Source organism: Pinus tabuliformis, chromosome 8 (assembly GCF_031772625.1).
Source record: "Pinus tabuliformis cultivar Carrire ecotype Pingquan chromosome 8, CPIR1, whole genome shotgun sequence".
Classification (NCBI taxonomy): domain Eukaryota; kingdom Viridiplantae; phylum Streptophyta; class Pinopsida; order Pinales; family Pinaceae; genus Pinus; species Pinus tabuliformis.
In genome coordinates this window covers 1,718,148,122-1,718,220,210 of record NC_142294.1, presented here as the reverse complement: position 1 = coordinate 1,718,220,210, position 72,089 = coordinate 1,718,148,122, and the positions used below count along the sequence as shown (strand labels likewise).

Sequence of the window (72,089 nt, the reverse complement as noted above, 5' to 3'; positions counted from 1 at the left end):
CATGGAGGATTTGGTTAGCATATCTTATCCAAGATATGTGAGAGATTTGTGGAGGATTCAAAGGGATCATATTTTGTAATAATGGGAGAGTTGTTGAAAATGCTTGAGAGATTTGTGGAGGATTCAAAGGGATCATATCTTGTAATAATGGGAAATTAGTTGAGGGTGCTTGAGAGAATATTGGATATGTAATTATGAGATGGTTATCTTCCTCATGTATATAAGAGAGTGCTCTCTCTTCATTTTGATAATAATGAATAATGGAAAGAATGGAGATTAGCTTTAAGAAATAGTTTTGTAATTATGAGAAGGGAATTCTTAGTTTTTCATCTTTTATTGTTATGCTTTCATGATTTGTAATTTGATTCTTGTAATATAATTTGAGATAGTTTTATTGTTGTGAGCTCACATATGTTGTTTGTCATTCAATTCTTCACATGTTGTATTGCTTTCCCCTTATGCAATTTCCTGCTTTCCTAGTTAGTATTTCAATGCCTTCCTAGATTAATTTGATTTCAGTAATTTAGATTAAATTAGTTCCGCTTCGGTCCTGCATATATAGTGCATGTGCCTCGTAAGTCTATGAACCTCGGATTGACAAATTAAATAGTTGGGCAAGTACTACAATAGAATTAAACGATAATATTTTCACCCAACAGGTGTCTTGTTGGAAGTAGACTCTAGCCTCCATGGCATCCAGGTACAATGTATTGGAACCTATTTCCAACTCATTTTGAAGCATGAGAAGCATTACTCTGACTTTGATAGGCCACCGATGAAATTTTGCATGTTCTGTGGGTTTTACTCCAAGTCTTCCCTGGTGGAATTTTGTTTCAACTGCTCCAATTACTCTTTGACCTCTTGTCGGACTTGGTTCTTGGGTTTAGATTTAGTGAGGGAATTGACTGATGGGATCTGGTGTGTTCTCACCAAGACATCCAAACTGTTGTAAAACCATACATATGAGTCTTGAATGTTGCTAATGAATGAGGTGAGTTGTTTATTGTTCTGAATCAACATTCGAACCTTTTCTTTCTCCAGCTCTGCCTATGAATTCATTTTATTTACTAAGTCAAGCATGGCCCTTTTGTACCACATTGTCCACTCTTGCACATAGGCAATGGCAGCTTGTATGTTTTTGAGAGTTTTAACAAACTCTTTGCTCTACTGTTGTAGGCCATGAAAATAGAAAAATACTTTATGTACAGTGACAAACTCGTCTTATAGCTTCCACATGGTTTCTTCAAGTGTTGATACTTCGGCAAGTATCGCTACTCTCAACTCCCCTAATGCGGAAATTCCATTATGCGCAACTGCTCGGAGTTGTTTTGTCTCTTGCCTAGCAACCTACAAAATCTGTGTCAACTCCTCATTCTTGATCGTCAAATAATGAACATTTGATCTTGATTCTCCTACATAGGCCAAGTTGGCTTCGGCAATTGCATTTGGATGTTTCCTGGTGTTCGAAACTATCACCCTTTCTCTAATGAATGCAGCTAACGTGTGATCATCGAGAAATTTCTTCCTCCACACTTGTACAATCCTATTTTGGAACTCATTGAAGGATAGATTGTACACATCCATGACCAGATCATCATTAAGGAGAAAAAAATCTCCTTGCTCGCTCGGGGTTGGCTCTACTGCTGGAGGTGTTGGAGACTGAGGGATGAGTTGTGGTTCTGAACTTCAAGTAAAAATCTTCATGTTGCAGATCCTATTCTAACTCCATGTTTTTCACTTCAATCAGTTGCTCAATCTACTTAGAAAGCTCCCAATCCCGCATCTGTTCACCTTCCTCAGCTGTTGGTTGATCCTGTTCTTCAACCTGTATCGAATTTTTTCCCTTTATCATCGCACCTTGCCTTTTTTCTTCTTCCTTCTTCTGCTTCTCTTCTCCTTCTCTCCTTCTCAAATCTTATTATTCCTTTAGCTTCTTCTTTGTCTCTTGTAGCTTCATTTCTGCTTCCTACAACCTCTTATTTTCTCTCTTCCTTTGCTCTGATATCTGTATCCTCTACTTCCTCCTTGCTTCTGCTGCCAAAGTTTCTTTCATAATAAGAGGATAAGATTTCATTTTGCAACTTTGTTCTCCCTTTGGACTATCAACAATCTTCCTCCTTTCCTTGTCTTGATTGGGATTGTTACCTTCTGGTGTTGTTTCTTTCAGAGTTGTTGTTATCTCTGGAGCAACCTGTGAATTCCTTGCTAAACTGATTGACTCATTGAGTCAAGAGGAATTGTAGTTGTACATCTAAGGATACTCCTCTTTCCAATGAAATTCCATGTTGATCCATGGAAATTAAACTCTCGTATAGTGGTCCGTGCAAATGCTGCGGGGATCATACGGATTAAAGTCCTTAGTGCTGAATTCAAATTTCAATATCTCCTTAGCCTCAACATCTGAAACTTTCAATTTCTTTATCTCATATAATCTAATCTGAAAAGGAAGATTGGCCATGGTGCTTTCTTCTTCCTATGCAGCACTACTAGCAACCCTGTAGTGAGATGGTATGATCCTTCTTGCACGATCAGTTTGTCAGTGGCATACCTTGGTAAGACATGCAAAGGCTTCTCTCCGCCAAACACTCTAATGAAGGTGCCACCCGGTGAGGCAAACCAATCTGCGATGTCTATTATCGCCTCCATTCCTTCTCGTGACATGAAAGGTGGATCTTATTCAAAGATAAGTTTGTACAGTGGAATGATGAAGTGGTCAGTTAATCATTCCATTACTCCTTGATAATTTCATTCTAAAATAAATTTGCAATAGATTTGCATGGTTGTTTCTCATGGTGTCCATGTCCAATTCATGCCAGGGAACTAGTGTTGCGCATAGATTGCATCTAGGAAGTATGCAAACATATAGAATCTTGCTAGCTCACCCTTGGGCAGATTCCGAGCTTGTGCAACATGGGACTTCAATTGTTGAGCCAACATATCCGACCAGTTGAATGACCTCCCATCCTTCACCAACTGGTCGATTGAGATTGCCCACCCTTCAGGAAAGGTTCAAGTGCTCTCTTGACCATAGATTTTGCAGGCAAATATAACCAAGATCTGGTAAGCCTTCCTAAGGGACTTTCTCATGTACACATGGGTGCGTGTCTGTCAAGACTTCAATGTCTCTTTCACCCAGCATTTGACAATGTCTCTTGCATTCACATAGCTGTGGGTGGCATAGAAGAGTGATTCCATGAACTTTACTAGCTCGAGAAAGTGATACATCTACTAAAAGTCTTCTTCCTGGAAGGTGGAAAGCTTTTGCCTACTAGCTCTTCTCAATGTCATGGTTTTCTCATCAAAGTGTGAGATAGTCCAGTTGATGATTTTTGCACACAAGAAAGCGAGATACCTGCATGAAACCTTGTATAGCCCTGACTGCTGAATGCTAAGATAAACCCTCCAGTCCTCTAAGTCTGCCTCAAAGTCCTTTGCAAAAATATCTTTAATATGTTTCCATGTCAATGATGATCCCTTCTCTACAAATAGTTGAGTATTTTCATACACAGGCAAATAAATTGATGTTTGTTCAACTTCTTCCCTAGTACTACTCTCAATGGCTTCCATTGATGCAAATCTCTTAGATGCCATGGTAACAGTGACTGTTGGAGAGGTGCTCAACAACTACTAACCTTCTGGGATAGAAAGGACACTCATCGCAAGGAAATGTCAGTTTTAAGAAAAACAACTTACATGCAAGTTCAAGAAGAAAATCGGGCACTAGATGGGAAGGATTGAGAATTTTTCCTGACAGGGAGGACTAGATGCCTGTGGCAACTACGCGTTGCACAGTCCCAATAGCCAAGGTGGAAGCCTGATGGTTGAAATTGTGCAATGCATAGTTCAGCCTTGGTAGAGGCCTGGGAGAGACTACACATTGTGTAGTCTTAGTGGCCAAGGATGGTAGGATGGCTCTTGGAACTGCGTAGTTGGAGCCAGCTTCAACTATGCACTGCTCAATTCCAGAGGCCAAGCTTGTGGTTTGAGCCTTGGGATTGCGCAGTGCCATCTAGGCAAAGTGAAAACCGACCAAGGAAAACCTAGATCTACCCAAGAAAAGTGTGTAAACAAGAAGATCTAAGAGATGGTGCGAAGCTGAGTGCATATCTGACTAAGTGTAGATAGATTCATGTAAATCAAGTACAACAATTAATTAAATAGAAGGAAAATAAGTAGGTGAGGAGAGTCACCGCAACGATGACCATTGGTGCAAAAACATGAAAACTAATGTGACACTTGGGAAAGGAAATATAAAACTTTAAACAAAACTTCTACAAGCTAAAACAAGTCAAAACACCAACAACCATGAAGAGAAACTAGTGAAACAACACTCACACAAGCCAAACAACAAAAATTGACAAAAAAAGCGGCAAAAGACGACAAAAAAATATCACCCTGAAAGGCACCAATGATCGCACCAAAGGTTTGTTGATCTCCTCGAGAATGATAGAGCTCCAAAATCGAATGTGCAAATGATCTATATAAACATCAATTAAATAGATTTGGACAAATTAGGGTTTATGACATGCATGCCTAAAATCAAGGAAAAAGCAACACTTGGAAGAAGTTTCTAAAAATAGCGCAAGTGCCTACTTCGAGATAATAAAAATAGATCCCCATTTTTTAAGGAATGTTTTTTTCATTTTGCTTTTTTATTTTTCCGGGGAAACTTTGAATGCACACTACCGGGAAAGATTGCACAGTTCTGGGGAACTAGGCAACTTTCTGGCTCGGTGCATTGTGTTGTTTTTAAGTTCATTGCTAGGTTGCCTCTCATGACTCCGCAGTTTAGGCAAGCCCATAACTACTATGAGACTAAGTTGGGAGATTAACTTGTGACTTAGAAGAATCAGCTAAGTTAATAAGGACAAGTGGAAATGAAAACATAAGTCTCAATCAAAGCATGAATACCTAGATCAATGCAAGATGAGTTGTTGTGGATAGTAAGGAAGGCTCCAGAATCAAAGCATAAACAAAATTTTGGAGGGTGGTTGTAGATGCTACAACAGGTCCCCATGGGTAGATGCATATAAAAGGATGTAAAGGGAAAGAAAGAGAGAGAGAAAATGAGAAGTGTGCAGAAGATTCTTTAAGGGAGAGAAAAGTATAGAATGTTTGAGTTGTCTCTACAAAGCTCTCATGTTTTGTAATGGAGAATTTATTTATGTTTTATCCTACAAATATCTTATTTGGTGATGAATGAATGAAAGATCTATCTATTTCTAACCTCTATGAGTCTTATGTGTTATAATGAATTTGTTCTTTAAGTGTCTAGTCTAAATCTTTCATGGATTGTTAATGAATATTATGTTAATATTTGAGATGTTAAGATCTTGTTGTTGTGTTGAATTTCGTCGTTTTCGAATAAGATCTCAGGCTAAAAGTTATGCAATTCCTATAAGATGCTTGTGCGAGGCCTTCTCCAACCTTTGGAGTTTGAAAATATTGATGCTTACGAGGTATTTGTTGGCCAAGAAGTTGAAACCATGGGTTCAAACCTCATGCCAACAACTAGTTTCATTGTCGGCACTTCATTGTTCATGACCTTCACTAAGGATGAGGTGATGAGGTGGTAATCATCTCGAGAGGAGATACAAGACTAGTTTTCAAAGAAGGAAGATGAATTTGCACAACTAGAAATTAGAAATTTAAGAATCAAACCTAAAGTGTGGTAAAAAAAATATATCTTTATAGTAATTTTCATTTAATTTTATTTATAGAGTTCCCTTATATTTTCCAAGAGTATTTAAAGAAATAGGTAGCCATTAAATTCTAAAGATTAGTTTAATAATCAGTTCTTTAGAACCAATAAATGGTCTGAATACTAAATAACCTCGATAACAAGTGGAGTCAAGCCATTAAATTTTGGTTTGAGTGAGTAAAAGAGGGTTATCTAATCAAATTTACAGTTGAATGTAGTGAATCTTTCAACAGTGCCAAAAGAAACTTAGACTCTTGTCCATGAAGTAGGTTCCTAGCTCAAATTCCATTGTGGATTAAGATGATGGTTATGGAGAAGGAAATGATGAGGATGGATCTCGAGTAAATAGAGTAAAACCCGATGTAAATCGGTCATGATGATGATAAGGGGGAAGGGATGAGATGAACATAGAAAGAAGCTACAAAAATGGATCGGGAAGAGTAGAGCTAGAAATGGGAAGCAAGAGGCATAAGAAGAACTAACATTAGAGAGTAGGTTAAGCTAGAAAAGAGAAAGAAAGGATAAAAAGACAGGTTGAAGCCAAGGGATTAAGATCATCAAACAAGGAGAGATAAAGTGTGAGAGTAGTGTGGAAAGTGAGTGTTAGGAGTGTAGCACAAGACTGGAGCGTTGAGGAATTGGTGCAAGGAGATATCACAGAAGTAGAGGACAAGTCATCGAAGAATGTGGCATAAATAAGACTTCAAGAGAGATAGATGGAGATAGTAGGGATATCTCTAGAGGTGAAGATATGGAATCTTGATGGTAAGTAAGAGAGTTAACATAATTTAATGAGGAGAAAAAGAAGGACAAGATTGATAATTGGATAAGAAGCAATGAAAGAGAACGAGATAGACAAGAAGAAGGGGTCTTGGCAATGGTAGGAAGACTCATGTAACTAAATTTAGAAGGCTCTTTTAGATTTATGGATAGAGGTTAGATAAGGAGTAAACCCCTCTTGGAACCACCATCCTTGCACATATTAGTCTGAAAGAGTTCAAAACAATCAAATAGATGTAGTGTGATAGGTTAAAGTTGTAGCCAAATAGAAGTTAGGAGTTTTGAGGAAAAAAGAGGAAATTTGAAGGTAATTGAAGTTAAGATATCGGTAGAAGCACTTAGTTCAAAGAAGTTTCTGCGTACAAAGATTCCACTAGTTGGGCGATTGATATCAATTTTGCATCATATAAGGGGATTACTAGTGAATCTTATGATGGAAATGCAACACTCAACATTGAGACTTCTACTATTTCGTGGAATTGGGAAGGATGACAACAAGTAGCATTTGTTCACTTGTGAAGTAGTTTGTGTGGTCAAGCAGACCACAGATGATGTAACCAAGATTACACAATTAGATACCACGTTCAAGACTGAACTTGCTAGTGGAATATGAAATATAAAGCGATAACTCTAGCAAGACAAATTAGGTTGCTTACAAAAGTAAAGCGAGCCCTTCAAACTATCAACATAGTTAATAAGAAATAAAAAAAGTGTTGCTTTATTATAAACATACCATCGTGCCAAAGTTACGATATTAAAATTATTTTTTCACTATTGCTAACTTCAAAGAAAAAATAAATATTGCAAAAAGTAAACAAACTTTCCGGAATTTCATAATAAAACAAGGGGGGCTGCATCGTAGCAAGTCCCTGCCGGGGGGAGCTTCAAGAAATCTTAGCCCAGAGAGCTCTGGCATAATAGGCAACCTAGCTTACTAGCTTACAAGTTCAAGTTCAAACTTCTTCTATGCAAAATCGTATCAACGTATCGATGCAAATTCTAGTTGGTTAGAATATGGCTTTCACAAGGCTAGCACAGAGAAGATGCAAGTTCAACCTGTTGCCAGGCATAGCATTGCCAGAACTTATCCATGGCTCCAATCTATATGGCACCATTGTGATGAAAACTAGGCCCTCGGAGATCGGGTTCAACCCAGCAGGTTATGCCAATCCCAGTGCAGACATAGATATGCAAATACAAGTGCAAACATAGCAGCAACTAAGTTGTTCCAAGGTGTAGAGCCATAGAATCTAAAATGTCGTAGGGCTTATAGATCTAGGAGGAGCGAGCCTAGCCTCCAGAGTCCCAGGTCCAACCATGGGACTCATCCTCCTGGAATTTTAGCTGACAATCCTTAACAAGTTTTCATCCATATCTATGAACATATTTCTTACATTCATTGTACGGCCATGCACTGCCTGATGCCAGTGGCATGCTGTATTCTTCTCTAATGCTTCAAAAATGAGAGGAAGGGTAACGTTTCGATTTTCAGCTACCAAGTTGACAATGCGATCATTGCTCCAGAAGAAAAGAGCCCGCTCTGCCACTTGCCAATTTTCTACGTTAGCAACCAATAAAATTAAGCAAACAAACCTGATAAAGTTTGTGAATGATTTTAAACTTCACTAACAATTATCTTAAATTGCCGCAAGAGGACTTTGCAAACAACTGAAGGACCTGACTAAGTGTCAATAACTCAGAACAACAAGCAGGGGATAGAAAAATTATTCTCTGGGGAGCTAAAAACTATACGTGAAGCTAACACTTGTGGCTCTCGACTATTAGTTGACTAGGACGAATAGCTAGATTAGAAAATTCAAAAGGGAGAATGTTAAGGAGGCAAGAACCTACCACCTAGATCTCTGAGAAAATAAAATATAAATTGTTGTGTCCCCACAGTTGTAATTTTATTTGAACTCAACAAATATTCAAATTGAAACAAACCTGATAAAGTTTGTGAATGATTTTAAACTTCACTAAAAATTATCTTAAATTGCCACAAGAGGAATTTGCAAACAACTGAAGGACCTGACTAAGTGTCAATAACTCAGAACAACAAGCAGGGGATAGAAAAATTATTCTCTGGGGAGCTAAAAACTATATGTGAAGCTAACACTTGTGGCTCTCGACTATTAGTTGACCAGGATGAATAAAATAAAATATAAATTGTTGTGTCCCCACAGTTGTAATTTTATTTGAACTTAACAAATATTCAAATTGAACGTGAAGAAATTAAAATATAAAAGCTTGTACAATTTTAAGCAGAATGAATCAAGCCAACGCCACCTTTGAAAGGAAATCTTCAAATCTGACAATAAAATATAATTAAAATAGTAAAATAATAAAAATATAATTAAAATAGTAAAGTAATTCATGTTATAATATATTTGTAAACACCACGTGCATTGCATGCAAGCCATGTGCTTGTGTGTGCCATTATCATACATTCTAAACTCGCCGCATACATTACATGTGTTGGCCTGTGTAAAACATATGTTGGGTAATGTAGGCGTGATAGCGAAACCAAATTATGAGGTTTTAATCAAGTTTATGGACATGAGCCTCAGCCTGCGCTGCATCTTGTTGTACCTTCGCTCCCCTTTCCTCTTGCTCCCGATGGCTCTCTGCATCCGCCGCTGACTCCAACAACTCCCTTCTTGTTTCTGCTATTTGTCGAAGGGTTTCATTCAGCCACCTGACTGAGCTACTCACCTCTTGAGGAAGGATGACTGCTCGTCCAAACATGTCGCAAGCTCCTCCTTGGTCAATCTCAGGGTCTCATTCCGCTGATTATGTAGCTAGATCTTTAGACGGTGCTGCTTCACCGACTGGAACTGTAAGATCCCTGAACCGCATGGGAACTGTAAGAGTATGCCCTCGCTCACCGAGAGCTCGGAGCGCCAAATCATCTCCACTGGTCTGCATTTTGTGTTGTAAACTCGCTGGAACCCCATTTGCAGAAAAGCTAAATAACTCTAGACAATGTGTTTCCTGTAGTTTAAATCAGTGTGAATAATGGTCAGTGTTATCATTTCTTAGAAATTTGAAAAATGTCCATGACGTAATTGTACTTACTGCTATGTAAATGTACAGAGATCTTGCTTAAAATTTAGATTTCAGTGAAAATTTTGAAAAACAAAGTAAATACAACAGGTTTGATTTAACTCATTGTAATATTTTGAGAATGGTATCCAAAACTAGGCTCGCTGTAATTAAAATCTGTTGTCACGAAGCCTTTCATTTTTATCTATTTTTTGTCATTACATCACTGAATGATATGCCAAATAATAGACTTAATAGTAGTCCTCAGAAGATGATGATGAATGATACCTTGATTAACTGGAAAGGTCTCAATATAGAGTTGTTGTTACGTGCCACATGCAATCCGCAACCAGCCACGTGCAATTTTCTCAATGATCTCAGCCCTTCCAAACCTGCAATACGTTTAACATTTTCACATTTTGAAATTGAAAGGTTTTGCAAGGATTGCTGGGATGCAAAATCAGGCAATTCAACAAGTTCTCTGCAGTTGTGTATTCTTAGTAGCTTCAATCTCTTCATATGTGACCAACTCGATATTTTCCTTAATCCCAAGTTATCTTCAATAAATAGTTCAAGCAGTTCTTTTGGAAAAGTTGATAATTCTATGAGTTTTGTGCAGTGCTGCAGGTAAAGTTTATTTAATCGAGGAAGACTGCTAAAACTTGCAGGCAGGGAGGAAAATTTGTATGATTTCAGGCATAGAACTTCTAATGATGAAAAATCTCCAATATCCTGTGGAAGGCGACACCCACCTGATTTTAGATGCTCCAATGAAGTAAGTCTAGAAAAACTAGGTGGAAGCACTGATAAACTATAGTTTTCTTCCATTTCTAGAATTCTTAGCTTTGAAAGATTTCCAATGCTCTGAGGAAGTTCACACAGATTGTAGCATCTATTCAGAAATAACTCTTGTAAACAAACCAGATTTCCAATTATGTTCACTGCCTTAACAACCAGGTACTGTGGTGGGTTTAAGACCTTACCATGAAGAAGCTATTACCATAAGCAGATGATGGGGTGGTCCAGGAGATGCTCAGACAGTTCAGATAGTTTTAAGAAGAGGCACTTTGCTTCATCACTACGCTTCAACCTGGGAGACAAGCTTCGCTTTTCTACGCTTCCACCATCAATGTCAACAGACAGGTCGGGGGGATCCATAGGTTAGGTAGGCACCCACTCCAAATTCTTCACCTTAGCTGCCATTATTCCAAAGTTATTTGCCATTGTCGAGTAATGGCTTCTTTGTTCTTGCACGCAGGATTTCATTGTCAACTATGTTTCCTGTGCATAACCACCAGTAGCATAATAAGATATGGAAAAAGGAGCATAGCCCGCCCGAACCAACAAGCGAAGGCAGAGTGAGTAAGGAACAAAGAAAGCCTTTTCCGTTCTTCCATTACTTCACTGCCTTAACAACCAGGTACTGTGGTGGGTTTAAGACCTTACCATGAAGAAGCTATTACCATAAGCAGACGATGGGGTGGGTTTATGCCCAGGATTGATAGAGCTTACCTTCTGAAGAAGAAATCATGCTTCCTTCTTACCGCCTTCTCTACAATGCCTCAAACTCTACTCTATGAAGACCAGGAGATGCTCAAGAAGTTGTAGCCCTTCTCTCGCCACGCAGTAGGCTACCTGTCTTCCCATCTTCATGCAGCAACCCTGTATGTCTCAGTACAATGTCCCAAGCATTAAATGCCTAGCAATAATGCTAGCAATGTCCCAAGCATTAAGCAGATGTTTTAAACTGCCTCTAACGTTGATGGCAAAAAATTGAATATAACCTATGTTTTTGCCTCCCCGCCTCGGGAAGAGGCCAAATAACACGGTAAATTACCATGTACTAAAAAACTTTCAATATACTCCATCAACCGCCATTAAGAAACAGCTCACAAGCAGGTTAACTAATGCTAGCATCGAGGTTTTCGATTACTATAGTCCCTGGCCATTGCCAGATGGCAGGGACTAATAAGAATAAGAACTGCAGGGACTAATAAGAACTGTACAAGATGCATAAAACACTTTATAGTGAAAAAAATATTAAAACAAAAAAAATTGATTCAATAAACGACCATTAAATTTCATTTTCAAACATTTCCTCAACATTAGTATTTATAAAATATTAATATGTCAAAACTAAAGTAAACTTTGTGATTTTATTTTCAAATTATTTGATTGTAAAAACAACATAATCAAACATATTAAATAAGTGTTTTTTGTTAAGCTTCGAAAACGCAAATGCGGTAACGTTGCAGATCGCTTAGACATTTTCATTAAATTTTAAAATTTTTACTCCTAATCTCAAATTCTAAAGGTCCATGGCTCGAATCCGGGCTTGAACATTTTCTCGAAATTTTTACTAAAAATCATTGTTAACAAAACTAATATAATTATTATATTTTGATTTTAAAAAAATACTCTATGCATGCGTCTGGGTGGTGTAGTCGGTTATCACGTTAGTCTCACACACTAAAGGTCCCCGTTTCATGTCCGGGCTCAGACAGATGACTCTCTGGAAACTTTTCTGTCGGCGCTTACGCAATCGAAGTTTGAGCGCGGCGATTTTGGCCAAATTCTGAATTTTTCGGGAATGTTATTGAACTGTCCTCTAAATTTCTCAAATTCCCCTCTGAAATTTTAAGTTGTGATAAACAAAGAAAATCTAAAATATTCGGAATGCCATTGAACTTTCCTTTAAACTTCTCAAATTCCACTCTGAAATTTTAAGTTGTGATAAACAATGTGGAACAGGTTGGGCTCAGATATTTTAGCGAAATTCTACAATTTCCCTAATGGCATTGAACTTTCCGTAAAAATTTTCAAGTTTCACTCTGAAATTTTAAGTTGGGATAAACAATGTGGAAATGGAAATCACCGCTGTTCGAATCCGGGCTTAGACATTTTCCTAAAATTTCCGCAACGCCATTCAACCCTATGGCATATTCTGTATTAACACCGAACCAAGTTACTTTTATTCTCATTGAGTTTTAAAATTTCTCTAAAATCTGAACTAAACAATATTGGAGATATGAGTATAGGTCTGGGTGGTATAGTCGCTTATCACGTTCTCACACACCAAAGGTCCCAGAGTCCCAGTTCGAGTCCAGGCCCAGACATTTTCAATAGGGTTTTGAAAATTCCGTTCGAGTCCGGGCTCAGACACTCTCATTAGGGTTTTAAAATTCCGTTCGAGTCGGAGCTCAGACAGTCTCTAGTGTTTTAACCATAAAATTTCCTCAAGGCATATTGTCATTTTCATTACAATCAATTCCATGGCATATTGACATTTTCATTAGATTTTTAAAATTTAATCCAGCACCAATTCCATGGTATATTGACATTTTCATTAGATTTAAAAAAAATTCCCTGCCAATAAATTCCACGGCAGAGAATGGCATATTCTCTGGTAGCATTAAAATAAAGTCTATCCTATTTTAACAGAAAAATGCTTCGGGCATTTTCAGTATTGATTGAACTCCATGGCATATTCCGAAGTAGCATCAAAATAAAGCCAACTCTGTTTGACCTTTCAGTTTGTCCCCTGTAAACCAGGAAAATACTTCAGGCTCTGTTTATATGGTTTTGTTGCATGTAGCCTTTTATTGTGGACTATTGTTGAAAGAGAGTTGCCATTGAGTTGAAATAGAATGACTTGGCAATCTTAATCAAATTTATGTTGTTTATATGTGCACTTGCATCTGTCAGTCCAAGTTTGAGTAAGCAAGATTAATCATTACACCAAAAATTATGATAATAGGGAAGGCCAATGCTTATTTCTTAGTGTTGTTTTTATTGGAAAACAAACCTTTCTGTGCCTGGTTTATAATTGTAAAAAATAAAATATGTCATAGGATTTGGATATCATGCCATTATTTTACATAAAAATACTAATACAAATTAACTTAAAGAAAAAACAAAAAGAGGCCAAGCAAGAAAACATATTCTCCATGTCACTAATAAGTTGAGCATTAAAAAACCAAAGTTACCACTTACTAGTAATCTTATCATAAAACAAAGGAAAGCCAAGCAAAAAAACATACTCTTCAGATCACTAATAAGTTGAGTATTAAGAAAAACTAAGTTACCAGTAACCCTAACATTCAGGGACTTGGAAAACAGCCTAGCTGCAATTGGATTTAACGTCAAAGCCAAAACTCCACATGTTAATGTGGGAAAAATTTGACAGCCACAAAAGATGGAGATCCATACATTGCTAAAATGGTTGGTTGTGAGAATAATGCAGAAATGGTTAGTTATGAGTGGTTGAACTGAATTAGTTGTAGGTGGTTAAACAGAATTAGTTATGAGTGGTTAGGAATTAGTTTGTGTTTTAACCTATATAAGTGTGATGTAATTGAGCAAAGTAATTAATGAAGTTTGTGGTTTTCTGTTTTAATTTGGTATCAGAGCTCAGGGTTTGAGCTGGGGTGAGAGCGCAGGTGAGGAAGGCCGAGTGGTGTTTGCGTGAGGCCGGATCTGCTGTTGAAGAGTGAACTTGTTTGTGCCACCTGCGAAGCTGTGGAACCGAGTGTTTTGTCTGTTGCTGCTGGAGATGCCGAGAGCCCTGAGACCCGCTAGGGTGCTGCTGAGTGCCGCTGTTTGAGTGTTGCACAAGTGTGAGGCTAGCTTTGGAGCCTCTGAGTTGGAGTTGTGCATATGTGCAGCTGAGGGTTTCAGCTTAGTTGCAGTATTGTAAAGCTGTGACGCTGTGTTGAGAAGAGGGCGTTGTGCGTTGGAGTTTTGAGTGAGGTAAAGTATTTGTCTGCTCTCGTCCTTGTCTAAAGCCGCAGTTGTAGACCTGTGTGTTGACGCCGGTTGAAGGAAGCAAGACGACTTTGAAGCGTTGAAGGAAGCAAGACGATCTTTGAAGCCGTCAGTTGGAAGCGTTGAAGGAAGCAAGACGATCTTTGAAGCCGTCAGTTGATGTTGAAAGGGAGGTTGTTCGCTGCCGCCATTGTGAAGAGAGAACCGTCCCTGTCCCGCTGTCGAGAACTGTCAGTGAGACGCATTGAAGCCTTAACTGTATTGGCGTGTGAGGCCGCTGTATTGAACACATGAGAACGTTGCTGGTGCTGTCCGTCATTGTCCAGAACGCTGTCAAGAACGCCCTGTCCAGAATCCACTTGCTGGTGTGCTGCCAAGACCCCTGTCAAGAACTCGGGTAGCAGTTGCTGTTGTGCGTATGTGCTGCCAAGACCCCTGTCAAGAACTCGGGTAGCAGTTGCTGTTGTGCGTATCAAGAACCGTTCGCGTGCTGCTCGTGTGCAGATTCTTGCCATCCGAGAACTGTTGCAGCCATCCGTTGTGCTGTGCGTTTGCATGCTGCCAGAACGCAGAAGAACGCAGAACCGTTGAGAAGCAAGGTGTCGTTGCTCGTGAGCCATCAAGAAAGGCTGCGTGGAGCCAGTTTTTATGGCCGTCTTGTTGAAATAAGACCCTTCTCCTTTGTTTCGGTGCATTTTTTGTTGAGTCGAGTTTTTTGTGGAGTCAAGTTTTGCTAAACTTGAAAGTCTGCGCATCTTGTTTTATGCCCGATACGTGTCCAATTACAGACCATATAACCACAGATCCAGTCCATTAAGGAAAACGAGTGGAAGCATTTCTCAGGCAGTGAGGCCTGAAGCAAGGGCCGAGGCAGTGAGGCAAGCAAGGGTGTGTGCGTATACAGTCGAGGAGCAAGGCGTATACCGTTGCTGTAGTTTTTTAAGATTGCGTGGAGTGCTGCATTGCGTGGAGTCCCTGTCCAGAACATTGCCTGGTGCTGTCGAAGACTGTCGAGAATCGTTTGCTGGTGTTTTTTTTTTTTTTTTGCAAGCTTACCGTGGTCATATTCTTTTTCAGTCGGCCCGGTTTTCTTTTGTTCAAGAGAGTGCTGTTAGTGAGCACCGTTTGTGACAGGTGATAAAGCTAACTGATATGTCTATTATTTTAGACAATGATCTTTTTAATGCTCATTTTCTCATGAACCCATTTGGGATTAGCAGTGTTTTTGAGTCCATTGACAAAGAGTTTCATGTTGTTGAAGATCATGTCCCTGAAGAAATCACTCATGTTGTTGAGGATCACGCTGTTGAAGAAATCACTGAGATTAAAACTTGCCCGGTTGTTAGAAGTTTTATTGGATCTACTTTCAAGATGACTGCTACTTTGGAGGATACTACCATGGATGTTCTTTGAAGGCCGCTCATGTTCAAAGATGACTGCATTTTGGTGACTCCTTCGTTGGTTCCTCATGGAAAGTGGGGAGAACATGAATTAAATTACCTCGTTCGAGATCTTGCATTGGCTCTCAATCCAAAAGAGGTTGTTGACGTTAAGTATGTAAGCAAGGAGCAAAGGAATTTCATAAGGAAACCCAAAAAGGTGAAGATGAAACTGCACCAGCAATGGAAAAGGAACAAGCATGGACCTTTTAATAAGAAGGCAAAAATGAAATGTTTTGTTGTAAGCCTAGCTGAGACTTAGACCAGCAGGCAAGTTAAAGTTTAAGTCGTCATGATTAAGAATATAGTTTCTTGTATATCGTGCTATAGTATATATTTGTTATATAGTTGGAATTAAGGGGGAGTGGTAGAAAGGTATTAATTCCAACTACCCTCTGTTAATGCAGTAGCTAGATCAATCTAGAGAATACAGCAGATGTTCAAAGTACTAGATCAATCTAGAGAATACAACAGATGTTCAAAGTACAAGTTCTAGAAGTCAGTTAGGTATGGTAGAAAATCCATTTCTCCATTAAGGGAGGATGTGAGAATAATGCAGAAATGGTTAGTTATGAGTGGTTGAACTGAATTAGTTGTAGGTGGTTAAACAAAATTAGTTATGAGTGGTTAGGAATTAGTTTGTGTTTTAACCTATATAAGTGTGATGTAATTGAGCAAAGTAATTAATGAAGTTTGTGGTTTTCTATTTTATTTTTGGTTGCACAGATGAAAGCAGTGGGGAGTGCACCTGATACAAGTTTTGTGCTATATGATATCGAAGGGAATTAAAGAAAGCACCATCTCAGCCACCACAGTGAGAAGGTTGCTATGGCATTTGAGCTCAGTGCCAGCACATTCCCAGGGACAACAATCCGAGCTTTAAAGAAAATTTTCGTCTGGTTATTGTCGTACTGCTCTAGAGTTCATCTGTAAGATTGTTGGGCGCAATAATTGTGAGGGATGATAACAGTTTCCATCATTTCAGAGGTAGTCAAGTTCTTTTCAGGATTACTAGTAATGCAAGGTGAGGCAGGAAAGAACAATTTCAATATAGTCACTGGAAATTTCAATTTCAATAACTGAGAAAACATAGTTATTACCAAAATCATAAATCATAAAGTTTTTTTTGGGTATAACTATGCTTTCACTTTTACTCAGTTATAAATTATTAATATATCTGATTTGATTTCTCTTCAGATTTATATATTATTAAATAAATTTTTAAATTACAAGAATTATCTATAAAAAAATTTATTTATTTGTTTTTTAAATTATTTTAATAATTTTTAATTTTTTATAACTAAAAAAATTTAATAATAAAATTATTTGTTGAATTGAGGCTTTTGTGATCCATAATAGTTATAAGCAGAACTTCGGTGTAAATCACATAAAGAGAGATATTTGTTTCGAACCAACCAGTGTAGTTCATTGTCAGGATAAGCTGGATCTGTTTCTTCAACTTATCCTGACAATGAACCACACTCTAGTTCGAAACGCGTCGACAAATATCTCTCTTTATGTAATTTACACCCAAATTCTACTTATAATAAAATCATTAATTCTCATAACTTAATTTGACAATTGGTAATAAAATATTGATCCAGAATTTAGGAGGTTATGATTGAAGTGCAATATTTCTTCTAATGGATATTAGAAATCCATTAAAAACACCGTATATGCTTCATGTTGTTGCATATCTAGAGTTCAATATTTAATATACTGTTATTTTCGTGAACTCAAGATATACACCATGAAAGTGGATGTCAAATTCGTGTTCAGATGGGTTTCTGAGTTTGTTAATACTTAATATATCTAGTATAATGTTTATTTTATAAATTTAATATATAATTATATATGTTGTTTAATTTTAAGTGTAATATTATATAATAAATATTGACGGGAAATGGTAAAGCATTTATTATGGAATTTCCCATTTACTAGGTTTTGTCAGGAGTATGTTTAGTTAAAGCAAGTAGGAGTAGGAATTGTTTATGGACTCTAAGGAATTGTCTAGATGTGGTTGGAATTTGAGTAAAAAATTTTCAAAAAATCTTGTAAAGGCACTGTTTGAATCATGTTTTTGATAATGGAAATGGATTCAGCACCATCAAAAACTTTCAGAGCACCTAACATTTTGAAGTTTAACAACTATAACTTAGAGTTACAAAAATTCTTGCTAGATTTTCTCAAAATATGACCAAAATTTCTATAACTTTTAGGGCAAAAAAAACAGTCTCCTTAGACTACTATTTCTTAATATGACTCTCTCTCAATACTATTTAGCATTGCTTGAAATTTTCAATCTTAATTATTTTATAAAAATTAAAGTTTACTATTTCTCTATCTTTTATTATATATGTAATATAATTATATCTTGGAAATAAAGTTTGCTATTTCTCTATCTTTTATTATAGATGGAAAGAAGAGATATGTATACATTTGAGGGAAAAAATAGATTGAAATCTCTTTCCGTGCATATCCACACAAGAAAAAGTTCTCCTTTTCAAAATTTAAAATGATTCAATAACAAGGGTTTCAACATGATACAATGCTTCAGTCACAAAGGGTTTCAATGTAACACAATAATCCGGTAAAAGGGGTTTCAATATACCACAATGCTCTGTAAGAACTTCAAATAATGCCATGGAGTGGAATGCAACACTGCTCCAGTAGAAAGGGTTTCAATATACTACAATTCTCTGAATAACTTCAAATATTGCCATGGAGAGGAATGAAATCAAAACATAGGATCATTGTAAAACCTAGTCATCAAATGTAACCACCATTTTTCCCGTGGCATGGCCTCCAGCCATCTTTGTCCACGCATCTTCCAATTTTGCCAGAGAATGCTTTGAGTCAAGAACCGCTCTCAGTTTCCCCTCTCTGGCCAAATCCACCACCAAAGAAAGGTCTGCGGCATTTCCCGAAACAAATAATGGCAGCAATTTCTGCTTGGCTCCAGTAACTTTATGTGCAGCAAATGTTGCCAATGACATAAAATTTGGAGTGAGATCAATCACTTTAGCAGAGGGATTTAGATTAGGCTTGAATGTGGACCATGGGATATCATGGGCACCGTTAATTACAGCATCATATTTGCGGACTGCAGGACTCTTCAAGGCTGCACCTTCTGGTGTTTTGTAGTCCAGCACTTCATCTGCCCCTAGATCCTTGATCATGCTCATATTACGCGCGCCGCAAGTAGCAGTAACATGCGCTCCTCCTAGCTTTGCTATCTGTATGCAGAAACAAACAGGTAAACTCGTTAAATTCCCCTTACATTTATGCAGTGAGTATTGAGATTTGGAAATATTAAAAGGTGACATTTCAGAGAACATATTACCTTGTAATTAAAATTCAAATTTGAAGCATTGTCTTGAACAATAAAATGATACCTGCACAGCATAATGCCCAACTCCTCCAGACGCAGCTGTTACAAGTACATTCATTTCTTTCCCATTTGCATCAAGCCTAATGCCTGCTGCATCTCGAACCGCCTGCAATGCAGTGAGTGCAGCCATGGGCAAGCATGCACCAATTTCAGCAGAAACCTCTGCAGGCCTCTTTACAGTTCTCCTTACAGGTGCCACAGCATACTCAGCAAGTCCCCCATTTTTCTGCAATGAAAAAATGGTCAACTTCTGTGTGTGAGAGAGCGAGAGTAACAACACTACTCCGAATTATCATTCTAAACACTTGTTCTGCTTTGAATTCTATTTAGTAGACACATAAAAGTGAACGAAAATTATGGGCAGAGTCAAGGATTATGTAATTCAGAAGTAGGTAATAAAGTTGACTACATGACAAGCATACAGACTGTCCAGAGTCGCTGAAATTGCACAAGATGTGCTGAGTCTAATTACTAGAGGTTTTTGCCCTTTTCATGCACCTTTTTCAGTCAAGTTTTAGTGGTGTAATTTGCAGATTTTGAGTTTTCCAAAAGTTTTTCAGGATTCTGAATTTAATTTTGCACTAAAAACACATTTTAATTTTGCATTAAAAACATATTTTAAATAATTGAAATTCATTACCCTGTCAAAAATTTATCACCAATCTCTGAAAAAAAAAAAAAACAGAGTTAAAGTGCTTTTGTTTGGCTAAGAGCTCATCTTCCTCAGACATAGGGAAACAGGTTAACGCCCCAATACCCAAAGGCATCTCGCAGGAGTGAAAGTCTTTCCCCTTACGGACCACAGGCGGGTTATTCTAGGTGATGTGATTTTTTTGAATAATGATGATGAGTCAACTTGCATTCGTAGTTAGCAGCTAAAAATGGTTATCCTGGCTACTGGTTTGACAACTAAATTATAATAAATTTTCTCACCTTAAAAAAATTAATTTACATACCAATACTTGCTCGTACCCGTGGTTCCATTGTAAAACAAAGTACCCTACCCTATGGTTCCATTGCCAAAGCTATGTTTTAGCTCAATCTAAATTAGAGAATGTGAACATGGAAGAACTAAAGTAAATGTTTATTTATTAGAGCAAACAAGCAGAAAAAGCAAAACCCAAGACAGAAAACGAAAGAAGACGCACGAAAATTGCCAAATTATACATGGCTTTACACTCTTCGCTGGAATAAACATAGGGATGCCAAAATAGAATGGGCATCAGTTACATGCAGGTGTCATGTTGGTTGCAAAGAAGATTCAGATTGTCACGGGAGTTATATGCAGAGCTAACAATTCAGACTGTCATATAGAGAGGAATAATTGGGTTTTCAATGGGTATCACAATGGAGTGGAAAAATTACAACTTTTATGTATTCTTATTGTTTTTTCCTGGGTGGAATGGGTAATACCCTTGTGAAAGAAGTAAACTAATATTGTCATAGTGTGAGCAGGTTCTTTGTAGGGATCCATATGTTTTTTTTTAAATAGATAAATTTAGTACTGCGTTAGTAGTTTAAGCGGTTGGTAACATGGTTTGTTGTCTTATTTACCTAGATTCAATTTTTGTCAGGATATTAATCACGAACAGCGCTACTTACTGTTTAAATGGCACGGATTACTGTTCAGAGTCAGCATAGTCAGCTAGAGTCAACAGATAATAAATATCATTCCGTGCAATTATTATTTGTTTGTAATTGAAGATGTGTATAAATTGCAATCTTTAGTAATGAAAGGGGCAAGCTTTGAGTGTCGATTGTGTTCTCTGATATGGTATCGGAGCGAGGGTCGTGAGGGAAAGTTGGTGTAGAGGTTGATTGTGAAGAGTTACAAGCCTGTGAGTTGGCTCAGTGGAGTAGTGAGTTTGTCCACCGATAGTTGTGTCCCTGTTAGTTGTACGTTGCGTTGAAGTTTGTGTTCTCCTCGGACTGAGACTACTTGGTTGTTGCAAATTTTGTAAGTGTGAGAGTTGCCTGGGAAGATTAGTGAATTAGTGCAGAGAGAATCAATTTTCTCAAGCTTGAAATCGTGCTGCTGTGTGAAAGACGTTCTCAGTTGCTGTGTGAAAGATGCTGGTGAGTGACGTTGTTGTAAGTTGGTCAGTGTGAAACTGTGTTGTTGTTGGTTGTAGTCGTTGTAAAAATTAAGTGGTTGTTTTCAGCGTCAGTTTGCTCCGTCGTTGCATTTCAAAGCCCCTTCCGTGGTAAAATATTTTTAAATTAAAGCCCTATGTTTTGTGAAATATGTTTTTATGATTAAAAAAAGAGCAATGAATTTTTATTTTGGAGATTGATGTTATAAAATGTGATAAGAGCACGTGGGTTTATAAGAAAAAAAACAAATTAATATTCAAGTGTGTTGTGCGGTGGTCTTTATAAGGGTAAGAAGGAAGAATATAAAGTTTGAAGGGTAAATGGCACGGTGGGAAGAGGAGTTATAATTTTTTATTTTTTTTCAAAAAAACATTTCATTTTTCTTTCTTGCTAAAGGGTCTATGTTTGTTATTTTTTGACGCAGTTTCATCTTCACCTTTCTTGTTTTTATTATGAGCTTTTTATGCTCTTTTCCTAAGTACTTAACATCAACAACCTCTTCTGAATTGGGATGCAAGGCAAGATCCCGAACAAGGTAATCCCATTTATGCTCTCCCCACATTCCATGAGAAGTAGCCTTGTAAAGTATGTGACCAAGTTCCTCTTCATCCACCAAAACACACTCATCTTCGAACATGAGCATCCTCTAAACAACATCCATGGTTGTATCATCCATGGTTGTATCATCCACTGTCACAACCATCTTAGAAGCAGATCCAATTAAATTGCTAACAATTGGGTTTTGAGAGAAGTAAGTTTTACTCTGATTAATTGCAAGATCATGTGGAATAAAATGCACCTGCTGATATTCATGGTCATCAATAAAACCATTATGTAACTCAAAAATACTACCGGAATAAAAAATATTATTAGGCCCAAAAATACTTCCAAATGGACTCTCTAAAAATGCATAATCAAAAATATCAGTATCCAACATTATCCCACTCATTTCCTTCCAATGAGACCGATGACTTCCACACACAGTGGTAGCCACAACCAACTCGTTCACAGTAATATCTCCACACACAAAGTCAGAGATCAGGCAGCGATGTTCATTGCCTTTTTCAAGCTTTACAATCCCATGAGCTTTGGCAGCTTCGTCAAACAGTGGCCACGACAAACTTTACTCCTCTACGCTACAATAGTTCAACCAAAAACTCCTAGGCTTTCACGCCTCACTTCACATCACAACCGACAACGACTTCTTCAATTGACAACACAACTCCAGGTCTTCACTGGTCTTCCATTTGTAACCTAACTTTAGGTCCTCATAAGAAGCACATAGCACGCTGCAATTGACTTTCCACTATTTGATTTCACCAAATCTGCTGCTTTGAACAGATCTGCCCACTGATCTGCAAAGATTTGCTTGAAAGCCTTTGGGAAACAAATTTACAGACAATAGCATGAAACCAACCAATTTACGCAACATGTAAACTAGATCACTGATGTATGTGGACCTATGCAAACTAGATCTATTGGTGGAACATGGTATTTTCTTATTTTTGTTGATGATAGATCTAAGTATACATAGGTTTATTTCATACGAAAAAAGAGTGATGTTTTTGAATACTTTAAAGAGTTTAAGAGTATAGAGGGAAATAAATTTACTGACAATAGCATGAAACCAACAAATTTACACAACGCACTGCAATTTTTACTTTATAACCAAATATTTTCTCATGGGCCTTCGCATTGGCTGCAATTAAACACAAAGATTACACCGCTGGACAAACTTACTCTACTTCCACCCTCACAAATATCGACCCTATGGATGCTCACAAGCCTCAATGAGTAGCTCAACGGCTCCTTCTCACCACTCAGTCACAAAGCGCCACTCCAGCGGCCACACATGCACAAGCGGACATGCTATGTGCCCTCGCAGCCTCTTGCCACCAACTTTAGCAAAAGATGCTCATAAATCTGGCCAAAAAACAAATCGTGGGAAACTATCACTAGTTCCACACACCTTCTTATCCTCAAGGCTTCTCAACACTCAACTTCAAGATCCACTATTGATCCATTGCTCAACAATGGTCGTCCTCCGCACAACAAGGGATTGTTCTACCTCCTTGCCAACGCTTTGCCTTGAAGCTTTCAAAACCTCTAATGAACAATCCTCCAAAAGCAGCGAAGTCTCTTTGTGGTGCTGGATTCGTGCCCCTCAATGACTGACTCAGTCTTCTCCACACATAGGACTCGGTCTCCACACACTCATCGGAGTTCACTTCTCCCAAGTATAGACTCAGTGACGCACAGTGTTGAGCTCTGAAACTACATCTCTTCTACACGCTTTTCTAGACTTTTTCCCCTCACCAGTGCCTCACAAGCTATCAAAAATCATTACATATTGATTCTGAGAGTGCATTTAAGTGGTTTTCTAACTATGTTTTTGTGTTTGCTATTTGACTTAGATTTTTCTCATCAGCTGTGGAATGCAGCCACTTTCCGCAGCTGACTTGAGATTCCGCAGTTGTTTTTGTTAATCTCTAGGTTGCAGGTGTTAGCAAGCAAAACAAGGCACGTGGGCAGGTCAGGAATGATTTGGACATGGACCAGGTCCTATTGGTTTAGCCAAATTCGTAGAGGAAAGCCGTGGTCAAACGGGGAGTCCTACAACAAACAGGTCTTTGTTTTTCAACACGTGAAGGATCCGAGACCGTTCCTAGATCCATGGATTCATTTTGACAGCCGTAGACTGCCTCCACGACGCAAATCCAACAACCACCTTTTGGTAGATTGAATGATCATGGCAACCAACACGCTAAGCTCACGGATGCTGTCTTTTTACGTGTCTTCTGCTGAAGGAGTTCCATTATATAATTTCCCTTATAAATAACGCATTTGCAAACGCATGTAGTTAGTTTTTGTTGATGTAATCTTGCTGTTAAGTTTATGTATTGTGTCGTGACACTGGTCCTGTTGTGGTAACGAGAGGATTCTTCCTCTGTTTTGCAATATAATAAGACTCTGTTTTATATGACTATGTGAGCATAATCTCGGACTGACAACGTGTTAACCAAGGCCGTGCAGAGGGCCCCTGCTGGCTAAGGTTTCATTCTTTTATTTCTGTAAAGTTTTCATGTGATGTTATTTTATTTCCATTGTAGATATTTCGTAGTTTGTTCACCTGTGTATATTTCATATTTCAGTTATAGTTTTAATGTTTCATTCCTGTACATGATTTTCCAAGCATTGTATATTTGTGCTAACACTGATCAGTGTGTTTCAGGTTAGGATAGGCCCGAGCATTTTCATACAGTTTTTGCAGTAAATAGTGACATGAGATTGACCTCTCTGCTGACTTTGTATTTCTTAGCTTTCAATTTCAGTTATGCTTTGATTTCAGTCTTATTCATTTGTTGTTGATAGTTAGTTTAGATATCAAATTCTTCATGTCATTTAACGTTATCTCCAGAGCCATGACATAACCCCGAAAAGCTACTTGGCGAGCTATCGGATTTTGAGTGAAGTGATTTGATTCTTCATGTTATTGACGTTATCTCCAGAGCCATGGCTTAACCCGGAAAAGCTACTTGGCGAGCTATCGGACTATAAGTGAAGAGACTTGAATTTATTTTCATTTGCAAGTAGTTAATTTAGATATCAATTCCTCATGTTATTGACGTTATCTTCAGAGCCATGGCTTAACCCCGAAAAGCTACTTGGCGAGCTATCGGACTATAAATGAAGTGAATTGGTTTTCCTTTTATTAGTTTGCAGTTTTTGATTTGTTTGAGTGCAATAGCTTACTTTTATTTCTGTATTTAGATGAGCAATAGAGATAGAGATTTCATGATCAATAGTTCATCATTTATTTGATTCAAATACCTGCACATTCACATTCTTGTTCAAGTATTAATTTCATCATTAGCATGTTTTGAGATCCTCTGAAGTGTTAAGTTCTGGAAGCCATCATTAAGGACATAATTGCCTTAAAATCTATACCCATACTTGCCTTCTAAAGTATTCTTAAAACTTAGGAATAGGATTTCCATTTGCATTAGGAGACAAACCAAGATAAAACCCCCCAAAACAAGATAAAATTGAAAACAATAAAAAAGTAAGAAAGAGGTTGTCTTGCACATATAGTGCACCACACTTCATTAGTTTACGACTCCCGGATTGATAATTAATGTAGCAATTTAGGACATACTAAATTGACTAAACACACAGGTCTTTGACTCCATGTCGCCCCTCAATTTATCTTCCTGCCTAATTAGCTGGCCCTTTTTTCCCGGGGTTACCCAAATACAATAAATTGGGTATGAACAACGACTCTCACGGCTCCAACGCTTAACAGGAAGCTCTCCACACAACTCAACGCCAAACTGCACAATGCCTCCGAAACTGTGATCTCCCACTTAAACATGCAACACCACAATTGGCCTCACGCAACAATTTACCACTCGACCTCACCTCGCAGTGAGCTTTGTCTCCTCGCAGCTTGCCACAACAATTCGTTCTCCACAACAATTCGTTCTCCAGATAGTCGCTGCTCTACTCCAATGGCTCCAACGACCTTCAAACAACAACACAATCTCTTCTTTGACAAATAAGCCTATGATATTTTTAAAGCACTAAAACGATTTCAGTTATTTTTTCTTAAGTATTGTATAAAAATCATTATTCTTCATCCATTCATTTGGAATTTTTTAGTTCAAAAGGAGTGGGAGATAAAAGAGTTGTTTGGATTTTTGAACTCTAAGAGACCTTGAAACTATACCATCTAAAATTGTAAAAGGTGAAGGGTTGTGTAAGTTGGTGGTAGAATTAGAAGTTGAGGAAGGCTAGTAAAGTGAATTAAAGGTAAGAAAATTTAATCATGGTATAATGAAATTAAGTAATATTTAGCCCATGGTATTTTTCCTTAGTACTTAGAACCTAAAAAGAGAAGAGTTTTAAGATTAAAATATGTCAAATATTAGGTTATAAGTGGAGTATTATTGGGAAGGAATTATGGTAATGTTTCACTAAGATGTCCTGAAAAATCTAATACAATAGTCTGAGTCTTAGATGAATTACAATATGGGCCAACAAGAGGATATTTTGGTGGAAAAATAACTGCACAAAATTCTCAAAGCAAAATATTTTTGGCCTAAATTGTTTAGAGACACTTATGCTTATGCCATAAAATGTAAACTCTATCAGACATCTTGAGGAAAAGAGAATAAACTTTCCCTACCATTAAATCCAGTTGATGTTGAAGGACCTTTTGAACAATCAGACTTGGATATTATTGGGGAAATTAACCCAAAATATTCAAAACTCCATAAGTACATATTAAATTCCATAGATTATTTCCCTTGAAGATGGACTAAGATCATTTCTCTAAAAAGGTCAATGCTGATCAAGTGATCCCTTTCCCTAATAATTTCATAATTTCCAAGTTCAGTATCCCCACTTCCTTAGTAGGAGTTGAATAGGATCATCAAAGAAGATATTTACAAACAACACATTCAAACCACTTAGGTAGATCCACCCTATAAGCTCAAAACCAAGATTGATCCAGGTGGATATTGGTGGTCGCCCACCTATTCCACCTAGAACCCCCAGTCAGTTTCATATGTTTCCTTAATTGTAGCACAGTTTATTATTTTTGTCAGTTTTTCGGGTCCTAAACTTCGAGAGACGTTTTGAGGCCCTAAACGACATTTTTTTTTGGAAAAATAGCTTTAGTGATTTCCATGGAAATCACATCAATAACTATAGTCGTCGGAGAGATCTTTCCAACTAGGTATCATACACGTCAAATAGAGATAATATGACCAAGTTACGACCCCGAGAGGTTGGCTACCCAACTAACCCCAACGAGGCCCATAAACTCTTGGTGTTACATCTCCTCGGGTTAGGGTTTTGGTTGTTTAGGGTTTTCTCTTATTGTTCAATAATAAAAAGGCCCTTGAGCCTCATTGTAACTCAGTTCAAAGGCATGTAGCCGCCACATCTCTTCTCAGAGATAAGCTACCATCGCCCAAGCTATCTTATTTCCATTATGTTTGTAATCATAGTTCAATATTTTTTTATTAATGCCCTTGATCCTCATTGTAACTCAGTTCAGAGGCATGTAGCTGCCACATCTCTTCTCATAGGTAAGCTACCATCGCCTGAGCTACTCTTATTTCTATTATGCTTGTAAGCATGTTTCAGTGTTTGATATTAATGAAATGAAGTGTTATTTCTACTGCATCTCTGTATTTATGGTTATATCTGTAATTTGTTGCGTCCTTGTTTAAATCTAGATCAAAGATGGCCTACTATGCAAAGAAATTCATGGACTTGAGAAGTAGTATATTTTCCAAACCAACTTACAAACTTAGCACTAAATACAAGAACTTAAGGTCCCTCCTGGCTAGTTCTAGGTTGGTTCACATTGGCTTGAGGTATAAGCTAATAAAAATATTCCTCAAGCAAAGAGGGTTTGCTTACTTTTTCATTTATAAGAGACTAATATAGAGGGTAAATTCATTTTTAGTTGTACGTTCTATTATGATATCTTATGTTAATATCACTTCCTTTATATGGAATCCTACAACTCCCTCCCCATCTTCTTTAGATATGGATACCAATCATGTTTAGCCTTAGACACGAGGGAGGCTCTTAAACCTATACCTTCTTCACTTAGACTACCTCTCCTACTATCATCACTAGGATGATTAATTCCTTGTTCTCAGTGCTTATAGAAAAAGCATTAAAAGATAATCATATAGTAGCTACATCTTAACTTAGAGGTACATGCAATAAGGAGGAGACATTCTACTTCTAGCCACAAGACCCTTGCAAGGGTGTTGTGTTTAGATCCAAAACCATTGAGATAAATTTGAGGTATAAAATGGGCGTCCTAAGGAAAAAATAAAGAAAAAAAATTAATATGACAAAATAAGAGAGATGAATTTCCAAAATAAAAGAAAGAAAACCACCTTTTAAAACATATTTTTGACTTATTTCCTTATAGGTTTACTCAAATTTCAAAGACACACATTTCTTCATGTATTTCCACTTTATCTCATGGTTGATCTATCAAAAATATGAAAATTGGGTATTCATTGGATGTATAATTTAATTGTGCACTTAGTGAATTCCTATATGTGAAATTTGAGTAAACCTATAAGTTGATAAGTCAAAAATATGATTAAAACAAGTAGTTTTCTCCCTTTCCCTCTAAACATATTTACCCTTATGGTTGACACCATCATATTGAATCGTATCAATTCTTCTAAAGTTGATTTTGATAGTACAATTTTTTTTTTTTTTTTGAGGCCATTTTTTGTACCTCAAATTTCCCCTAATGAAATCTTCCAATCACAATAGACATTCCTCTCCCTTCTCCTCCAAATCTCATTAGAGGCTAACCTCTTATAGGCATTGTGATGCACCACATACCCACGTTTCTAGATCTTCTAGCTCCAAAACATCCAAACAATGTTCAATTAGTTGTTCATTTTCTTTAACCTTGAATGGTAGGAGAGATCCACTTATTGTAAGCATTGACATAGCCAATAGTAACTTCTTGTCATCTTCATCATAATCATCAATTGGTGATGACGTCGGGGGACCTTCACTCTCCCCTAGCATCTGCAATTGAGACATTCTCCACATTTCTTTAGCTCTTAACAAGAATTAATTACTTCTTTCTGCTTTTGTGGTTCCCAACTTTGTATATCACTATTAGATGATAGAATCTAGTTCTTAGGCAATTTCTATTTCATATATTAGATTTGATTTTATAGGAGACATACTCACACTCCCATTTACTTATTGATTCTGATGTACCTAATAAAATCTTTGACCTATTTTTGGTCACTCACTCAACATTAATATTATCTTATCTTATATCCTTTAGGTTACACAATAGTAAGGTAAATACCTAGTGGAGAAGAGGTTCCCCTGTGCCACATGAGTACTATTTTTTCAAAGCTATATTAGTTACAGTGCCTTGCTTAGGAACTTATATTCATCTCTAGTTAGAGTTTGTTCTAAAGTTAGATATAGTGCATGGCATAAAGGAGTTTCCAAAATTAGATAATGTGTTATTTCCAAGGGTAAGAAGGAGAATGCATGCATATTGTTAGTATTCTCTAGTGGGCAAAAAATATTTGGGAGTTAATTATTGGACTTTCAACAACCATAAATTATTTAATTTTGCAACCATTCACCCTTTCATTTAGATTTTAATGTGCATGTTATATATATGGTCTAATTTACAGATTGAAAATTACCGCCATTTATAATAATAATTTCATTTATTGATGTTGTGATGATTTTATTCACTTACTTTCATTTGAAGAAAGCTGATTATCTTGTCACCTGATTTAAAGTCTTCTATCCCTGGTCCAACTTTGACCACTTCACCAGCGATATATGTCCCTGTAATAAAGAAGAAATTTTAGAAAATATATGTTAAAGGTTTCACTTAGATTCTTTTATTCCATAGATTTATCATTATTCACTAACATAATCCATCTTAACTTACGATTTATCAAGAATTAAAAGACACCAAATACCTCTAGAGGCAGATATTTCTTCAAATTTATACTCCAAAAAATGATTACACTTTAAAAAAAATAATCTATCTTAAGATGTGATATATATGAAATTCAAAACAATAAAATTTATATACCATTCTCACTTAAAATATAACAATTAAATAATTATAAATATTTTGCAACTCATTTAATAATAATAATATGATGTAAATTATAAATAAGATGACGTTAATCTTTGAAAATAACAAATATCTAATTTTAATTATTTTGCAATTTACTCTTTTGTTATTACAAAAGAAGAAAAAAGACTTTGATGTGCATTGAGACACTCTAAACGGACACTTACCTCTAAATTTAGAATAAGATAAAAATAAATTTATGCTTATAAACAAAATCCTTAAGCCTATTGCTTTAAACTCTCTTGTTAGGCCCATTGAAGGATGTCTTTGTAACAAGTTATATCAAACACGTAAATCCTTCCTCTAAACAAGTGATGAAAGAAAGTAAATCATTTTCTTTCAAATCCATGCAACATGATAGACATCTACAAGTTAGGTTTTTATTTATATTAAAACTCTTGAAAATTCTGAACCTCCTCAAAGAAATGACACCTTTGAAGGTCTCCTTATAGAAAGGGAAACTAAAAGAAATTAGAACTTTGAAGGAGGGAAATTAACCTTTGAAGGTCTCCTTATAGAAAGGGAAACTAAAAGAAATTAGAACTTTGAAAGAAGGAAATTAAAAGAGACCAGACCTTTATAAAACTAATTTCGTTGCATCCCTTATAAAGTGGGAGTCACTTCATCTTTAAGAGAATAAAAATGCATGAAATTCTTATAAACCATTCCCTTAAGTGTTATTAGAATTAGGACATGTTTATCTCTTTTAAGAACTCTTTATCATGGTCTTCCATCTCTAACAAAGTAATAGGTTGTGGATTTTATTCCCTGCTCTTCAAATACTTGAAATAAGGAATCATTTTTCAAAAGTGAATATTTCATGAGCCAAAGAGCAATATTAAATTGAATGGAATAACATTAAAAACAACACTATTAAATTAGAAAGTGATAGTTTTACCTCTAAGACTTTTAGATAAGATATAAGATTTGGAATGTGTTTATATGAACTTTACACTTTTATATGTATATGATTGATGAATAAAGAAGAATAGGTGGATGATTCGTAAATTGTCGTAGATATTCCATTGAATAGTTCGTCACAATAAATTTGATAAAATTATATTTAAAAAATATGAAATCTACACTATTAGGGTTTTATTTTTCTTTAGATTTTTGGATCTGTAGATTACTATTAATTGTGTATGTATGCAAATTAAAAGTATGCAAAAAATAATGAACGACAAAATAAAAAAATCACAAACCACTTTTGACACAAGATATGACCTAGAAACCTTTTCGAGAGAAAACTCAGCTAGAAGATGAGGTCGTTCTACTCTCTTTCTCTGAATAGAAAATGACTATGAGTACAAAGAAGTATGACCTATGTCCCATGGGATACTACATTGCACAAATCATCTATGTGTGTTCTATCTCCTATCCCTCTCGGCTATTTTTTTTTGTTCCTTTATGGAAAAAAAATGCACTCAAAGGAATGAAACCCCTTTTCCTCCTTGTGGCTTGGTTTTAACACAACCCCATAGCCTACCTAGTGGTTAGGTTTGACTACCTCAAATCTTAACCAAAGCTATAATATGGACTATTTTAGAGTTATTCATCATAATCACATGGCTAGCCCCTTTTCCATTAATAATGGGGGCTAACATGGCATGCTCTCGAATTATGGTGGTGAAAATAGGAATGTCAACTTCTGAGTGGCATAACTTTTTCATACAAACTCTTATTGGCGTGATTCTTATGCTGTTGGAAAGGTGTCTGTGTGTAGAATATGAAAAAATATGTCGCATTAGAGTGGAAAAGTATTACCCCTAAAAAACATAGTTTGATGCTTCAAAATTCTCCTAGAAAGTTTCAGACCCTAATTTACCAAATTGGGCCCCTCCAATAAAAATGGTCTCGCGAGTTGATTCCTCCACATTTTCCACTCTGAAAGCATCAAGATGAATGAAAAAATAATAATAATTCAATCCATATAAATAGAAGAAAAACTCAACAAATTATCACAAATCTTGATTTACATTCTTAATCTAAGGAAAAATATTTCACAAAATATTTTTAAATTTATTTCATCATAAACTTGTATTTTTTAATTTATTTCATCATGGACTTGTTATAGGTCCCAAATTAACTTAAATAATTATTAAGTTATCTAGGTGGCTTTCCTATGGATAGAGTGAAATTATTATTCATATTTTCTGGAAGAGCCATAATATTGAAATGTATTTTCTAAATGCATTTCAATCGTTGTATTTTTGAAGGGTGGATTTTTTAATTAAAAGTTGTATGCTGGGTTGAATGTATGTGAATATTTATAATAATCATGTTTGTTAAATTTTTGGATAGGGTGTTAGGTTGAATGCATGTGATTATAGACATGAGTCATCAAGTGTACGAGGCTTGGGGTAGACATAGAGTTTTAGGATACATGAAGATGGAGCACATAAGTTTTGTTTATGGGAAAATAGGGAAGCGTTAGTTAAGGTTATTCATTAAGTTATTGATAATGATTAATTAGTTTGCAAGGCATAACTCTTAGGGGTGGTGAAGTTACACAAAGTTAAGTGATACAACCATGATATGGGATTTGAAATTTTTGTGTTCTAGAGCCTTTAGAGCCTTCAGCCCTTGTCAACGTTGCAAGAGGGAAATCAATAAACATTAGTTAATAATGGAGAGAAAAGTAATGGAGTAGAGGGGAGTGCATTAATACCTACACTTTAACCTTAAACTCGGAGCCAAAGATGTTGGAATGACCTTTCAATGCATAATTTGTGGGTTGTGATTACAATAGTTATTATGTGAGATGGGGTGGCCCAAGTGTGGATGATTTTAGTGGCCCCTAGCTCATCAAATCCTCAACCTCATAAACCAATTCTTAGGGGAGTATTTTGGTAAATCATCGAGGTCAACTAGGAGAATAAGTCGGGGAAGACTTGATGGCATCGAGAAAGGGTTAAGTCATAAGTGGTCGAAAAAAAGAGGGGACAATCTGTCAACATGAACTTTTAATAACTTTAGTTTATAAATAGCTCACAAAGTTTGAACAAGTGGAAGAAGAGGAAAAGGTGAGGTATCACAATGGCTATTCAGATGTGGCAAAAAGGGAGTGGATGTAGTGGAAGTGGTGGTAAGAAAAAATCACAAGCATACATCTCATGACAAATTGTATGAAGAGGTAGTAGGTTGTGTGGGTGACTCTCCCCATTCATGCACTTGTGACTCCAAGTCACTTTAGGACTATGGAACTTTATTATGCAATGAAAACCATGGTTCCTAGAATTTGGAACCAACCAAGCTGGAATTGGAAGATATCCACCATCTTATGTGAGTCTTCGAAGGGAAGTTTGAGGCTATGTGCAAGGGGACATTCACGGTTGGTATTTATGTATTAGAAATGGGTAGAGGCTATGGATGTCAATGGCTCTAAAGGTTCATGTGAGTCCTTAAATGACCCCATTGTGATTACCATGGACTTTAAACTAGAGGACAAGCAACAATATACTAAGGCTAAAGGAGAAGCAATTATAGAAATTGCGGTTGAGAGAATTCTTCTTATTCATGTTACCTAAAATTGTCTTTAGTCATCTTTCTTTTTATATGTTCCCATGTAGATAACAATGGATAATTACCAAACAATTTTATTTTTATGTATCTCTAGCTAATAAGTGTTACATTTCATTTTTATTACAACATATGATAAATGTAATTTTAATTTTCCTTATGTTAAATAAAATTGTGTGTCATTTTTTCAACAGGAAAGAAAATCTCCAGTTAAAAAGTGCTATATCATGAATATTGAAGAAGATTTTTTGAGTCAATGGAGGACTAGTGTGAGGTGGGATGCCTCCACTTGGACTAATGTAAATTGTGTACCATTTTGTAGATAATATGAAGTAGAAGGTCCATTTTGTTAGCTTGAAATTAAGAATATGTATACTTAAAGGGAAAATATTATACTTAATATGTGAATCTATATATAGTGAGGAAGATGTTTTAGTGGAACATTAAATAAGATGTTCTAGTGAAGTGTTGATAATATGTTGGGGTGAAGTGTTAAATAAATAATAATATAAAATATAATGTTCACCCATTTAAAAAAGTAAACATTATAAATATAATAGGTTTGCTAAATTCAATTTGTTATATTGTAATTTTGTTTTAATTAATAAAAATTACATTTAATTTTTTTAAATAAAATTCATAATATCCATACTACAATTAAAAAAAAATTAATAATACATATTCATAACCATGAAATTTCAAAACTTCATGTTTAAATTTAATTAATAACTATATAAAAACTTAATACTTACAATAATATATAATTTATGCTATACATATCAAATTAAAAAATTAAATCAAAACAATTTACAAATCATGTCAAACAAAATTATCATATATATATATACTAGGAGAGTGTTAATAAAATAAAAATGAAAATACATTTATATAGAGAAATATTAAACTTATATGTAATATAAATCATATTATAAAGAATTAAGATATATTTATCTTAATTCTAGATCTACCAAATGTTGAAAGGGTAAAATCTCTCAATATGTAAACCTCTTTTTTTATTTTTTATTTTGCATTCAAAAAGAAGTTTGTATTTTAAAAGATTTGATTCTTCTCTTAGCACTTGTAAATACCAAGTGAAGATAAATATATACCAATTAATAACAAAATTATAAACAATTTAGTTATAGAAAAAATTCATAATATACATATACATTAAAAGAAATTTGTATAGTAATAATTCATATTCATAACCACATAAAATGTAATACTTGCAATAAACTTTTCTTCTAAACTACACATACACATAGTGGGAAACCCATCATAACCCAGTTATGAAACTAGCAGTGAGGATGGTCATCTTTGGTTGATAGATCACCATTGTTCAAGGAAAACCACACCACCTCGAATGACCTGATGCAAGTTTTCACTCCTACGAGATGTCTCTAGGTATTGGGTCATTAATTTGTTTTCTTACGACCAAGAAGTTGAGCTCTTAGCTAAGTAGAAGCAATTTTAGGGCATACTCCAGGCAACCCTGAGCACACACACACCCACCTTAGATATGATTTATATTTTTTCTATTTAATTTTTCATTATAATATTGAAAATATATAGAGCATGTAAAGAGAGTATATTTAAGGGAAAAAATGTATGGTAAGTATTAAGTTTCTATGTATTTATTAATTAAATTGAAATATGAAGATATTTTGCAGAGATAAATTTATAATTTGTAGTTACTATTTATATTTTTTTATATATATTTCACATATTTTTTATTATATATATATATATATATATATATATATATATATATATTTATTGGTGATATCTATATATATATATTCTCTTTGAAATGTTTTATAATTTTATAATTTATTTTTTTAATGTGATATATGTATATAGTTTAGAAAAAAAGTTTATTATAAATATTAAGTTTTATATATATATTAAATAAATTTAAAAATGAAGTTTAGAGATATCATTATTATTATTTACATTTTTTGTGATATGATATGCATATTATAAATATTTTTAGGGGAAATTATTTATAATATTATTAATAAAAAAGAAATTGTAATATAAGAAATTGAATTAAAATAATTTATTATTTTACTCGTTTTTATTTTTTGTTACTTTTTAAATTGATAAGTTTTTTCATTATTATTTTTTATATAATCTCTAATTTAACACTCTACTATATAATCTACCCCATAATAGGTTGTAAAACATCTCTTTGCATCAACAAATAAGATTTATACTATGTATATTGCATTAAAAATTTATAAAACATATTAAAGAAAAATGCCATAAGTGTATTTACGTCACAACTCTATGTATTATAGTAATGAAAAAAACTTTGAATAACCTTGTAGTGGCTAGGTTTTTCCTTAACTGGTTGATCCATACACATATTGTATGGATCTCCTTGTAGATCTCTGCAACACAACTCCTGCATTTTGAATAATAGTGAATCTCTGTGATTCAGTGAAGAAAAAAGTATATCTTGAAGGAACGACAATTGGTTTTGAAAGCTCTTCTTCTCAGAAAAATCAAGACAAGGTTTTTTATAGTGCCATGTTGAAATCCGGATCTGTTCTATCGACTTCAAGAAGCGCCTACTTTTGATGTTACCTTGGGTGATGAAGCCTTCAGTTGTGAAAATAAAAATTCCAAACAAGGTTTGGTATGTATATTCAATGGGTTTCAGTAGTGAATTAATGATCTCCACAAGTGGATTTCTAATTTGTGGAAACCTCTATTGTCTAATGATATGTATATTCACCCTCTCGCTTGGGGTTTTCTTGTTGTCGTCTTTGACAATCTTGAGGATAAGAAGATTATTTGGGATTTTGGGCCATGGTTTGGGGAAGTGTTGGTCCCTTCGCCCATCCCTAGTCTCCTACTTTTGATTTAGTCATAACGACAATCTCCTTGACTCCAGTTTGGGTAAGGCTCTTGAATATGCCCCCGCATTATTGGAATCTCACTTCATTAACTTCTATTAGAAATGCAATAGGGAAATTTTATTGTCATAGTTTAGAAATTGAGCATTTCCTCAAGACATATGCTTGAATATGTGTGGAGATGGGTTTATGAAGGTTTTCTTATCAAGATAAATCTAACAACTCCAGATTATGTATGGGTTTAGAAGCTTGACTATGAAAATGTTTCATTCTGATGCCAAGCATGTTAAGAAACAAAGCATCTAATCAAGAATTTCTCCAAGTGATTGTAGAATAATAGCGTCCAAAAAAATAGTCGGAGGCCCAAATGGTGGGAAGGTGCTCAAATAGAAAATTATATTGTATACGAGGAAGAAGAGACCTAGGTCAAGGAGCAATAAAAATAAATTCAAGAAGAAGTGCATGTCAAAGAGGATTCACCAAAGGAAGTAAAATACAATCAGAAAGAAATGCATGTCAAAGAGGACCCACCAAATTTAGAAACAGAGGAGGATAAAGCCCAACAAACTCTTGTGAATCGTGGATCTTGCAAAAACAAGGACAGAGATGCAATTTCCTAGGTTGATTAGGCATATGGAAAAATTGATAAAGACAACAAAGTCCATTCTCAAAAGAGCAATTCCACAGATCCATTAAAAATGCGGGTTGGATCCATTAGAAAATGCAATCTAGATCCAAGTAAGGAAAAAGGACAAAAACATCTCGCCAAGGAAAATGAGAAGCCTGACAAAGTCAAATCATTAAGCAGTAAGAAATGGAAAGCAAATGTATTTGGATCTTGGGGGTATTTTGGAAAATCTTTAGATAGAAAATGATTTTTTTTTTTTATTATGAAGTTCTCGCTTGAGGTTTTGAATTAAGTCTTTGTGCTCAATGTTAAATCCACAAGGGATATTAGAAATTTTGAAGAAATGTAACGATTAGGGGCGGATCCCAACTTTCTTTTTTAATAACACTTTCATATCCATTTCTTAAAAAAAAAAAACTATATTTATTATGGCGATTTTAATCAAATTAAAAACAGGAATATTTCTATATATAAATAAGTGAAATTTATATAAATATAAATAATATTATTAAGAACCAACATAAATCCATTGACTTTGTATCTACTAAGCTTTTAGAGGAATAAAATCTCTACAGTTACAAAACTTTCTTTAAGTTATGTGTTCAAAAAGAGGTTTTCATCTTAAGAGATTTGATCCCTTTGGGCCCTGATAGATTCCAAGTTAAGATGGATCTAAGATGGTATATAATACTAGCGTAGATCCATCTTAACCAATGATCTAACATGAGTTGAGAGGGATAAAATTTCTTTAGGTGCAAACTTATTTTAGAGTGCAAAAAGCAATGTGTAATTTTTTATTATTTGAATGTTACATAACATGTGCATTCAACTAGTTTTTTTGTTATTAATATATTTTTAAGTATACATCAATGTTAATTCATATTAAAATATTTTATTCATAACCCACATTGGATATTTTATTCTATACAACATTAAAACATTTTCTTTAACATTTTTTCTATATATAGATATATATTAAGTTGATATCACATGTTAAAACATTTTTGAAAAGTATAAGGTTTAAATATCTTACTCACATATTTTTGTTTACTTTGAATTACTTTACATGAAATTATATGAGGTCATATGGGCAACTAATTAAATATGCATAGTATTTTTTTTATAGGGCGAAATTGTTTTTCTATTTAGAGAATATTTATTTTTATTTTAAGAGGCACATACATACTTACACATTGTCTTCACACTTGCTGTAGAATGAACCTCTCGACTCACTAAATACTATTAGAAAGAGCCAACATAACTTTGAATGTATAAGTGTCTACACGAATCAAATATCTCTATGTGTAAACATTTTCTCAAATTTTGCATTCAAAAGATATTTTCATTTTGAGAGATTTATTTTTCTTGGCGCTTGATAGATCCAGATCCAGAGTTAACATGAATCTATGCTGATTAAAAAAAAAAGTCCACTTATTGATCCTACAAACCCAAAAAAACAATTATTATTTTATATAGTTTTTCTTTTACATTTATGATTTTACATTATTTTATTAGAAAAAAACAAAAAAATATTGTACAACATATTTAAAATGTTTAAAATAATTTTTTTATTATGAAATTCACAATGTTTCTAATTTTTTTTATTAGATAATGTGAGTCTTGACACTTTTAATGTGTGGCTTCAGTAACTGGGACCAAGGGCATCTAAGCCGTCAAAATCACCTGCGACCCAGGGGCATCTAAGCCGTCAAAATCACCTAGAGATTGCACTGCCACACTAGCCCTTAACATGACTGGAATTTTGCCATAGAATTTCGAAACAATAACCTTTTCACCACAAAGTGTCACCCTCTATTCTATGCCTCATAAGCCACATAATTTGTAATTTTCATTAGAAAAAAATTATATTAAATAAATTAATTAGATGGATAGCGGTCACTATTATGAAAAAGACTTCCAAAAATTTTGTTTTTCAATAATTTACATGAATAAGTGAAATTTAATAAAAATGATACATTCTTAATTGTCTTCAACATTATAATTAACAAATAAAAACAGATTACATTAAAACTAAAACTAAAAAATTAAATTAAATAAAACGTAAAATTAAAATAGGAAGTAACCATTTTTATAAAAAATAGAGTTAAGAAGAGTTTAATAAAAAGATAACCTTTAACTTCCATTTAGTAGGACAAACCATATTATTTATATTATTATAAAACGTTTATAAATTCCTAACATAATATGAAATATATATTTTTATAAAATAAGTAAAAAAATAAAATATATAGATTTTTCCCAAAATTTAAAATTGATGGAACGAGTAAAAAAAAAAAAAAAAATCCTTCTTTTGAAATTTAAAAACATTTTAAATAAATAAAACTTTGCTCAGTTATAATTCATTTAAAAAAAAATTATAATTTGACAATTAAATAAATTTTATCATCACCCACTAAAATTTCTTCAACATTACATAATCTTTTATTTTATTTTCATTTAAAACTTCTATGCTATAATTCAATAATATTGTAAAATATTTAAAAATTCTTTCAATTATCACCGCAGAACAAGTAACGCGCAGAACGTGTTTTGTTCAACGACATGAATTATGATTTTAAACTAAAAGCGTGAAGGAGCCCTTCCCCAGACTATGTGAAGGCCACATGCATCCAAATGGGAAGGGGTGTACATCTTTGATTAAACTTTTAAGTGTGGCCATCTCGTGGTTATTTAGGGTATTCGATTATTATTTTTCTCGCCATGTTTCTATTGAATTTTTATAAGGTTTATATATATATATATATATATATATATATAATCTCTTATAAATAAATATTTATTTTTAACTATTAAGTTATTAATATTGAGTTTTTATAAAGTTTATCTATTTATATATATTTAAATATGTAATCTCTTATAAATAAATATTTATTTTTAATTATTAAGTTATATATGTGGTGGGATGTTGATAGGTGGGACTTGACAACTTATTTATGTCATATGTTTACTATTTCAAATAACTTGTCAGCTCCATTATATTTGAGTTAGGTGTAATTTTTAGTCATTCAGGGGAAATGATGGGAGGAGTGTGAGCTTCTTCTAGTCCAAATTAACACGATGATGTTAAAGGAAGGTTCCACTGATTGGTTATGAGTGCAACTAGTAATGAATTACAAAGTGGGAGGAGGTAAAATTTAGGTTATGTTATCATGACCAGCTATGGCACAACTATAGAAGGACAAACAAAGCTTTTTAATGGATGTAGCGGTAGCTTTCTCCTTGGTTGGATGAATACAAATAATAATCTCTTAAGAGTGTCAATGATGGAGAGAAAAGAGGAGTGGTGGCGAACTAGCGTGCCTTCCTCAATCCCACCACTTTGTTGTCACATAGTTGTTGTTTTGGTTTGTTTGGTTTGGGATGGGAAATGAGTTTAACTTTGTAAGTGGCTCTCACAAAGAAATTTTTCAATGTGGCTAAGGAAGAGCCAAGGTTAGCACACGGTTAGCAAGGGTGAAGTTTGACCTCCTATTTTCAATATTGTTTCTGTTTGGGGGATTTTATAGTTTAGTCTCTATCTCATGGTGGTATTTGTTTGGTATAAGTCACATGGCTTGTTGTCTTGGCTGAGCTAGAGATGAGAGAAAGAGTAAGTGTAATGCAGGGGTTGGTAGGGTCTCTTCCTCAAGACACCCCACTCATTCTTCGAGGGTCACTGGTGAAGTGTGGGAGGCTAAGAAAAGTTACCATAACAAATGCTTTGTCGTGGCTAAATATGAAATTGAGAAGTTGGAGAAGGAGGTGCAAAATAAAAGGCTAAGCCTTTTTTAAGACCAAATTCTCAAGGAAATTTGGGATGGGTATCTGAAGTGGTTCACTCACGCACACAAGAAACCAAGTTTTTTAAGATTGGAGTTTATTGATTGGCTAATACCCTTGTCGCTTAAGCCTTGAAGAAGAACAAAGCATACTAGGGAAACAATTTGCACATAATTAGAGTTTTTGAGTGTAAATTTGAAGCAATGTGCAAGGGGTTCTTTATAATTGAAATTCTAATAATAGAGTGTGGGCTAGCCTAAACAACAACTTTTGTGGAATAAGAGAATACTCTTAGGAGGTCTAGGGATGCCTTAATTGAAGAGCAATTCCCACCCCACTTTATTAGATGTTTGGGCCGGGTATTGTCTTATTTTCTTTAGTACAGGCAATATGTCTCTTTGAAATCATGAAGAAGTTCACTAATATAAAATTGGAGGGAACAATTTCCTTGAGGTAGTCACCAACCTATAAATAATTATATTTCTATTTTGTCTATAATATAAATTGTCTTTGTGTGTTTAGATTGAAAAATATATATAATACAAGGATGTTGATACTCTATTTCATTTTAACAAATATCTAATAAAATATTATATTAATATATAGATTTATTTTCACTTCAAATTTATTATAAATTAAAAAATATTAAAAATTAATTTATTATTTTAAATATATATTTATCATTTATATATTTATATCTATATTTATATTTAGATATATAGATATATATTAATTTACCATCAAATCTATACATTTTATTATAACTCTCTAAATATAAATATAGATATAAATATATAAATGATATTAATATTTAATAATGTAAAAACTAATATAAACTAGCACAACCACATTAGTAAATATGGTTGATATATACCAATAAAGAGGTATATATTAACATTTTTAACTGAATAAAAATTCTCTAAACCTACTATTACATTATAAATCTAATATTATATATTATTATTATCAAACCTAGCACAACCACATAAAATCTAATATTATTATAAACTTAATAAAACATATTATTATTATAATCCTATACTAATAAAACCTAAAATAGAAAAGATGGAGCGCCTAGGGTTAAGTTCTTGCGAATGGTTTGGATGAGGGTTTTAGGGTGCTACTTGACACTGCAGATTACCCTGCGACCTGGTTCGGTTACACCTAACGACATCCCAGCCGCACATGATCATCTACGGTTCCCTTTTCCGTATCTCCTGTTAACCTGTTGGTGATATAAGGGTTTACCTACTATCTATCTTTTTTTACCTTCTGTTATTCAACCCTGCTCGACTGCTACTCCTATCATTATCTGAGGTCGTCTGTTACCGTTTCGCGACCTCCGTTGCCAGCATTTCTGAGGTTTCCTCCGTTTCTAGGTGCAGCCGTCAACACGGATGAACTCGATGTCGTTGATTATTCGGAAGATCCATTGTAAGCAGTCTCCATCTGGCAGTCCATGTACTCCGCATCTGTAGGTATGTATAGCTATGGCTTCTCTGGAAATTTGAGACTTTTTCTCATGCTAAACCATCGCAGCCTCACGCTGTTTTTCTCCCAGATGAGCCGCCCACTTGGCTGTCGCTCTCTACACCTCCGTCTTCCTCGGCTACCCTCGATTTCATCTCGACCTGTATAAACCCTAACCCTGGTTTGGACCCTCCCATTTTTGGGGTGCCACCTCAACAAGTTGACCCACAAGCTGCTTTCACTGGTATTGAACCCTCGACTGCCGGACATCCTCACCCGACCGCCTCCGCTCCACTATCAGGAAGTTTCACCTCCGTTCCACCGCTCACTGGATCCATACCTTCCGTGGCTGGGAACCCTAACCCTACCTCGAATAACCCTAACCCTACCCCTGTTTCCTTGGGCCCTAATTTGGAGAGGGTTCCAGTTCAAACTCATCGTTCGGTGTCCAAGAAGAAATATAAGTGTCACAAGACCAAGGTGGACGACATTATCCTCTGGCTTGAAGAAGACATTTAGTGGGGAGAAACTATGGATTTTGCAGACAGGGTTCTGGTGGGGCACATCAGAGGTAGGAATTACACGGCTACCCAATTGAAGAATTGGGCAACAGAGGTTTGGGGGCACCATTTGGTGGACATCCCATTCGTTCAGACTTTTGTGAGGGGATGGTTTGCTCTGAGATTTGCTCGAGCTGACCATACCAACTGGGTTTTGTCTTCCTATTGGCATTTTGAACACGCCCCGGTACTTTTGAAACGATGGACACCTCTTTTCAACCCGGAGACTAAGCAAATTGGCGTTGGACCGGTATGGATTCGACTCCCGGGTCTACCTCTGCAATATTGGTTTGAGGATATTTTCAGGCGGATTGGTAATTCCATTGGCACCTATATGGAATATGACAAATCGTACTAGACCACTGGCATGATGGCATATGCCAGAATTCTCATCAATCTGGATACTAGAGGAGGACTAAAAGAGCATATCACCATATTGTGGAGGAATACATCCCGTAAACAGATGATTGATTATGAGGGCTTACCATATCATTGCAGGAGATACCACAAGGTTGGTCATTTATTTAGAGATTGCTCTCTCAATCGCAAGAACATGTTTACTGCATGAGACAGGGAAGCGGAATTGCCTAGAGACATTCCTAATCAGCCTGAAAAGGACGACAATTTGGAGAAGACCCATATGGCTACTGAAGACATTCAAGGGGCTTCTATCAATTCAGGCATTGACAGGGGGATCGCAGCTACAAATCCTCCATCCCCTTCTCCACTGATGAGCCCCAGACTGGCCAAGGAGGATATCACTCCACGCGGTATGTCATCTACATCTTGCTCTCTCTTTACTCCTTCATTTGATATTACTGCTGCTATTGCATCCCATAATTATATTAATGCATCCTATCCCCATACATCTCCATCTTTCTCCTCCTACACTTCCTCTTTGGAGCACTTGTCTTTGGGTACCCTGGGACGGGCCCTCTCCTCCCCCTTACATTGCTCCCTTCCCCTACAGCCCCCTATCATCCATCTCTTACATCATCCCCCCTCCCCACAAGGCCACTCCCCTCTCCCTCTATATCTCCTAGATACTCCCTGAGATCCAGATCTAGGGATAGAGGATGTGATGCGATTGGATTGGACCTGGACGCTGCCCCTACCTCGCATAGACCATCCAGAGGGCGCCCATCTCACATCACTAGAGCCAGGCATATGTCGAGAGAGGAGGTTGCCCTTGGGAGACAACAAACTATTGTTAAGGCCCTTAGAGCAAGGAATGGCCCTCTCCCACACCCTCCATGAAGATCCTTTCTTTCAATTGTCGACGGATTTCTAGCCCTCTTAAATAACTATCACTTAGGAGACTCCTCACTTCGGCTCTGGTGGATATCATTTTTTTACAAGAAACCCTCTGTTCGGTTGAAGCCCTTATTAGCCCTTCTAAATTCTTGGATGCTGAATTGGACTTTTCATGTCCTGGATGCGACTGGGAGATCTGGGGGCATTGCTAGTGGTTTTTGTAACAAAACTATTGACCTCAGAAATATATGGGGAGGAAGGGGATATATTGGTGTGGATATATATTCCTCCTCTTTGGAATCTAAATTCCATATTATGAATGTATATGGTCCTTGTTTGGATAGGGAAAATTACTGGAGAAGATTATTAGACACAGACTTTCTGCAGGCTGACAACATCATACTTGGTGGAGACTTAAATTTCTCTTTGGGTTTTAGTGAATCTTGGGGACACCTCGTCCAAGTGGATGGTTTATCTGATATGATCTCCACCTTGCTTGAGGATCATCAATGGGTAGACATCCCATCTACCAAGATTCAGCATACTTGGACAAATAATCGAAGTAGAAATCATAGTTTGGCAAGAAGGTTGGATCGATACCTCATTAAGGAAACATTATTAAATACCCACCCACACATCAGGCAATGGGTTGGGACAGGGGGTATATCTGACCATCGCCCTATATATATGGAGCTGGAAGACAATAATCAGAGGACAAAAGGCCCATTTAAATTCAATGCCTCGTGGCTCAAGGACTCATCATACATAAAAATGGTAACTGAATTCTGGCAGTCCCATCCTATCTGGGAAAGCTAGGACCACTCAGAAGGGTTTATCCGCAAACTGAAAGCTCTGAAGGGGATCTCTAGAACTTGGGCACATCAGAAGCGGAAGAATGACGACAACACACTGCAAGAAGCAGAGCTGGCCATTGCCACTCATGAAGACTCCTCGGATGGCACTTTCATATCACAAGAACATAAAGAACACTACTCCTCCCTCATCAAGAAGCGGACCCAAATACTGAAGGATAGAGAGGAGAGCTGGAGACTCAGAAGCAGGGCAATCTAGCTCACTAAAGGAGATGATAATACTAAGTTCTACCACAAATTTTCCAATGGTAGAAGAACAATAAACACCATTTGGGAGCTACAAAATGAACAGGGACAATTAGTCATGTCTCAGAGGGATCTGGCTAGTCTAACCACTGCTCACTTTAAAATCATATACAAGGCACCAAGGTCTATTAATATCATGGAAATCATGAAAATTGAAGAACACTTTCCAAGATTTGTGGAACAGGAGGATGTTGAGGACCTTACGAAGGAAGTGTATAAGGAAGAAATGGAGGCTGCTATCAAATGGTTCAAGAAAGGCAAGAGTCCTGGCCCTGACGGATCGACAATTGAATTCTATATTTCTTTCTTCGAAATCCTAGGGGATGACCTGCTTAAAGTTGTGGAGGGCTGCAGAAAGAGAGGCAGGTTATCCTCAGCCATGTAATCCACTTTTATAGTCGTAATTCTGAAATCTGGTCGTCCTACCTCTTTCAATGACTTCAGACCCATATCTCTTTGCAACCGCCTTTACAAGATCACTGCCAAGATCATCGCAAATCGCCTAAAGCCTATTCTATCAAACCATATTTCCTCAGAACAATTTTCTTTCCTTAAGCATAGACAAATACATGAGGCCATTGTCACGGCCTAAGAATTCCTCCATTCGGTACAAATGAGGAAATTGAAAGTCATGATGTTGAAAGTGGACCTATCTAAGGCTTTTGACAGAACAAATTGGCTCTATATCAGACTTTTACTGACTCATCTTGAATTTCCCTAACCATTTATCAAATGGATAATGTGCTGCATTACGGATGTTTCTTATAGTGTTCTTTTAAATGGGGAAGCCACCCCGTTTTCTTTATCGGAGAGAGGAATTAGGCAGGGATGTCCACTCTCCCCACTACTTTTCCTGCTAATCATGGAAGGACTAAGAAGAGCTATCATATCAACACGGAACAGGGGTCACATGGCACATATCAAGATCACAGAGAACTGTATTCTCACTCATCTCTTATTCGTTGATGACGTTCTCATTTTCTTAAATGGCAGTATTGGGGATACTACGGTCCTACAGAATATCTTCAATCTTTTTCAGTAGGCAACGGGGATGATTATTAATGATAACAAGTCTACACTTACAGCCTTTGGTTGCACACAGCATGAGATCGTGTTCACAACACAGTGTTTTCCCTTCACTTTACTGAAGTTGGAGGACGGATTGAAATATCTGGGTTTCAGGCTTAAACCATATGGATACAAGATCGCAGACTGGACTTGGCTTATTGCCAAAGTGGAGAAACACCTTAATGTTTGGTATCACATATATCTCTCTCGTGCGGGAAGGCTAGTTCTCATTAAGTCTGTGATAGAAGCTACTATTGTGTTTTGGATGACTCTTGCTTAGATCCTAAGAGGAATCTTGAACAGACTTCAAAATTTATGCTGTAGATTTCTTTGGAAAGGTAACTAGCCAAACAAATTATTTGCATGGGCTAAATGGGACACGATTTCCAAGCCCAAGAAATGGGGCGGTTGGGGAATAAAAATACTGGATTTATTCTCCAAAGCACTGGCGACAAAGCTCGACTGGCAACTCATCACTACAAATAGTCTCTAGACCCGAGTTGCTCATGCAAAATACATCTGGCCTATGGATATGATGGACTAGTTCAGACAACAGCACAGGGTCAACAACAACATATCCAACATCTGGAAGGTAGTAATCAACTCTATTCCTCTCATCCGGGAAGGTATAACATGGAGAATCAAGGAAGGAAATGCAGTCCGTATTGGCATGGACCCATGGATTAGCTGTGGCAATGCACACAGATTGCCAACAGAGTTGATACGACACCTTCACATCAGGGACATCACTCATATCAGACATATAGCAGACAACACCAACTCATCCATACTATTACAGGCCTGGAAAACAGCACAAGATTTGGATATACCACATCAATGGCAGCAGGAATGGTATGACTACACTGAAGCCCTTACTCAGGCACATATTTGGATAACTGAAGGACTAGATGAGATTGTCTGGGCATTTGCAAAGCACAGCACATACTCTCCAAAGGATGGATATCTAAAGTTGATGGAACCTTACAAACCCCAGCACATCAACCCTACTTGGAAAGCACTCTGGAAACTCAAAGCTGCTCCACGAGCCCACCTACTTATGTGGAATATACTATTTGACAAGATTCCTACTGGTCTCAATTTGATGAAGAGAGCTTTCCATGGTCCATTCTAGTGTCATCTCTATCGTAATGACGAGGAGAGTACTGAACATCTCTTCCTAAATTTCCCCATCATCAAGGAACAATGGAGCTACATCATTGCACACTATCCTTTTTTAAAAAACTAGCAAGGTAGGAACATCATGGATGCCTGGAGTCTATGGTGTGAAAACCACAATGGAAAAGCCATAAATATGCCTTTACTTATGTGTTGGTCATAATGGATCGCTAGGAATCAGTCTATATTTAATGTAAAGAACCCACACTGGCCTGCTATTATAATCAGAACCTCTGCAGACTTTGATCTCCTACCCGAGGAAGATTCTAATTCCCCTCCCCAAATTATCAAGCCTGAAGACATTGACAAGGCTATTCCATGGGCATACTTTGATGGATCCACTCAGGAGGCGGGTTGTGGTGGACGAGCCATACTATACCTAAATGAATCACATTGCTTCAAAATACAAATGAGACTAGGGAGGGGAACAAACAATTTTGTTGAATTATGCACTACAAAACACCTCATACACTTTGCATTAGAAAAGCATTGCAGACATCTTCAACTCTTTGGGGATTCCAAAATTGTTTGCAATTGGTTAAATAGAGCATCACATTGCAATGCATATTCATTGAGGCATATTCTGGATGAGGCTCACAGATTGATTGCTACTTTTGACTCATTTACCTGTCATCACATTTACAGGGAGCGCAACTCGGGGGCATATTTCCTATCCAAAGAGGCAGCGCTTAGACAGAGCGATGATTGGTTGATACAGGAAGAGATTGATGGGACTTTCTACCAACATTACCACAAACCTTTTGTTGATCTCCGAGAACATGGGCTATAGGCCCATTTATTTTTGCTTAAACACTTGTATATATTATGCTATTTATATTTTACTGCACTTGAACTACTGTTTAAGACATATGGTACCAATTTTGATGTTTAAATTCTCTCTCTGAAAAGAGACGGAAAAATTTTGATACAGTTTCTCTATACAGAGAACAGACACAGGAATCAGATGAAATGATATCAAGGCTCCCTACGTGGAGAATACATATCTGGATCTTTTTTGTTCTTTTGAACTTGATAGGCAATGTTGCCTCCACATGCATATGCTCAAGCATCTACAAAATGTAATTTCTTATATATTAATAGAAATTACGACTTTTTTCCAAAAAAAAATTAATAAAAGAAAAGAAAAAAAAAGAATTTACTAAAAACCTAAATAATAAAACTTAAAACCTAATTAATAAAACTTAAAACCTAATTAGTCAAGTCCCATTGGCACAACTTGTTGAGGATGGGCCTTGTCAACAAGGCAACCCAAGATCAAATCCTGTGCTAGGGGGAGGAAACATGCTAAAAAATCTAGTGAGCTAAGGATTGGTGTAGCCCAGGCCATATACTATCCCCTACCCCTAATGACTTTGATAGCTTAGATGTCCATAGGTCAAGTGAAGAATCGTAAACAACTTGACAAAAAAAAAAGACTTAAAACCTAATTAAAAAAATAATAAATTTTTTTAATAATAAACTTTGAAAACTAAATTAATAAACCTAAACCCTAAAGTTAAACTTAAAAAATAAAACTAAAAATTATAAATTATAAACTATTAAAACCTACTGCCCTAATGCCTTTGGCAATCACCAAAAAGCCATCACTGTGAGGAAGGAACATGGTCAACATCAACCACTGAGCAGGTAAGACCACTGCCATCAAACAATGGGCCGTCACTCTTTAACATCACTAAACGAATTGCTTGATCCAGGTGACAGTACATTTCTCTAACCATGGAAGAATGAGAAGGGAATACTACAAAAGTGTCACAGTCATATAGAAGTTTATATAATTCAATATATATTAGTTTGAAGTTTATATAATTCAAGTAGTGAAATTTTGGAGTGAAATAAAAATCCTTATCTTTTATCTTCTCCAACAATACAAAAGTATCATATGGAAGTTCATATAATTCAATATATTATTTTTTGATAAACACTCAGGTTCAAGCAGTGAAATTTGGAGTGAAATAAAATCATGCCATTTATTTCCTCTAACCAAACATTATGATTAATAGTTATCTCAATAATTCTTACACTCCAATAATTTTAATATAGACCAAACCTATTGAGGCAATTACTGCAATATGATATCTAATTTCAATTTCTTTAATAAAATTTGTAACATATACTCATTTATCAAAATACATCATCTTTTTTCATCGCAATCTTGTTGACTTAGCTATTTAAGAAGTGTAAACATTTTCTCAAATTTTGCATTCAAAAGATATTTTCATTTTGAGAGAGTTATTTTTCTTGATGCTTGATAGATCCTAGTTAACACTAATCTATGTTGATTAAAAAAAATCCACTCAAAAAGATTATGTAAACTTCCTTAAACAAAATAATCAAATTATAATTACTTATCCTACAAACAAAAAAAAAACCAATCATTATTTTATATAGTTTTTCTTTTACATTTATGATTTTACATTATTTTATTAGAAAAAAAACCAAAAAAAAATGTTGTACAACATATTTAAAATGTTTAAAATAATTTTTTATATGAAATTCATACTATTTCTAATTTTTTTTATTAGATAATGTGAATTTTGACACTTTTAATGTATGGCTTTAGTAATTTCCATCAAAATCACCTAGGGATTGCACTGCTATGCTAGCTCTTAGCATCGCTAGAATGTTATCCATGGAGTTTCGAAACAACACATAGTTTGTAATTTTTATTAGAAAAAACTTATATTAAATAAATAAATTAGATGGATAATTGTGACTATTTTAAAAAAAATTCCAAAAATTTTGATTTTCATTAATTTACATAAATAAATGAAATTCAATATATTCTTAGTTGTCTTCAACTAACAAATAAAAACATAAAAACAAATTAAATTGAAACCAAAACTAAAACTAAAAAATTAAATTAAATAGAAAGTAAAATTAAAATAGGAAGTAACTATTTTTATAGAAAAGAAGTTAGGAAGAGTTCAGCAAATTGATAAAGGGATACTCTTTAACTTCCCTTTAGTATAAATAGCTATACTAATATAAGACCAACTATATTATTTATGTTATTATAAAATTTCTCTAAATTCCTAACATAATATGACATATAGCCCATGGGGCTTTGGATTGAAAGTGAATGGGTGCACTGTTAAGGCACTCCTTGCGATAGGTCACCAGTTCAAATCCCCGTGAGTACTTAGGTTAGTCTTAACTAAAAAAAACATAATATGACATATATATTTTTATAAAATAAGTGAAAAATAATATATATAGATTTTTTCTAAAATTTAAAATTGATTTAATGAGTTAAAAGTAAAAGATTCTACTTTTGAAATTTAAAAACATTTTAAATGAATAAAACTTTGCTCACTTATATTCATTAAAATTTTATTTTAAATAATATAATTTTTTAAAATAATAATAAATTAACAAAAAAAATTTATCAATAAAATAAAATAAATTTTATCACCCTCACTAAAATTTCTTCAACATTATATTATCTTTTATTTTATTTTCATTTAAAACTTCTATGCTATAATGGAATGATATTGTAAAATCTTTAAAAATGCTTTCAATGATCACCTCAGAACAAGTAACGCGCAGAACGTGTTTTGTTCAACAACATGAATTATGATTTTAAACTAAAAGCATGAAGGAGCCCTTCCCAAGACCATGAGAAGGCCACATCCATCCACATGGGAAGGGGTGTACATTTTTTATTAAACTTTTAAGTATGGCCATCTTGTGGTTATTTAGGGTATTCGATTATTTTTAGTCTCGCCATGTTTCTATTAATATTGAATTTTTATAAGGTTTTTGTTTATATATATATATATATATATATATATATATATATTTATTTATTTAAATATGTAATCTCTTATAAATTAATATTTATTTTTAACTATTAAATTATATATGGTAGAATGTTGATAGGTGGAACGTGACAACTTATCTATGTCATAGGTTTACTATTTCGAATAATTGGTTAGTTCCATTATATTTGAGGTAGGTGTAATTTTTAGTCACTTAGTGCGAAGGGAGGGGAAATGATGGGAGAAGTGTGAGTTTCTTCTAGTCCAAATTAACACAATGATGTTAAAGGAAGGTTTCAGAGATTGGTCATGGGTGCAACTAGTAATGAATTACAAGGTGGGAGAAGGCAAAATTTAGGTTATGCTATCATGACGGGCTATGGTACAACTATAGAAGGACAAACGAAGCCCTTTAATGGATGTAGTGGTAGCCTTCTCCTTAGTTGGTTGGATGAATACAACTAATAATCTCTTAAGAGTGCCAATGATGGAGAGAAAAGAGGTGTGGTGGCGAACTAGCATGCCTTCCTCAATCCCTCCACATCATTGTCACATAGGCTTTTGTTTTGGTTTGTTTGGTTTATGTGTTTGGTTTGGGATGGGACAAGAATTTAACTTTGTAAGTGGCTCTCACAAAGGAAGTTTTCAATGTGGCCAAAGGAAGAGCCAAGGTTAGCACACTTTTAGCAAGGGTGAAGTTTGAACTCCTATGTTCAATATTGTTTCTATTTGGGGGATTTTATAGTTTAGTCTCTATCTCATAGTGCTATCTATTTGGTATAAGTCACATGGCTTGTTGTCTTGGCTGAGATAGAGATGAGAGAAAGAGGAAACGTAATGCAGGGGTTGGTAGGGTCTCTTCCTCAAGACACCCCACTCCTTCTTCCAGGGTCAATGGTGAAGTGTGGGAGGTTAAGAAAATTTACCATGGCAAATGCTTTGTCATGGTTAAATATGAAATTGAGAAGGTTGAGAAGGAGGTGCAAAATAAAAGGCTAAGCCTTTTTTAAGACCAAATTCTCAAGGAAATTTGGGATGGGTATCTAAAGTGGTTCACTCACGCACACAAGAAACCAAATTTTTAAAGATTGGAGTTTATTGATTGGTTAATACCCCTAGAGAAGAACAAAGCATATTAGGGAGACAATTTGCACATAACTAGAGTTTTTGAGTATATATTTGAAGCAATCTGCGAGGGGGTCTTTAGAATTGAAATTCTAATCATAGAGTGTGGGCTAGCCTAAACAACAACTTCTATGAAATAAGAGAAGACTCTTAGGAGGTCTAGGGATGCCTTAATTGAAGAGAAATTCCCAACCCACTTTATTTAATACTTGGGTTGGGCATTATCTTATTTTCTTTAGTACATGCAATATGTCTCTTTGAAGTTATGAACAAGTTCACTAACGTGAAATTGGTGGAGAGATCGATTTCCTTGAGATAGTCACCAACCTATAAATAACTATATTTCTATTTTGCCAATAATATAAATTATCTTTGTATATTTAAATTGAAAAATATATATAATACAAGAATGCTTGTACTCTATTTCATTTTAACAAGTACCTAATAAAATCTTATATTAATATAAAATTATTTTTAAAGTTTGAATTAATATATAGATTTATTTTCACTTCAAATTTATTCTATGTTAAAAAATATTAAAAATAAATTTAATATTTTAAATTATATATATATATATATATATATATATATATATAATTGCAACAAATAAAATTAATTTATCACCAAAGTTATACATTTTATTATAACTCTCTAAATATAGATATAAATATATAAATGATATTAATAACTAATAATGTGATAAATAATATAAACTTGTGAGATTTGAGGAGTGATGGTTGAGTCGAATGTTAGGGTTCTAGTCCTTGTTTGCGAAGTAGAAGGCATAGACCCAACGTGTTTGCATGCCTCAGGTGATCAAATCATGTTGTGTATTGGGGATCCTTTGTCTCGGTGGGCGTCAAAGGAGGGATTAATATTGGGAGGGATCTGGTTGGATCAGGAGGTTATGTTGAAGCCGAGTAGTGGACGAGCAACACCGACGATGAAGGTTTTGATAGGAATACTATAAAAAACGCATGCTTATGCATGCAAAGATGTATGACAGATGAGATTGAGGTCAGAGGGACGAGCCTCTACAACACAAATTTGGATCGCTTACCTCATCCGAGGGCTGATCTCTGGAGATATGATGCGGTTTTTACATATCGAGGTTATGGGGATCACAAACAAGTGTTTTGTCTTGTAGATTTTCTTTGGGAATGGAATTTCTCAAGAGATCTCTTGATCAGAGTCCTCAACCTATTTCCGGCATGGTTTTCACCCTTCTTATACATGGATCAAGACATGAGTTGGCTTGTTGAAGCTCCAATAATTGGAGATTTGCCTTATATACTCCCAAATCTGACAAAGAGGTGTACGCATTATAGCCTTATAGCCGAGCTGGAAGAAGAGGCCTCCTTTGAAATTTTTGTAAAGACTACATATGGTAGATCTCTCCTTACAGGGATTTGAAAGTGTTTTTTGGTATTGGATCTTAAATGAGAGATCTATAAAAGAACAAATATCCCAATGGAGATGCAAAGTTAGATATGTGCAAACATATCTCTTTAAGATGAAATGTTGCTCCCATACCAAGGATTTGATCGAAATTCCTCATTTTTTGTCAATCTGAGGTTGAGGGGGGGTTTGCCTAGATCCAGTTTCCCCAAAGGATCAGAGTCAAATAAGGGACTAGTAAATGAAGGTACTTCATTCAAAGACGTCCTTAAAGGGAAGTCTATTGCATCAACCAAAACATATCAGTCTCTCAATATACCCAACTCCTATATTGTGGAGCAGCCAAATTAAGTCCTAGCTTTGGTTGTATATATCTCAGAAACAAATGATCTACGTACAACATTTGAATCTCAAGTAATCATATGCAAATTGAATGGTTTTTGGCCAAAACCAGTGGATCTTCACAACTTAGACAATTAATTGTGAGATTCACCTATGTTCCAGGGGTTTCTTCATAGTAAATTTTCAATCATTGAGGCATGAGAGTATATATTACGAGAGGGCCCATGGTTTTGGGGTAATGCGGGACTTTTTGTCACCCCATGGTTCCCAAAATTTGATGCCAATACAATGGTGGTATCAAGAATGTCGGTTTGGGTTAGATTACATAACCTCCCTCTTCATTTATGGCACCATAAAGTACTAGAAGGAATTGGGAATCTCATAGGGTGATACATCAAGACATATACACAAAGAGTTGAAGAATGAATCTACACTTTCACCAGAATTTGTGTGGAGGTGGATCTTAGCAAAGGATTGTCAGATCAAATCCTCTTTACACATAACAAGCAATGTTGGACATAATTCTTAGACTTTGAAAACATGATTTTTAGGTGCCGAATATGTCAACAAATAGGACATCTACAAAATACATGTCTTGCGGCCAAGAAAGAGCCAAGAAGGAAAAAGAAAACTGGAAGTAAACCCAAGGGATGGAAATTTCCAGAGCCTTAGTCTGAAGACGAAGAGGATGAGGAGGAAATAGACCCCCCACCAATGAAGAAACCCAGAATCCACAAGAAAGTGTAGAAAATGGAGGAGCTAATCATGAAGCATCAATTACTCTAGTTTCGACAATGCAGTCAGAGAAGATACCTGAAGAAAAGGAGAAGGGAGGTTTCAAACAACACCATGTTTCTGAAAGTTTGGATTCCAATAAGGAAAATCCAAGGATGATTGAAGAGAACCAACTAGCACTTGTAATGACCACTCCAAATCAAGGAGGATGGCGGAAGGTAGAAAATAAGAAAGGGAAAAAAGGGTAACCATTTTTCTTCTTTTTTGGGTAGTTTATTTTAAATGTACTGTATCTGTGAACACCAATTTTGACTAATATGACTGAATGCTTTGTGAGCATCTGCAACATGTAATTTTGTTTTCATTAATAAAATTACAATTTTCCCTAGAGAAAATAATATAACTAACACAACCACATTAGTAAATATGATTGATATACACTTAATAAAACCTATTATTAATTATATTAGTAATCATATTATTAAACTAAATAAAATTTCTTTAAACCTAATATTACATTATAAATCTAATATTATACGTTATTATTATTATAAAACTTAACACAACTACATAAAACCTAATATTATTATAAACTTAATAAAACCTATTATTATAATCTTAAAGTAATAAAACTTAAAATAAATTTACCTAAAACGAAAATAATAAAACTTAAAACCTAGTTACAAAAATTAATAAACTAATAAATTTAAATAAAAGGTTTTAAAATTTTAACACTAAATTAATAAATCTATGTTTTAAACTTAAAATAGTAAGAATAAGAAGTAACACGGTCACTGTCAACTAGTGAGCAGGTAAGACCACTGCCATCCAAATTAAAATTAAAACTCCTGTACCCTAATTCCAATATGGACCAAACCTATTGAGTGATACTGCAATATAATATTTAATTTCAATTTGTAACATATACTCATTTATCAAAATAATTTTATTTAACTGAATCTTTTTAAGCGCATCATATTTTTTCATCGCAATCTGGTTGACCTAGCTACTTGAAATAAATCTACGTCGATATAGATATGAATAATATCATCTCACGCAGACAGTAATTTGCAAGTAATCCCGTTGAACATTGATACTCTATAAGCTACCCAACCCTGTAAGAATTAGGAAAATATAGACAAAAGAGAAAAAAGGTCCATCCTTGCCTGGTGTACAAGGAAGCGTCTGCGGAAAGATTGGACGAAAAAGGCCTTTTTGACATCTGCAATCATATGGATTCAAGCCTACTGCCTCCAACTTCACCAACAATTCCCCTTCCTTTGGGGCTGGGATTGGGATATCCACCTTCTGCAACATGGAACATAGTGTAAGACATGCAATTTTTTTTATAATGAAAAAGATCAATGGGATGCTTTTCCAATTCAATGGAAAAAATCAATTTTCAAAAATCAGAGAAAAGCAGGCCACAGAAGAGTTTTTTCAATATTGAAAAAGATCAGAGAAGAGCAGACCACAAAAGAATTTTCCCAAGATTGAAAAAGATCAGAGGAGAGCTGCCCACAAAAGATTTTGTTTTCAGGATTGAAAAAAATCAGAGAGGAGCAGGCCACAAAAAAACATAAATATGAACTACCCTGCAGCCTTAGCATTCTCAACGGCCTAATAAAACCTACCTGAGCTTATGTTATTGCAGATTTTGAAATATTTTGGATAGTGGATATTGGATATGAACAAAGTAATAGTTGACTTTTTTCATGTTTCATCAACTTTGCTCAGTATACAAATTCTAAGTATCAATTATAAACCCAGTCAAATATGAGTGATTTTGTTTAAAATTCTTAAATATGTTGAATATTTTGGAATGGAGTTCCAGAGGAATTGTTTGGATGGTTAAAAGTGGTCGGAATTCGGGCAAAAAATTTCAAATTCTTTATAGATGCAGAGTTTGAATCATGCTTTTGATGGTGGAAATGGATTCAACACCATCAAAAACGTCTAGGCACCTAAAATTATGAATTTTGACAGCTTTTACTTGGATTTTTTATATGGCCGGAATTTCCATAACTTTCAGGGCAAAAAAAACATAATTTTTAGACTACAGTTTTTGGAATTTGCAATCCAAATAAATATAAATTTGTTTAGTATAGATTATAAACAAACTGAAATACAATTGACTTTGATTAAAATTCTTAAATATTTACAGTATTTTGGAATGACTTAGTCTAACTTTTAGAAGAAATAGTCTTTTTCATTTGAATTCACCAAAATCCAGCTATAGAATTTTAAGATATCTTTGTAGTTTAAAATACATCTTTGAATACATAAATAGATTCAGCAATCTGAAAAACCTTGAGACACTTGAATTATACAGAATAAACAATTTAAACTCAAGTTTTAAAAAAAAATTGACAAATTTTAATTAAAATTAACCAAAAAATAATTGTGAAAAAAAAGTCATTTCTTCTATAAAATAAACTAATCCAAAGAAACACAAATATATGTTTTAACTTAGAGTGAGCAATTATGGAAAAGGGAGGCACCCCTCTGGAAATCCCTGCATCTCATATATTGTTTCATAACTCAATCCTTGATGTGGGTACTACTATGAACGCTAAAATCAAGCTGCAAAATGATGTTTCTCTAAAGTGGATAACAGTATTTCAGTTTTAAACACTATATGTTATGAGATGCAAACCAGAAAATTCTATATTTCAGTTCCAGCATTGAAAAGTGAGTTCAGATATAACAACAATTTTACCTGGAGAGCTGCAGCTTCTCCGCCATAGCTACTGTATTGAACTGCCTTCATGAGTTGACTAGCCATTTGTTTTACCATTAAAAGCTTTTAGTAAATTTCTATCAAGCAATGGCTCCAATGGCAGCAGCTTCGATCTAACAAGATATGTAACAGAGCTGGTCTTCAGCTGATCAAATGGCTTTCATGAAAAGGACTACTTTGAGCCTTTGGCAGGATATAGGTATGTGACTTAGCCCGTTCGATTGTTTTAACATCATCTCTGGTTCAAATGGGATGAAACTTAATTTTTTAATGTTATGATGTCATGGAATATTAAACGCTGATCTGTGATGTTTTAGAGTTTATCGTTGACCAGAGATCTAATATAATTAATTTATATATGCATATCATCATAATATATCCACACTCCATGATCCTGACTTTTGGATAATTGTATTCACACTTACAAACATGAACTGATGATTGAGAAAATCCAAGGCCTCTTCCAATGTATCAAATTGTATTTTATATAAAATGAGCTTTGAATGTATCAAATTGTATTTTATATAAAATGAGCTTTGAATGTATCAAATTGTATTTATATAAAATGAGCTTTAAATTAGTAGGGACACAATGTGAAAGGATAGACACTTCATGATCCTGACTTTTGGATAATTGTATTCATACTTACAAACATGAACTGATGATTGAGAAAAATCCAAGGCCTCTTCCAATGTATCAAATTGTATTTATATAAAATGAGCTTTAAATTAGTAGGGACACAATGTGAAAGGATAGACAAAGAAGCACAACTATCAATCATAACCCATAGTGGTTGAATGTCAAGGACCACTTGCAGCACATGGAGTGCCCCTCAGCACCATGATAACTAGCTAAATTATAGATCAAGACTGGTTCTTAAAGGGAATAGGTACATTTGCTTTTGAAGAATATATACTTAATTTGGGAATTAATTTGGCATTACATTATAAGCAAGGTATTATGTTTATGCTTTTTCGTGTTCAAAAGACTGGTTAGGTGAAGCATTTTCATATATATGAATACGAAATCAGTCTAGTGAAATATTTTTATATATAAAATTTGAATTATAAAATTATTCTAAAATATTTAAATTAGTAAAGTGTTTTAAAAATATTAATATATGAAATAATCCAAGTCTTTTAATAATTGAATTGTTTTCATTGAATTAATTATATTAAAAGTTAAATAGATTAGTATAAATGTTATAAGAATTAGTAATGTAGAAGATGTCATAACAGATTTTTTTTTTAAGTTTTATTTTAATAATTTTTTTTTTTTAATGTATAATTTAAGATAAAATTTAAATTTAGAATAGTAATGTAGAAAATTATGTGTTAAAAAAGAGAATTTAGTTGAAATGTTGTTTTATTAATTATTTTTAAGTTTTTAATGTAAAGTAAAAGATAGAATTTAAATAGTTTTTGATATAATTGTACATGTGTGTTTTTAAAACAAAAATAGGTAAAAATTATTGAAATTAATTTTGATTTATTATATTTTAATAAAAATAGTGAAAAGTCAATTAATATATGTAAAAAGTTTATTTTTATATTTCAATAAATTGAATAGAAATTTTCTTAAATAGTATATTTTAGTAAAAAACATTTTTTCATAATTTATAATTTTTTTTCTTCTTTGTAAATAAGTTTCTTTTTATTAAAATGATACCAGTAATATCAAAATATTTTTTACATAGTTTGCCATATTACCAACCCAAAGGCAAAAGTTAATGTCTTTTGTCTCAAATTCCCATATGTGAAGGTACATACAAAAAGGTTTACTAACCAAAACTTCATTATGCAAGAAATTATGCAACAATACTAGTAAATTCCAAGTAAAGTAGAGAAAATCGTAAGTTAATTAAAATCATCAAGACAACATGGAAATATCAATAGTGCCTAGAATGACTTGATTGACTTGAGGTGCAGAATTTGGATTGTTGCAGAGCTACTCCTTAATACAAGTGAGTTATTCATGTTCTTCCACCCCAACATGGTTTCTCGGTCTTTGTTTATTATATCAATAAGTCATGATCTCAATTCCTCCCAAAAGTGACTATTCCAAGTTGCCAAAAGATGAAGTTGACTGTCATCGCATCCCAAGTTGGCTAGAAGGTTTGCTACTTTATTGCATGTTCTCTTAACATGAGATGGAATAATATGGATCTAATAGTTAATATGTGTTATATATTTTTCCAATCGCCAAATGTGGCAATTTTTTTTTATAGAGAAACTCCATTACTCAATTTCTTTGCTCTTGAAATGATCAACTGAGAATCACCCTCCACAATCAACCTAGAGAAGCCTTGTGATCATGTGATAACAAGGCCAATCTCTAGAGTTGTGAATTTTATTGTGATGTTACTTGAATGTTCCATACTATCTGCAAATAGAAAATTTGGTTGTTCATAGTTGTCATGGAAGATTCCTCCAAGACCAATAAAATCTGGAGTTCCTTTAGATTCCTCGTCAAAATTAAATTTAGATAATACAAGGAGAGGAGGTCTCTAGGAGGTCACAGGACTAGAAGATGGGCTTCTTGGAGGCAAAGGATTGATAGAATGAGACATAACTGGCTTGAGAGACCCATCAATCATGGCCAAAGTGCTAGTCACCAAAAAGTTGGTGGAACTAGTTGTAGGGGGGACAAGATCTTTGAAAGCACTTATGGTTCCAAAAATATGCAAAAAAAATCTCAATTCAACAGCTCATGTGCACTCCCTTTAGACAAATGGGCTCCTCCATATGGAACCCGATAAAAAATGGTATGCATCTAATTCAACAACATTACTTTTGGAAGATTCAAGATGGAAAATTTCCCTATTCTAGGATGACTCATGGAAACAACTGCCCAAAATTCAAGAACAAAATGATTTAGATCTACTATGTTTCACCATGTAGTCACAAGGTATGCTTAAAGCCAAAAACTACTAGTAACATCAACACCCTTCCTCTACCTTGAGACAATGGTTGGAACTAATCGAGTGGCATACCAAACCTAATGAGGCAATCTAGACTAAATTCTAGCAGAATCTTTAAGACCAACACATCTCGATCTCCACTCAAGTAGATAAACTCGGATGGGGATATGATTATAGTGGAGCATTCTCTACTAAAGAGGCCTACAATCTGGAAGCCAAGATCATATTTCTCTAGAGCCCCCATATGCAACACCATTTGGAAACGGAAACTATGGCCAAAAGTCTCAATATTTCTTTAGTTTCTCATATAGTGGAAAACACTAACTTGGGATAACGTGATGCGAGAGCATTCAGCCAAGGGAAATTATTGTAAATAATAGACATAGGGGGGTTATGCATTTTAGGAATTAATTTCCTAAGTAGTATTTTAAGTGTGATTTAAATTAGATATTCTCAAAATAAATAAATAAGAGCATGAGTATTCCATGATTCTAGAAGTAAGGGAGAGCTTTTAGGCATAAAAGAAATAGATGTGGATAAGGAGGATTTATGTTTTAAAACAGAGAAAAGATAGAATAAAGCTTCAAGAGGCTTTTTACCATATATGCATGCATGTAAAAGCTTTAGGCTTTTGATACCAATGTTTATTATATATATCAATGTAAGCCTACGGGCAAGGGGGGAGCCACCAGAGGAGAGCCACTAGAGTGGAGAATTTGGCTTATGATAGGAGAGGCACCAAAATTGATTATCGGGCCTATGAGAGGGTGCAGCATTGACTGTTAGGCCTGCGTGCTTGTGTATTTGTGTGCATGCATACGAGACCGAACTCTCAATGTAAATTCATGCTTTTATATTAATATATGCAGTGTTTCTGACTATGTCAAAACAGAGGAAGTTTGTTAACTGTGTACGCGTTATGTGTTCATTTACTGTGTGTTGAAGGAGGAAGCTTGCTTTATATTTCGCCGCATGATGGTTAATTAGGCCTTGATGTTTGATTCATGTTTACAGAGTGATTTCTATTCAACTGCTGCTTCCGTGGACTCTCTAAGTCCTTTTTATAGAGCTCTGTGTATAACTCTATTTACACAGAGAAATTGTAATCTTTTCCTTAAGCGGGAGTGTGACGGACGTGAAACTGTATTAATATTGGTCCAGATCCATATCGGGTCCAAGATCCAATGTCGCATCGCATCGGAGAAGGGCTTTGAACTATCATGTGGAAGCTCCGAATTACCGGAGTCGAAATATTATTAAGCCAGCATAAAAGAAGATCGGGTCCGAAAGGGCCTTCAGCAGTGTGAAGCTCTGACATATATCGGAGCCGAAATCTTATAAAGTTGAATATAAACCTATATCGGGTCTGAAGCTAGCATTGCATCGGAGGGGAGGCTTGAGACTGCCGAAGTGTAAGCTCCGATAGCCGGAGCCGAAATTATTATAATCTCAAGCAGAAGGGTTGTCGGGTCCGTTGTTTCGGAGGTGGAAGGCTTACGGTTTGTAGCGACTGCCGATAGACGGACTCACCGAAATATATAAAGCACATCACATAACCTTTCGGGTCCGGAAGGAACCTCGGCATGGTTAAGCGGCGAGCTCCGAAATCTAGAGCCGAAATATTATATAGACTAGCTGAAGATTATGTCGGGTCCACACCTCGTCGGAGGTCAGGCCTTAAGTGTTTATTGAAGACCGCCGAAATTTCTGAAGGCGGATATATAAGGTTTGAAGTCCGAGCGTTGGAGTTAGAGTGGGTTTTATGGTTAGTTCTGTGTATTGACATATAATATATGATATATAGCCACGGGGTGAAGGTATATATATAAAGCCTGCGTGATGGTTAATTAAAGGCTCGGTGGTGGCTTCCGATGGATGATTAAGGCTTAGAGCCTAAGCTGAAGCTTCCGATAGGACTTTGTGGCCATATCCACAGGTCCAAGGTTTGGGAATTTATATAAGAAAGGGGATTTTGGGCTTGTACCAGATCTCTTTTCATCAGGTGGTATCAGAGCAGGGAAAGTTTCCTGCGGGGAAAGAATTCCAGAAAAAGGAAAAGTTGATATCAGAGAAGGATTGAGGTAAAAGCAGCACTACTGTTAGAACAGAAATAAAGTAAGGAAGATTTCTGTGAAGAGGAACATGCACACAGGAAAAGGCAATGAGCTGAATGATGGAAGACTACAGTGGGAGATGTAGCAGTCCAGCAGAGGATTGGAGTAAGTTCTGGTTGGTTTCTCAAGCAGAGGACAAGCCATTCAAGGTGTAGAAGAAGAGAGGTAATATGTTATGCTCTGTTTTAAATTAAGAGTATGTTTTATGCTAATGCACAGGTGATAGCAAGAGAAGCTGTGAGAGAAGAACCAAGTGAGTTCTTAAAGACAGAGTAAGGAGAATACTCTTATAGAGAAGTGGCAGTGAACCTGAAGAATCCAATAAGAAATTGGATAGAGAGGACAACTGAAGTGTTCTCAGGAGAGAGTGAGAGGATTGCAGAAGCCTAGAAGGAGCAAAGGTGTTGCTCAGGAGGAGGTTCCAGACAGAGGACCCGTGCTTACCAAAAGACTAAGTGAGGAGAGCTTAGTGAGGTAAGATTGCAGCCATGAGGACTAGCTGTTGCAGAGGCTTGTTGCAAAGGAGCTCAGGAAGAAAGAACCTGGAAGATTCAACAGAGGTTGAAGAAAGTTGCAGATGAGAGAAGCCTGAAAGAGCAGTGGAGAATGCTCGAAAGGTTCCAGCAGAGGACCGGTGATTACCAAAAGACCAGATCCGGAGGGAAGGATTGGTGAGGTAAGTGGCAGCAAAAGAGTTTGCTGTTGTAGAGGCTTGATGCAACTCATGGGTGAGAAACTCATGGCGAAGAAGATGACTACTGAAAGTCATAAAGGAGATAGCCAAGGTTCAGGAAAAAGCCACAGTAGAGGACATAAGAAAGAGGATGCCAAGGTAAATGGCAAGAAGATAAGTCCAGAGGAAGTTGAAATGGAAGAATACATTTGTGAACCAGAACAAGGAGAATTTCTGGGAGATAGTGAAGATGAAGACTTGAAGACTGAAACTTCAAGTAAGACCAAAGGGTCATATGGTTTTAAATCTGACAATTTGTGGATGTTTGCAGGTGAAAGACAATTGGCTGATATTGTCATGAAGAAGGAAAAAGACCAGCAGAATCAAAATTCTATTCTGGAAAAGCATAAGGTAGATAGGCCTTATATACAGCTGGAGAAGTTGATCATGGAGAATCAGAGAAGAGGTCTAGAGAAATGCCACAGAGATGAGATGACTGCAGAAGTTCGAGAAAGAGAGATTGCAGTAATGAAGGTACAATTGCAGGTACTGGAAGAATGGCTGCAAGAGCAGGAAAATCAAAATAGAAAATGGATCTTTCCACTGAAGGGAAAGAGAGTGACTTGGCGACAATTGCAGAGGAGGTTGAGGAAAATTGTGATTGCCTTGTTGAAAAAGGAACTTAGAGTTCTTGTGCCAGATATGGAATTTGAAGATTCCACAAGCAGATCTGTTCAGAAAGAAGCAATGGAGGAAGCAGTCAAGACTGAAAAACCTTGTGGTTTTAAAACTAATGAGTTGCGAATGTTTGCAGGTACAGAACAGGAAGATGAACAAGCTTTGGAGTTTGTCCAAGAAGAATTGAAAGTGGAGGTTTCCATTGGTGAAATAGAAGAGAAGATCATTGATGATTTCTTGAACTATTGGGCAGATCCAGATCAGCTGGATAATGTGAACTCTTGTGTTTTTATAGCTGACAATTGTGATGTGATCACAGGTTTTACTGAGAAGGATGTGCAATCTTGTGAAGCTCTTACAGTACAAGAGGAAGTTCTTGTGAATAAGGAAGAGGATCAGCTTAAAGAGCTGGTATATAAACCAACAGTTGAGACTGTTGAACTCTGTGATTTTCAAACTGAAAGTTTGTGTGTGAATGCAGGGACTATAAGTGATGATGAAATACTGCAACAATGCCACAGAGAAATTGCATTGTTGGAATACTGGTTGGAGAATCCAGAGTATGACATGGAGATTGCAGAAGAAAGAGTTCAGTATAGTGAACCAGAGGAGAACGACATCATGGAAACAGATGGTATTATCGCAACTGTTGAAAGACATTTGACTCAGTTGAGAAGTCAAATGAAGGAGAAAGACGAGAATTCTATGGAAATTTCTAATCCATGGGATAAGGACGTTATGTTGCTGGAAAGGATGCTGAATGATCATAATTTAGTACAGAAAGAATCTCAATTCCAGAATTGGGAGTTGCAGATGCATAGAGATGAAGATAGCATAAATGAGTACACAATGTACCAGTCCAGTAAGTTGCTGATAGGAGAAGGTAAGGAAGAAGTTTTCCGTTGTAGAAAACAAGAGGGCATGGATGATTGGGTGGCAGTAAGAAATCAGCAGCTTGAAGATTTATTGGACAAGGAAATTGAATTAATCAGAAGAATCATGTTGAAAGTGTCTTAGAAAAAGACATCAGCAAGGAAGAGAAGTAGCAGAAGCAGCAACAAAATAAAGACAGAGATAGATTGGGAAAGTGCAGCGAGTGGAGCAAGACAACATAAAGTGTGGAGACCTGGAGAAGAACAACAGACAGAAGCAGCGACAAATGAGAAGTTACAACACAAGATATGGGATCCAGGAATACCAAGACCACAAGACACATGATCAGGAGATCATGAATTTTTTCTACCTTGGGAGTCTGATGCGGGAGCATTCAACCAAGGGAAATTATTGTAAATAATAGACATAGGGGGGTCATGCATTTTAGGAATTAATTTCCTAAGTAGTATTTTAAGTGTGATTTAAATTAGATATTCTCAAAATAAATAAATAAGAGCATGAGTATTCCATGATTCTAGAAGTAAGGGAGAGATTTTAGGCATAAAAGAAATAGATGTGGATAAGGAGGCTTTTTTGTTTTAAAACAGAGAAAAGATAGAATAAAGCTTCAAGAGGCTTTTTACCATATATGCATGCATGTAAAAGCTTTAGGCTTTTGATACCAATGTTTATTATATATATCAATGTAAGCCTATGGGCAAGGGGGGAGCCACCAGAGGAGAGCCACTAGAGTGGAGAATTTGGCTTATGATAGGAGAGGCACCAAAATTGATAATCAGGCCTATGAGAGGGTGCAGCATTGACTGTTAGGCCTGCGTGCCTGTGTATTTGTGTGCATGCATACGAGACCGAAGTCTCAATGTAAATTCATGCTTTTATATTAATATATGCAGTGTTTCTGACTATGTCAAAACAGAGGAAGTTTGTTAACTGTGTACGCGTTATGTGTTCATTTACTGTGTGTTGAAGGAGGAAGCTTGCTTTATATTTCGCCGCATGATGGTTAATTAGGCCTTGATGTTTGATTCATGTTTACAGAGTGATTTCTATTCAACTGCTGCTTCCGTGGACTCTCTAAGTCCTTTTTATAGAGCTCTGTGTATAACTCTGTTTACACAGAGAAATTGTAATCTTTTCCTTAAGCGGGAGTGTGACGGACGTGAAACTGTATTAATATTGGTCCAGACCCATATCGGGTCCGAGATCCAATATCGCATCGCATCGGAGAAGGGCTTTGAAACTATCATGTGGAAGCTCCGAATTACCGGAGCCGAAATATTATTAAGCCAGCATAAAAGAAGATCGGGTCCGAAAGGGCCTTCAGCAGTGTGAAGCTCCGACATATATCGGAGCCGAAATCTTATAAAGTTGAATATAAACCTATATCGGGTCCGAAGCCAGCATCGCATCGGAGGGGAGGCTTGAGACTGCCGAAGTGTAAGCTCCGATAGCCGGAGCCGAAATTATTATAAGCTCAAGCAGAAGGGCTGTCGGGTCCGTCGTTTCGGAGGTGGAAGGGTTATGGTTTGTAGCGACCGCCGATAGACGGACCCGCCGAAATATATAGAGCGCAGCACATAACCTTTCGGGTCCGGAAGGAACCTCGGCACGGTTAAGCGGCGAGCTCCGAAATCCGGAGCCGAAATATTATATAGACTAGCTGAAGATTATGTCGGGTCCGCACCTCGTCGGAGGTCAGGCCTTAAGTGTTTATTGAAGACCGCCGAAATCCGGACCCGCCGAAATTTCTGAAGGCGGATATATAAGGTTTGAAGTCCGAGCGTTGGAGTTAGAGCGGGTTTTATGGTTAGTTCTGTGTATTGACATATATTATATGATATATAGCCGCGGGGGTGAAGGTATATATATAAAGCCTGCATGATAGTTAATTAAAGGCTCAGTGGTGGCTTCCGATGGTTGATTAAGGCTTAGAGCCTAAGCTGAAGCTTCCGATAGGACTTTGTGGCCATATCCACAGGTCCAAGGTTTGGGAATTTATATAAGGAAGGGGATTTTGGGCTTGTACCAGATCTCTTTTCATCGTAACGTCCAAAAAAGCAATTTCATGGGCCCCTAAAGATATCATATGTGCTACATTAACTCAAAAAATTTAGAGAACCTATTCAACATCTAATCTTACACGTGTTATATGTCGAAATCCCTTGAAAATGACATGAAACATTCTGATCAAGACCCCTCAAGCATACATCAAACTACTAAAAAATGGAGAGAGCAAGGTTTCAGCAATCCCATTCTAAACATGATTTGGGTCCTCTTTCTAGGCTTTCTTTTATGGTAAATATGTAAAGAAAGGAACTCTTGTATATTCATAAATAGTGCCCTCTTCCAAGACCAACTATGGCTTCTCAATAGGCAGGACATTCAAGAAACAATAGCAATAAAAACGGGGGCAAATGAAGATTGACAAGACATGGGAGAAGAAGTGCTCATACTACAAAGTTGTAAACCACACCTTAACACTCCCAAACTTGCCACATCTATTCCTATATCCACATCTACTCATGTAGTCTTGGCACCTCCCCCACTAAAAATTCCTAAATCTCAACTTCAATGGAGCATCTAAGTGAATCCAGGCCTGGAAAAATTTGAAGGCATCTACAAGGATCACTCAAGTACTCCCCTCTATATCTACTCATGATATATGGGGTACAATAGCAATAACGTTATCGAGATAAAATCTCTAGAAGAGGAATTAAGAATAGCATCAACACGGGGCTATACCAAGATGATAGTGGAAGATAATTTGAAGCTCTTTGTTTCCATGATCCATAAAATCATCAATGGATCCCATCTATCGAAGGTATCCCAAAGTTGGCGACAAGAAATTCTAGTCCATAAAGTGGCCTCCCTCCTCACGATCATCCCTGTAATCATCCCTTCTCATATTCGTCGAATTGGGAATAAAATTGTAGATAATATAGCTAGCAAGGGATGATTTGATCAAACTTACTCACTCTCATCCCATTGGAACTCTCTCACCAACTCTTTATTTAAGCAGGAATGCCAACTCTTAATGTAGCAAGACTCGCACTCCCTAAATGAGGTGACCATGTAAACAAAAAGGTGGGGAGGGGGTATTGTCACTATCCCACCAGCCCATGCACTAGTAGGACATGGAAACGTGCTCTTTAAAGTCTACAATTAAACCATACATCTTACACGAGAAGCCACCATAGTCCACCACCTCGAGGGAATACTTGGAATTCATTACATTGCTTTTTCAATTCTGAGATGGGAAACTCCAACAAGTTCTCAGTGGGATTTTATAGCTAATGATGTTATTTTCATGGGTGATCCAGGCTGACACATTCTCTTATCCCACTTCGAATTCATTAACTTGCATTCAATGGGAATTTCATCATGGATATGAACCTCGAAGAGGGAACCACCTCATTTAGACTAGTTCGTGGTGGAGAATAACTATAGTGTAACACCCTCCTCCCACATCTACCTAGGTAACAATGCCAACCGGGGTAACATGCGATGAGAGGCTACTATGATTGGATTTGACCTCCTATGTGACCTTAAGGAAGTGGAATCAATGGAAACATAACACACAAACATTCAACATCAGCTTCAGGACCCTCAGGAACCAATCCAACACTTTAGACAACTTGCCCTTGGGTCCTACTGAAGTTTTGACCAACTTAAGACTCAGTTGCTCTCATGTTATAGGCATGACAGTGTCCAGAAACCCAGAGTCGCTCTCACAGGCTTGCTTGCCAACGTCCAAAGACTCATTTTGCCAGTTCTATGCCAGTGTCCCCGAGATTTCAGCCACTTTTTCAGGCCCAGAGCCCAAGTCACTACCTAGAATGGAATGATAACTTAGGAGCAGTAAAAGAATAGGGAAACAATGAATCAAAATAAATAAGTTAAACAAGACCTTAATCGAACCCCTATTATCCATGATAGGAATTTCATCAAACATGTCGCAAGCATATAATCTATAGGTGTAATCAATATAATTAAACATAGGGATCTTGTACTTATCTGAGAATCGCTAAGAGCCATTGTTCCCTCATGCCATTTGTTGCATTACCATCTATTATACCAAAGATACATTATCCATTAATTTACAAGTAAAAACATCTTGATATCCATACATAAATGTTGTCATAAAACACACATATAACCAGCATAATAACAACATAAATACTCATGATTGGTTGATTGAGGGAGGGAGCACTTGGTCGCGCGGCTCTGCAACTAGGGTTTCCGACAGACAACCTGCGCCATAGCACACAAGGACGGCTCTGCAGCCTGTGAGGGTCTGACCTCCAGCGCCTGACAACGAGCCTCAGGAATAAAGACGACGCACATGGAACCTCCACAGGGGGGGCCTCGAAGCCCTCCCCTCAGTCAAAAAATGCGTCGCCAGAGCACACGGGATCCCTAATATTTGGGTCGATCCGCGCAGACAGGAATACCGAGATGTCATTGCAACAGAACAAGTTGAAAGATAAAGCAATACCGACTGACAAGAAGGATGAAAACCCAGAAGGAAAAGACAAGCCAGAGGAACAAATCAAGGTTACTTCAAAAACCTGCAAGTCGATAGCAGAGGAAAGACCCAGGATAGAACTGCCCAGTCAGATAATCAATGAGAGAATAAAGTACATGACAGAACATGCACTCATAGGAAAGTTCATAGGAATGTGGCCAACCGAAAAAGCTTTGCACGGCTGGATCTCGGCAAAATGGAAACCCAAAGGCGACATCACTCTGCAGCTGGGACCGAAGGGTTTTTTTACTGTTATCTTTTTTTGCTTAGAAGACAAGTTCAGAATCCTAACTCAAGGCCCATACTTCTTTAACTCAGCAGGCTTGTACCTGAGAGAATGGATAGCAAGATTCAATCCGGACAAGGAAGACCTCACCTGGGCCCCTGTCTGGATCAGAATGTACTCACTTCCCGAAGAATATTGGAATGAAGGAATACTCAAGAAAATTGGAAGCGGACTGGGGGAATACATAAAAGCAGCAGAAGAAACAAAGCTATGAAGATACACTTCATACGCCCGCATCTGCGTCTTCATGCGACTAGACAAGGCGCTACCTGATACGGTAAGTTTATCTCACGACGACTATGAATGGATCCAACCTCTAGATTATGAACATGTTTCGTTTAGATGTCGCAAGTGCCATGCTCATGGGCATCTTTTTAGGGATTGTCCGCTAAATGTCATAGCCCCTACATCCAGCCCCTCTGACCCCTCTGATAAGTCAGCCCAAGAAGGCTTTACCAAAGTTTATAACTGAAAACGAGCTCACAAAAAGCCTGCACCTGGGAAGAAACTGCATCAAAACTCTGCTTCCACTCCTCCCACGAGTAACAGTTTTCAGATTCTGGCTCATACCTCAGAAGAACAACCCTCAAGCTCAAAGCCAAATGCGACACTGCTATCCACCCCCGACATCAACAATCCTTCCAGCTCTACCCCTGTTTCTAGTAACCCAAAGGACAAAAAGGCCCCCCTCATGGATAACCAAAATGACAGTACAGGAAAAGAGATTGAAATGGAAGTAGATGGAACCTTGAACCATCTCATTTCCCTCGCAGAAACAACTGGAGAGAAAAGTCAACCGGAAATCATGGACGAAGATCCTGAAAATTTCGACATGGAAGGGCTGGACTTACTAGAGCTCGAGCAAGCATGCAAAAAGAAAAGCTATGATCAAATCCCAGAATTGCAACTCAACAAGCTAGAAATAGTTCTATCGAAGGTATATCAGCAAAAGCAACTAGGCATCCAACCAAGCAGTACCTGGGATGGAAGCCTCCCCCAAGAGATTTCAAAAAGAGAGGAAGAAGAACAGATCTCCAGCGAACAATTGAAGTAGGAAAGATCTTGGTGGATTCAGGCAGGTATGCAAAATTGACAAAGTACTACAAACCCTTCATCAATAGTGAATCATGAAACTCACATCATGGAATTTAAGGGGGCTCAATAGCCCAGGGAAACTCAGAACTCTAAAAAACATGATAAAGATGGAGAAACCGCAAATGTGTTTTCTTCAAGAAACTAAATGCAATAGCAATACGCTAGGAAGCATCCTCTCCAGAGCTTGGCCAGGATGCCAATCAGTAGCAGTAGACGCAGAAGGAGCATCAGGAGGATTAGCTATAGTATGGAACCCACAGATGATCGCTCTCCAGGACTTTCATGCCTCCCACAATATAATACAGGCTACCTTCCACATCATAGGTACTAATATTCACGACAACCTTACTAATGTCTACTTCCCACAGGAAGCTGGAAACAAAATAGCTTTACTCAATACAATAGAAGCACTTAGCTTAAGTAGAACGCATCCTCTTTGGATCATCAGAGGGGATTTCAATATGATCACCAAGCTGGAGGAAAAATAGGGTGGGCGAATCAGGCTGGATCAGGAAAATGTCTACTTCAAAAACTTTATACAAAACAACTCACTCATCGACTTGCAATTCTGCAACGGCATACATACGTGGAGCAATCGCAGAGCTGGAAAGTATCAAATCGCCTCAAAGCTAGATAGATTCCTCATCTCCGATAATTCGGTTCATCTAGGCGGGGATATAGCAACCGCCATTCTCCCTTACTCAGGATCTGACCATTGGCCCATATCTCTCCAATGGCAAAGGCCAGGCAACACTATCAAGCGACCCTTTCACTTCAAAGAGTGTTGGCTCACACATCCTACTTTCAAGGACTTCGTCAAAACAGCGTGGAGTAACTTCTGCCCACCGGAAGGATCTAAAATGTTCCAATTTCAACAGAAACTCAAATATCTAAAAATCCAAATTAAGAAATGGAACCAAGAGACATTTGGAAACATCTTCAAGGAACAACAAATTCTAAACAAGGAAATGACATATCTTCAGCAACAAATCATAAACAAGGGACACACCAACTGGACCTTAGAACAGGAGCAACGCATAAATACTCAATTGGAGGAGAGGAGAAAGCAGGAGGAAATTCTATGGAGGCAAAAATCCAGGATAAGATGGTTAAAAGAGGGGGAAAGGAACACTAAATTCTTCCATAGAACTACTGTCCAAAGACGAATGCACAACAACATTTCCTTCATTCAGAATCAGGAAGGGACAAGAGTGGAAAAGCATGAAGAAATTGAGGAGGAATTTCTTCAACATTTCCAACAGGTGCTCAGTGAGCCTAAGGCAAACAGAAATCCAGCCATCGAAAAAATCATTCGAAAGATTCCAAAAATTATCACTGAGGAACATAATGAGCTCCTCCTTCGCCCCATTCTCCCTCAGGAGGTGGACATAGCCATGCACCAGCTCAAAGAGGGCAAAGCCCCGGGACCTGATGGTTTTTCAACCACCTTCTATCACAAGTTCTGGGAGATGTTA

At 36.1% G+C, this 72,089-nt stretch overlaps 1 protein-coding gene and 1 non-coding gene across 2 annotated transcripts; one reads left to right on the top strand and one right to left on the bottom strand.

Moving 5' to 3' along the window:
* The first annotated feature begins 11,952 nt into the window (after positions 1 to 11,952).
* TRNAV-CAC (transfer RNA valine (anticodon CAC)) lies at positions 11,953 to 12,026 on the top strand. Its single transcript has one exon. It is a non-coding gene; the product is annotated as a tRNA-Val (tRNA).
* A 6,462-nt stretch (positions 12,027 to 18,488) lies between these two features.
* LOC149242920 (chloroplast envelope quinone oxidoreductase homolog) lies at positions 18,489 to 57,474 on the bottom strand. The gene is made up of 5 exons (XM_089367728.1): positions 57,409 to 57,474; positions 55,856 to 55,997; positions 29,487 to 29,578; positions 19,122 to 19,343; positions 18,489 to 18,962 (listed from the first exon to the last, which is right to left on the bottom strand). Exons 1-5 carry the CDS (start codon positions 57,472 to 57,474, stop codon positions 18,489 to 18,491), a joined length of 996 nt encoding a protein of 331 aa, XP_089223854.1.
* Positions 57,475 to 72,089: the final 14,615 nt, after the last annotated feature.

What these genes read in the sequence shown, in the direction of transcription:
- LOC149242920 (XM_089367728.1), bottom strand. Translation starts at nt 57,474, where the DNA reads ATGGCTAGTCAACTCATGAAGGCAGTTCAATACAGTAGCTATGGCGGA. An exon ending in TCAGCTTTCTTCAAATGAAA is followed by an intron (nt 19,344 to 29,486) that starts GTAAGTGAATAA and finishes TTTTCATTGCAG; the next exon opens with AAAAATGGGGGACTTGCTGA. An exon ending in TTGGGCATTATGCTGTGCAG is followed by an intron (nt 18,963 to 19,121) that starts GTATCATTTTAT and finishes TTCTGCATACAG; the next exon opens with ATAGCAAAGCTAGGAGGAGC.